Source organism: Choloepus didactylus, chromosome 6 (genome assembly GCF_015220235.1).
Source record: "Choloepus didactylus isolate mChoDid1 chromosome 6, mChoDid1.pri, whole genome shotgun sequence".
Classification (NCBI taxonomy): Eukaryota; Metazoa; Chordata; class Mammalia; order Pilosa; family Megalonychidae; genus Choloepus; species Choloepus didactylus.
In genome coordinates this window covers 27,169,315-27,241,403 of record NC_051312.1, presented here as the reverse complement: position 1 = coordinate 27,241,403, position 72,089 = coordinate 27,169,315, and the positions used below count along the sequence as shown (strand labels likewise).

General features: G+C 34.9%; 1 protein-coding gene across 1 annotated transcript; it reads right to left on the bottom strand.

The window, feature by feature from the left end:
- Positions 1-40,053: 40,053 nt before the first annotated feature.
- Positions 40,054-41,001, bottom strand: LOC119538684 (olfactory receptor 8H1-like). Its single transcript, XM_037841823.1, has one exon. It carries the CDS (start codon positions 40,999-41,001, stop codon positions 40,054-40,056), a length of 948 nt encoding a protein of 315 aa, XP_037697751.1.
- Between the last annotated feature and the right edge of the window lie 31,088 nt (positions 41,002-72,089).

Genomic DNA, 72,089 nt, shown 5'->3' with positions numbered 1-72,089 from the left:
ATACAATCATCCATGATATACAATCCACTGTCCACAGTATAACATAGTTATGCATTCATCACCACAGTCTATCTCTGAACATTTTCCTTACATCAGAAAGAACCAGAACAAGAATAAAAAATAAAAGTGAAAAAAACACCCAAATCATCCCCCCATCCCACCCCATTTGTCCTTTAGTTTTTATCCCCATTCCTCCACTCGTCCATACACTAGATAAAGGGGGTGTGATCCACAAGGTCTTCACAATCACACTGTCACCCCTTTAATCTGCATTATTATATAATTGTCTTCAGGAGTCCAGACTGCTGGGTTGGAGTTTGGTAGTTTCAGATATTTACTTCTAGCTATTCCAACACATTAAAGCCTAAGAGGTGCTATCTATACAGTGCATAAGAATGTCCACCAGAGTGACCTCTCAACTCCATTTGGAATCTCTCAGCCACTGAAACTATTTCATCTCATTTTGCATCCCTCTTTTGGTCGAGAAGATACTCTCAGTCCCACGATGCCGGGTCCACATTCATCCCCGGGAGTCATACTCTGCGTTGCCAGGGAGATTTACAACCCTGGGAGTTGGGAGTAGGGGGGAGGGCAGCGAGTTCACCTGTTGAGATGGCTCAGTTAGAGAGAGAGAGGGCCACATCTGAGCAACAAAGAGGTACTCAGGGGGAGACTCTTAGGCACCATTACATACAACTTTAGACTTTCCTTTGTGGTAATGAGCTTCATAAGGGCAAGTCCCATGCTTGAGGGCTCAGCACATCAAACCGCCAGTCCCAATGTTTGTGACAACATACGCTAGGGGATCAGCATCTTAAAGTTTAGAGATAGGCCTTACGATTCAGGGATAGAGTTAACTGCTGTAAGAGCTTACAATCTAGGGACTATTACAATTATTGTGTCCACGTTAGGCTATGTTCTAAGATTCAATTCTGAGTTTACACATTGTAGTTAGTCCATACTACTGAGGCATCATCCCTCTCACCATGTTTTCTCCAACACTTTTACCCCTATATATATATTTTCCTACAATTTTATAGAGTTATATTCACATACCACACATTTATCCACAGTGTACAATCAGTTGTTCATGGTATCATCATAAAGTTGTACATTTATCACCACAATCAGCATTTGAACATACTGATTACTACAAGAAAAATTGTTTTTTTTTTTTAGCAATAAGAAAAAATGATAAAAAAAAAAATAACATGTCATACAATACAATATGCTACTAAGGACAGCAAATAACACCACTACCAAGAATCCCATATTACTCCCCTATATCCCCTTCTCATATACATTTAGCATTGGCATATTGCCTTTGTTACATTTAATGGAGGTATATTACAATGTTACTGTTGACCATAGACTCCAGTTTGCTTTGATTATGTTTTTTCCTGAATACCATCCCTTTTTCAAATTTCTACGTGGTTGACATTCATTTGCTTTCCCACATGCAAAAACATTTTTATATTTGTATATTTAGTAACAGTCATTGGCCACTCCAGTTTTTGCCACGTTATACAGTCCCAGTCTTTATCATCTATCTTTAACTCTGGTGTCATACATTCTCCTATCCCACCTCTTTCAGCTTTACTCACAGACATCTTTGTTCAGTGTACTTACAATACCGTGCTACCATCACACAGTATTATGCTATCTATTTCTGGATCTATGCAATCAATCCTAAACATTCTGTAGTCCTTCAGCATCAAATGGCTGATCTCTGCCCTCTTTCTATCTCCTGGTTGCCTGTGTTGTCAGCTTTTAACTCCCAAAGTTTGCTCATTAATGTCTGTTCATATTAGTGAGACCATACAGAATCTGTCCTTTTGTTTCTGGCTAACTTCACTCAACATAATGTCCTCAAGGTTCATCCACATTATTACATGATCCATGTCTTTGTTCTGTCTTACAGCTGCATAATATTCCATCATGTGTATATATCACAGTTCGTTTATCCATTCGTCCATTGATGGACATTTGGGCTGTTTCCATCTCTTGGCTATTGTGAATAATGCTGCAACAAACGTTGGTTTACAAATGTCTGTTTGTGTCTTAAGTTTCAGTTCCTCTGAGTATACACCCAGCAATGGAATAACTGGGTCATATGGAAAATCTATATTTAGCTTCCTGAGTAACCTCCATACTGTCTTCCAGAGTGGTAGCACCATTCTACATTCCCACCAACAATGAATAAGTGTGCCTCTTTCTCCACATCCTCTCCAGCACTTGTCATTTTCTGTTTTTTGGATAATGGCCATTCTGGTAGGTGTGAGATGATATCTCATTGTGGTTTTGGTTTGCATTTCCTTAATAGCCAGTGAAGTTGAGCATTTTTTCATATGCTTTTGAGCCATTTGTATTTCCCCTTCCGAAAAATGTCTGTTCATGTCTTTTGCCCAATTTTCATTGGATTGTTTGTCTTTCTGTTATTGAGATGCAGGATTCCTTTATATATTTGGGATATTAAACCCTTATCTGATATGTGGTTTCCAAATATCATCTCCCATTGTGTAGGTTGCCTTTTTACTTTTCTGACAAAGTCCTTTGATGTACAAAAGTGTTTAATTTTGAGGAGATCCCATTTGTCTATTTGTTCTTTGGTTGCTCGTGCCTTGGGTGTGAGGTCTAAGAAACCACCTCCTATCACAAGATCTTTAAGATATTGCCCTACATTTTCTTCTAAGAGTTTTATAGTCTTGGTGCTAATGTTTAGGTCTTTGATCCACTTTGAGTTAATTTTGGTATAAGGTGTGAGATGGACATCCTCTTTCATTCTTTTGGAAATGGATATCCAGTTCTCCAAACACCATTTATTGAACAGGCTGCTCTTTCCCAGTTGTTTCGGCTTCACTGCCTTATCAAAGATCAGTTGTCCATAGATGTGAGGGTCTATTTCTGAACACTCAATTCGATTCCATTGATCAGTATATCTGTCCTTATGCCAGTACCATGCTGTTTTGAGCACTGTAGCTTTGTAATATGCTTCAAAGTCAGGTAGTGTGAGACCTCCCACTTCACTCCTCTTTCTCAAGACATTTTTGGCTATTCGGGGCATCTTACCCTTCCAAATAAATTTAGTTATTGGTTTTTCTATTTCTGTAAAGTAAGTTGTTGGGATTTGAATTGGTATTGCATTGAATCTGTAAATCAGTTTAGGTAAAATTGCCATCTTAACTATATTTAGTCTTCCAATCCATGAACATGGTATGTTCTTCCATTTTTTCAGGTCTTGTTCAATTTCTTTTAGCAGTTTCTTGTAGTTTTCTATGTAAAGGTCTTTTGTGTCCTTGGTTAAGTTTATTCCTAAATACTTGATACTTTTGGTTGCTATTGTAAATGGGATTTTTTTCTTGATTTCCTCCTCTTGTTGCACATCACTTGTGTATAGGAACACTACAGATTTTTGCGTGTTGATCTTGTAGCCTGCTACTTTGCTGTATTCATTGACTAGTTCTAGTAGCTTTGCTGTAGATTTTTCTGTATTTCCTACATATAGAATCATGTCATCTGCAAATAGTGAAAGTTTTACTTCTTCCTCTCCAATTTGGATGCCTTTTATTTCTTTTTCTTGCCTAATTGCTCTAGCTAGAACTTCCAGGACAATGTTGAATTGCAATGGTGATAGTGGGCATCCCTGTCTTGTTCCTGATCTTAGAGGAAAAGCTTTCAGTCTCTCCCCATTGAATGTGATGTTAGCTGCGGGTTTTTCATATATTGCCCTTATCATATTGAAAAAGTTCCCTTCTATTCCTATCCTTTGAAGTGTTTTCATCAGGAAAGTATGTTGAATTTTGTCAAATGCCTTTTCTGCATCAATCGAGATGATCATGTGGATCTTCTGCTTTGATTTATTGATGTGGTGTATTACATTAATTGATTTTCTTGTGTTGAACCAGCCTTGCATACCTGGAATAAATCCCACCTGGTCATCGTGTATAATTCTTTTAATGTGCTGCTGGATTCGATTTGCGAGTATTTTGTTGAGGATTTTTGCATCTATATTCATTAAAGAAATTGGTGTATAATTTTCTTTTTTTGTAATATCTTTGCCTGGTTTTGGTATTAGGGTGATGATGGCTTCATATAAAGAGTTAGGTAGCTTCCCCTCTTCTTCAATTTTTTTGAAGAGATTGAGCAGGATTGGTACTAATTCGTTCTTGAATGCTTGGTAGAATTCACATGTGAAATCATCTGGTCCTGGGCTTTTCCTTTTTGGGAGCTTTTTGATGACTGACTCAGTCTCTTTACTTGTGATTGGTTTGTTGAGGTCATCTATTTCTTCTTGAGTTAATGTTGGTTGTTTATGCATTTCTAGGAAGTTGTCCATTTCATCTAAGTTGTCTAGTTTATTAGCATATAGTTGCTCATAGTATCTTCTCATTATCTCCTTAATTTCTGCAGAGTCAGTAGTTATATTTCCTTTCCCATTTCTGATTGCATTTATTTACATCTGCTCTCTGTTTTTTGTTTTTAGCCTAGCCAGTGGTCCATCAATTTTATTGATTTTCTCAAAGAACCAACTTCTGGTTTTGTTGATTCACTCTATTGTTTTCCTGTTCTCAATTGCATTTATTTCTGCTATAATCTTTGTTATTTCTTCCCTTCTGCTTGCTTTGGGGTTAATTTGCTGTTCTTCCTCTAATTCCTCCAGGTGAGCAGTTAACTCTTCAACTTTTGTTCTCTCTTCTCTTTTAATATAGGCATTTAGGGCAATAAATTTCCCTCTCAGCACCGCCTTTGCTGCATCCCATAAGTTTTGATAAGTTGTGTTTTCATTGTCATTTGCCTCGAGGTATTTACTAATTTCTCTTGTAATTTCTTCCTTTACCCACTGGTTTTCTAAGAGGGTGTTGTTTAGCCTCCATATGTTTGTGAATTTTATGACCTTCTGCCTTTTATTTATTTCCAACTTCATTCCATTGTGGGCTGAGAAAGTGTTTTGTATAATATCAATATTTTTAAATTTGTTGAGACTTGCTTTGTGACCCAACATGTGGTCTATCCTAGAGAATGTTCCATGAGCACTTGAGAAAAAAGTGTATCCTGCTGTTGTTGGATGTAGTGTTCTACAAATGTTTGTCAAGTCTAGTTCATTTATCATACAATTCAACAGCTCTGTTTCTTTAGTGATCCTCTGTCTAGATGTTCTATCCATTGATGAGAGTGGTGTATTGAAGTCTCCAACTATTATTGTAGAAGTATCTATTTCTCCTTTCAGTGATCGCAGTGTTTGCCTCATGAATTTTGGGGCATTCTGGTTTGGTGCATAAATATTTATGACTGTTATGTTTTCTTGATGAATTGACCCTTTTATTAATATATAGTGTCCTTCTTTGTCTCTTTTAATTGTTTTGCTTTTGAAGTCTAACTTGTCTGATAATATAGCTACTCCCGCTTTTTTTCTGGTTGTTGTTTGCAAGAAATATCTTTTTCCAACCTTTCACTTTCAGTATATGTTTGTCCTTGTGTCTAAAGTGAGTTTCTTGTAGACAGCATATAGATGGGTGCTGTTTTTTAATCCATTCTGCCAGTCTGTGTCTTTTTATTGGGGAGTTTAATCCATTTACATTTAGTGTTATTACTGTAAGGGCAGTACTTTCTACTACCATTTTGTTTTTTGGAATTTATATGTCATATCTTATTTTTTCCTCTCCTTTTACCTTTCCTGATAATCTTCATTTCTGTACTCTTCTCCAACTGTCTCTCTCTGTCTTTTCCTATCAGTCTGTAGTGCTCCCTTTAGTATTTCTTGTAGTGCCGGTCTCTTATTCACAAACTCTCTCAGTGTCTGTTTGTCTGAAAATGTTTTAATCTCTCCCTCATTTTTGAAGGAAAGTTTTGCTGGATATAGATTTCTTGGTTGGCAGTTTTTCTCTTTCAGTATCTTAAATATATCATGCCACTGTCTTCTTGCCTCCATGGTTTCTGCAGAGAAATCTGTACATAGTCTTATTGACTTTCCCTTGTACGTGATGGATTGCTTTTCTCTTGCTGCTTTCAGAATCCTCTCTTTGTCTTTGACATTGGACAATCTGACCAGTAAGTGTCTTGGAGTAGGTCTATTGGGATCTATTCTATTTGGGGTACATTGTACTTCTTGAATCTCTAATTTTCTGTCTTTTATAAGAGTTGGGAAATTTTCAGTGAATATGTCTTCTATTTCTCTTTCTGCCCCCTTTCCCCTCTCTTCTCCTTCTGGGATACCCATAACACATATATTTGTGTGTTTCATGTTGTCACTCAGCTCCCTAAGACCCTGCTCATATTTTTCCATTTTTTTTCACCATCTGTTCTTTTGTATGTATGAATTCTAATGAACTGTCTTCCAGTTCACTGATCCTTTCTTCTGCCTGTTCAAATCTACTGTTGTGTCCCTCCATTGTGTTTTTCATATCCTCCATTGTGGCCTTCATTCCCATGAGTTCTGCCATTTGTTTTTTTAAGTTTATGAATTCTTCTTTATGGTCAGCCAGTGTCTTCTTTATATCCTTCAGCTCTTTTGCTATATCTTCCTTCATTTCATCAAATTTATTTAGTATTAGTTGCCTCCACTCCTGTGTCTCAGCTGAGCTATTAGTTTGTTCCTTTGGCTGGTCCATGTTTTTGTGTTTCCTGTTATGGCTTGTTATCTTAAATTGTCTAGGCATCTGATTCTCTTGATTAGTTTATTTTGGAGCTTGTTTTCTGTCTTTTATTTAGTGGTTTTCTTGTTGGTTGGCTTTGTTTTCTCGCCTCTGTTATTCAGTTCAACTTATTCTAGACCTCTAACTTAGGTTCTATTTAGTTGATCGGAATTTTTCCTCTCTCATTTTTTCTGTTTCTTGCTCTGCCTCTATGTAACCTTTTTGTGTGTGTGTCTCCTCAGATATGGTTGACCCTAGTCAGATTTTCCCAGTCTAGTGAGGCTCAGGTCTCATTGGGAGGGTATGGAGTTTTCCTGAGAATGAGACCCTCCTATGAGGCCTTTAGAATTGGTGCTTTTCAACTCCTGTCCAGCAGGTGGCACTGGCCAGCCCACAGCTCCCCCACCAGTGTAAGGAGGTATGGAGCCTTTAGTTCTCCTGGTGCCTCCGATCCTGTCAGTGGCGTGGCTGACTGAAGCTGGAATCTGAATTCCAGCCCCTGGGGTGCGAATTCCCAGAAGGAGGATTGCCAGTTGAGCTGGGCCTCCCTCCACTCTCCCAATCCTCAGAATTCCAGTTGTCTCTCAGGGGCACTATTCCCTTCTCCTCTCTCCTCTTTGGGGCCTCTCCAGGTAGATTCCTTGGTCAGCCTGAGTTGCCAATTAAAGACAGGGGTGGAGGCCTTCAGTAGTGAATACGGAATTCAAAGACAGTGTAGGTACTCTGTCTCCCCTCAAGCCCAGCCTAGTCCCTCAACCTGGGCTTTCCGATAGAAAATAACCACATATATTACTTTTAGATTTAAAAAAAAAAAAAAAAAGTAGAAAAGAAATCAAGAAAAAGAAAAAAGGAAAAAAAAAGAGTCTCTTTTAAACGTTTTTCCCCAGCCTGGAAGTTTTGTCAGTGTCAGAATAGAACATTTAAAGATATGCTTTGGGCTATAGTCTGATAATTACTCTTCAACTGCTTCAGTTCCACCCCTGCTGGGGGCTATTGAAATGCAAAAAGATAAGAGATCAGCGAGAAGCCAGAAGGGACAAAATGTAAGGGAAAAAAAAATGGCTTTTTTGGAGTCTGGGAATGGGTGTCCGCTTTTACCTGCCCCCACTTCTTGGAGCCCAGCCCTTCTTTAGCACCCCAGCTCCCAAAGTTAGTTAATTAATTTGTTAATTAATTCTGCAGTTGAGGCTGGTTTGAGCCTCCCTTCTTGCCCTCAGCAGATTGCTGTTTTTTGGTTTTTTTTTTCCCCCTTTCAGGGAGCCTGCAGCAAGACAGTCTGTGAGGTCTGGGTGGGGAGGGGCGCCAGACCACTGGTCCGGGAAACTTACAATGTTCGCTGCAATCTCAGCTTTTCCTCCAATTCCAAACTTGTGTCCAATGTGTGACTGGTTACTGGAGACCCCGAAAACACTGTTTCATATAGTTCTTGGGTAATTGCCAGCTGCTCTAGGGGAGAGACAAAATTCTGCTCCTCACCACTCCGCCATCTTGCCCCGCCTCTGCTCATCTCATCTTATGGTGGTGGTGTTATATGATGGATCAGGAATGATTACATATTTAAGACATACTACCAGTCACTTTTCAGGAGCTGAGAAAATACTCTCTCTTTTCTTTTCCATTGTGTCTCTCATGTTTAATCCCATGATATACAGTCTAAGGGAAGGATGTCATAGTGGGGCTGAGTAAATTTATATGTAAATAAATTTATTAAAGAATGAGTTATATTTACAAGAGATGCTTTCTCATATATCTGTAATGAAGTTTCAATAGATACTTACTTTAACTATACTTGTTGCCTGACTTTCAATGGCAATTATTTCTAGTGTATGGAATTTAATAGACACCTTTTTATATTAAGTTATCCAAATTATATTTGTATCAGCAAATTGCAAATCATTACATTAGTAATTCTATAATTTTAATGTGCAATGTCTCCTCTAAATAAAAACTTTTGATAATTGCTGATGTAATATAGTCACTTGTAATGTAGACTCCATTATATCATTTATTGCAAATTATATAATTGATTTTCACAGAGCAAAAACATCTATTTTATAAAACATGTTGGCAATGTGCATTAAATAAAAATATACATACAGTTTTGCCCAGCAATGGCTTTTCAGAGAAAGCATTCCTTAGAGACAAAAAAGCACCTTTCAATGTGAATTCAGTTTTATAAAGATGATGGTACATTGATACAAGTGAAATTAGGTATGATTTTTACATATATATCTCTCTATATATATATATCAAAGATTTCAACATAATACAATGTTATGATTTGATCAAACTAATATTATCATTTAAAATATATGCATATAATTTGAAGAGGCATGGGGAATAATCACACTTTTTTAATATGTATAATCCTCAAGATGATAAAAGAGATAGGAAAATTAGTAGAGAACAAGGAAATTTAAAATATAATTGAGATATCTGCTATAAAAAGATATCACATGCATATCATATACATCATTACACATGATGCACATTGAAAATGATGAATGTAAATATAATTGTCATATTTTAATTTTGGATATTTAAGCATATATTTTTCAATGATTTTCATTCTGCTTTTCTGAATTTTTGGTGTTTACTTCAATGAACCTGTGATCTCCATGTTATCCAAAAAGGTGATAAATCTGTATTCATTACGGATAAGGAAAAGAATAGTAGTTAAGTGTGTTGTTTCCTAATTTAAAGTAATATAATTTATCTCATTATTTTACAGTATTTCATGCTTACTAATAAATTCTTCATGTATGAAGGTAACAAATTTCTAAGGCCATGACCTGTTATGAGGAAATGTGATGAATCATGTACCTGAATTTAAGATTTTTCCCCAGAAATGAAGCAAGTCAGAGTTGCTTACATACATGGACTTAGCTAACTCCAAATGCAAAAGGGATTGTGTTACTACTTTCTGCTCAGAACAATATAGCCATAATACATATTCACCATCTTGATGCAAAACTAAAATTTATCTACCCTGCAGAAGTGCAAAACAAATGAGAAATAAATTATTAGGAATCTCAGGCAATACACTTACACAAAACCAAAAAAAAAAAAAAAAGATAATGAAAATGATTAGAGACAGAGAATTATTTTTAATTACAAGCATAATAATGCAAAATAATTCCAGGTAAATTTCCAGGCAGAAATTGGGTCACTCTTGAAGCTATTAAATGTTGAAATGTGTGAGAGAGAAACTAGAAGTCCTCTCATTCTCAATGTCTCACATGGAAAAAGTTTTTTGTTAGAAAAAAGACACCAACAAGGGATGAAATAACATTTTAATCATTTTAATCACTGTAACTGATGTGAAATACTTTAGCTTTGTTATTTCAGAGAAGGGCAAATGAGAGCGGTGTTCTTGAGTAGATGATTATTTGATAGATAATAAGGTCCCCTTCCTTCAGAAAGAAATCAATGGACAGATATTCAAAGCTATTTTATCATTAAATTAGTTAACATAAGCAAAAAAACTAAAGCAATCTTCACTTTCAGTGATGAAAAGGTAACAAAAACTTCATTTGCACCATAACTTGTAAAATATTATGAATGTATGCAGATAATATAAATACTTTGAAAATTATAAATGGGTTTATCAAGTTAATCTTTTGTTCCCAATTATTTTGATTTGAAATATTCTCAGACCAACTCACAGCACTATAAAACTGACTTCCTGTGGAACACAAATGCATATATTTATTTGCTTTACTGGACTGAAGTCAATTGACAGGGGACATGGGGAGAGTTTTGCAGTCTGTGTGGAATCTTTATAATTTTACAAATTTGATTTAGGGAAAGAAATTATTGTATGTATCTTCAGTTTGAATCTGGATTCATACCTATGGATTCATATTTGAAAAGGATATGTATGCATAGCAATAGAGCATCTTTTATTTATTCCTTCCTTTTATAAAAGTATATATCTATTACTCTATCATCTATATCTAATATATACATATATAGTTACTTGGGATAGTAATGTGCTATAAGGGCTTCTTATGTTGATAAAACAGTGCTTAATATTTCACATAAGAACATTGAAAGTAAAGCTTACTTTATTAAGATATTTAATAATTAATATGAAGCACATATAGGGAAATAGAATAATAGAGTTGGAATAAAAATGAAAAGTGACCTTATAGACTAACTTACAATAAGGAATAAAAAACAACATAAATTATATAAATGAGAAAAAACTTAAAGTCTGTGGAAAGGTGATACTGCAAGCTCAAAGGGGGAAGACTATTGAACTCTGTCATAATAAGCCTCATACACAAAACATACACATATTTATGTATATATGTTTACTCTTTGAATGCAAGCAGATAATAGCTAGCTAGATAGATAACGTGCATGTATGCCAATGCATTTGTGGACTTTCATTAATAATTGGTTTCATTTAACTAATTATGTTTATGTTGATTAAGGTTTCCAAGCACATATGACAAATATACTGTACCTTCAAGAATCAATATTCCTTAATAGCCAAAATATTCAGCAAACAGGGCATCTATTAATTAATCTGTAGGCTGCCTATATATTTAGTTCCTACATAGGTAGTATATGTAAACTTCATAAAACTGTTATATATCCTATATCGAGTAAAAGGAAAAGAGATGCAAGGAAATTTTTGCCATATGCTCTTATAAGAGCAGTAGTGTCTCATTTAGAATGTGAGTAAAATAAAATCATTAATTTTAAAAACTATCTGATTTATTCCATTGTAATAAGGAACAACAACAAATATGAGAAACTTTTAAAAATTAAATGGCCTGAAAATATTTCAAAGAGTTGATTCTTTGAAAACGAAGTGATGGGAAGTAAGGAGAGATGAGAAATGAAGTGGTCAATGGAGAATCAGTCTAAAGTTTAACTGCATCCTATGTCTACACACAGCAATGGGCTCTGGGATTCCAGGAAAGTAGGAAAGATTTTATGCCTAACTTGAGAAGACAAAGCAACATGAACTCTGCACATAAGTTCAAGAATGCAGAGAAATTTGGAAATCATTATAGAAGGATGTGCACTAATATTGTGGAACAAAATAATTTCAAGTTTTAATGGATAATCTTAATTTTCTGTGAAACTGGATTTTGTCAAATGTCTCCTTCCCCAATGTTCCTGAATTTCCCAAGACACCCTTGATCCATGATCATTACTAAACATTGATAATATTGCTGTGAGTTTGTCAGTAACATTAGGCATTGTTATCATTTTACACAGAAATTGAGACAAATGGCAATAAATTGAATGATGCAAGAAAGCAAAAAATTGATTCTCTGGGTTTCTGGACTGTCTTGATTACATTGTGCCACTTATTTGTCTAAGATTTAGAGGAAAGAACAGCACTTCCACATTATTGCGATATTCTTCAACATTGCCATTATGATCACCATGGAACAGATAATTAATTCTTGATACGTGCAAAAAAATATATGAGGCAGATTAAAATATTTGCATTCATATATGCATACAAAACAAAGATGATATAGGGTTTCACATTATCTGATGTGAGCTTAAAAGGTTAGCCTTTGTAAATGAAAAGTCAAACTTAAAAACCACATGTTTTAGATCAAATTGATTACACTGTCTTGTAAAGAGAATCTAAAGTAAAGGACCAAATAGCTACAGGAATAATCAAACCTACAAAGGGGCATCATTTTTATATAAGTGATACTTTCTACAAATATCAGCAAAAGTACTTAGAATAGAGACTTGGAATATTCCCAATTCACACATTCAAACCAGAAAAAGTGAGTTTTAAGTGCAGGGTTAATAATTGCCTCCAGTACGTTTTTTTAGCCTATTAGGATGTATGGGATTAACTGCTTCATGATTTTATCTCTACTCTGTGGTAAATTTCAAGTATGCAAAAAAGAATAAAAGGAGCAAAATTGGATACAGTTTTGCTAATGTAAATATAATTTGTAGTTTGGTTGTGTAAGACACTTCACATTGTATAGATTTTTACTTGTGATATTAGTTAATTGTGCATCAATCTCTATTTTAACTTTTCATTCACCCCTTCTAAGCTTCAAATTTGCTCTTAAATTAGGTGAGAGAAAAGTCATAATGTATTTTGCACTGCAACTTGATCAATCAACAATTATGAGGAGTTGGAAATGCATCACTGAAACTTATGTGAAATAGAATGTTGAAATATATTTAAAGCAGGGTGATGGAGTCAGGTCAGATATTTGAAAGTCAATTGCCTTACATTCAGTCAGTTGCCTTGATAACCCTAAGACATTTTCTTAATTCATACTGAGGAAAGTGCAATCAATTAAAACCCTTTCTTCAGTTTTATCCTTGTGTTTTTAAATGTAGTTTACAATTTATAATTTAGCCCTTTGTTTACTCCCCAAACAAATTAGTGTATACCTGCCATGAGAAATTTACAGTTTTATAGATACAAATGTGAATACAAGCAAAATATCTGTAAATATTTGGCCAATGATAAAGGTAAGAACCATTTCATTAACAAATTGTAAATTAAAATTCTAAAAGTTTAGTCATCTGAACATTTTGAAAAATGGATAAATTTATAATTTGAAGTGAAAAAAGAATTGTTCCATGGAATAGAGCTTTGAAAAATGATTCATTTGCTTGTTAAAGATGTAGTCACAATTTACTTCAGATCAAGTCAGGAACATAAAATACATGATAATTTTGAATTCATATTCTATCAGAAAATGTAAATATATCTCTGAGGTAACTATGAGGCCAATTTATTAAAAAGTGACTATTAAGATCCTCTCTTTGTTTTCTTGGGTAGTAATGTTTTTTCAATATGGCATTCACATCCTTGGTCATAAGGCTGGATATGATGGGCTTGAACAGTGGGATCCCAAAGATGGAAAAAAAGAGAAAAAACTGTCAGTTCCTGCAGAATGATTTGATTTGTGCCTTGTTCCACCTTGCTAAAGGTGTCAGAATTCAATATACAAGAAATGGATTGGCTTTTATAAAGGGGATTACAGTTCTAAGGAATCAAGAAGGGGATACCTTCACTGAAGAAAGGCCAATCATATCTGGAGCACCACCATCAGCTGGGAAGGCATGTGGCTAGCATCTGCTGGTCCTTTGCTCCCAGGTTGCATTATTTTCAGTTGCTGATTCCAGTAGCATCTATGGGTTCTCATCCAGCCTCTCTGGGTCAAACTCTGGGCATCGTCCCTCAGCTTTACATCTCCAAATGTTGTTCTGTATGCACCTCCAGGCATCTGGGTCTGTGTTAGCTCTGAGTTCTCTCTCTCTCCCTGGGCTTTCTTCAGAACCCCAGCAAATTAATTAGGACCCACCTTGAATGGGCAGGGCCACATCACTATGGAAATAATCTAATCAAAAGGTCCCACCCACAATTGGCTGGGCCATTTCCATGGAAACAACCTAATCACAAGGTCCTTTCCACAATATGTCTGCTCCTACAAGAGTGTATTAAAAGAACATAGTATTTTATGGGGTACTTAAGGGTTTCAAACTGGCTCAGGCCTCAAATAGGTGATAGTACCAGGACTGAAGAATAAAACCAAAATTGTGAGGTGAGAAGAACATGCGAAGAAAACTTTGATTGACTTGTGGTTGATGGCGACTTTAAGATGGTGTAAATGATTTTGATACAAGGGCCTAGTATCAATAGAAAAGGAATCATGGCAAACAATATGGCAACTATATAGACACATATATTATAAAGAGAAAAAATTTGGAAAATATATGTGATATAAACATCTGCATACAGATGCATTAGTCTAGAAGACCATGAGAAATCTATCAAAAATGGTTAGGATGTTTCTATGTTATTTAATATTTTAAAATATTTACCAAATTTTCTTCCAAGTTCATATACACATTTTTCTATAACTGAATTCTATCGCAATGTTTTACTTTACTCTAACAGCAAATGTTTGACGTGCTGTTTTCCCTTTTTAGCTGTTTGTTTAACAGTAAGAGGAACCAAAAGAAGTTATGAAATACCAGTGAATATTTTCATAACAAAACATATAGTGTATTCAAAATTTTGTGAGAATAATTATTCTGATGGTGATTGTTACAAATTATTAGTTCTGCATTAAATTCATCACATTCATACTCTGATTTAATCTTTACAGTAAGCCTATAGATTTATTATTATTTTTCTTTTACAGTTAAGGAAACTGAGACTTAAACATTCATGAATTATCAAGGGAAAGTCTGCTAAAAAGCTGACAGATCTAGAATCAAAACTCTGGATTGTATAGTCCAAAGCAGTACTCTTAACAACTGTACTACATTTCTTTTTCCAGAATAAATAGAATGACTTCTGAAATTGATCTCTCTTATGAAATTCTCTGAAAGTGAAGCATGCATGGGGATTACTATGACCCTAATGAAAGCATTTTTCACCTCTTTGTTCCTGTGATGGTTAGGTTCATGTGATAAGCCCCAAATCTGACTGGTGGACCACAGAAACATTTTGTGTCTCCTGGAATTAATATCACTCTCAAACCAGGGACTAATAATCCCTGTTATTCCCAGTGCACTGTTACCAATGTAAAAGACCATAGGTGTTTATTTGGTGAAGGTTGGGAGGCAGATTAACAGTATAAATTGTTGGCATTGTAGCAAGATCCTTCTCCAAAGGGACCCAGATTTCCTTTCATTCACAGGGCCCTGGGTATGTAAACTGTTCTTAAGTCTGGATGGTGACTAATGTGCAATGATTCTCTGTTTTGTAACTCGAGTTAGACTTTTGTTTACTTGACCTAGAGCACTTCTGCTTATTCAGATCAAGCAGAAATTTAGTAGACTGCTCATCTACTTTACTTCTAGGTACCCCATGATCTGCTAACCAGTGCCATACAGCTCTGCAAGTCAGACTATTTTGATTACTGCTCTGAGTCTGCTTTCCTTTATGGTAGCCATGCTCACCTTGTTTTGCCAATTAAACACTGCCACTTGGCCTCTGCCAACCAGGGACCCAATCATTCCCATTGCTTTTAAGGATTCAAGTTCAGTCACACAGCAGTTCCTACAGTAATATCTGATGTACAGAGAAGAGCAACCACAGAACTCTTCAGGGGTGATAAAGCTAGTCTCATGAATTTATTCCTCACAGTCTTGGTGAAAGGTGTGTCCTCTGGATATTCCTTGGACAGGTGAAAAGGGCTTACAAGATAAATTCACTTTAACCATCCAGTCTCTCTAAGCCTTTGGATCCCTTCATTTACATTACAGGAAGGGAGCTCTGTCATTTCAATGTCAGGCAATATAGGCCATCTTTATGCCTATACTTCAGACAACCACAGGAACAAATGTTTAGAGCTCTTTCTAACCCCTCAAGCTACAATATTGAATCTAGAATCTCTGCTTAGTTAGTCCATATACATAAATTTAGCCTAATCCAATTTCATATTCTTTCCACCATTACCCCATACCAATAATATCCATTCCCATGCATTTCCCCCTGATTTCTGTCTATAAAAATTGGAAAGATCATGCTGTTCTTTTGGAGTGTAGTGCACCTCCTCATGGGTTACAGTTTGCACCTCACCTTTTATGGCCCGTTGAGACATCAGTCTAGTTATACATCTGGAGGAAAAGAGGAGAAGTAGGGGGTGGATCATGAGAAGAATTAGAAGAGTCTTGCAAGCCAACCACCTCAGGATATTCCATTGCAGTTTCATCTTGTGAAACAGGACAAATCTCTTAAGACAGAGTGAGGGCTTTTTCTTCAAAGGAGTTTATTGCAAGTTTATTAGGCACATCAGGGTTAATCTCTACAGATGGAGGTCAGATGGCAGATTCCTCAGGGCAGACTGGAGTTGGGTGGCTGATTCTTGATAGTAGATCATTACAGGTTTATTTGGCTAAAACTAATTAGAATCTGATTGGATGATACTATTTGGATGACCATGTTATCATATCAGTTGCTTGGTCTTCTTGGAAATTAGTCATAAGCCCTCATCAGAATTCCTAGCTTACCATCTGCCCTAAATAATTGAGACTTAACCATTCCCACAGTCATGTGAAACGATATCAATTAATTAAATCACAATATTTACATAATATGTGTGTGTGTGTATCCTGTCATTTCTGATTTCCTGATTTCCTAGAGGATCCTAATACATAAGTTTTTCTTTCTTCACAGTCCAATAAATGAGAAACAGTCTGATGGCATAGGGAAGGATATCAGAAATAAAATACTACTTGTGGGAAATATGATTTAATTCTTTTAGAAATTGCATTTAAAACAATTTTATTAATGATTGTTGATGAAAGAAATAACTGGGAGACTTTCTGTAAAGCAAGGAGAGTTTTATTGAGTAAAACAGCATGCATACATAACAGGACCAAATGGAGGCTTATGCTTCAAAAGACTAGGCTGAGGTAAAGAATTTATGCAACTGTATAGAGAAGGAGGGTGAGGGTGTGCATGGGTTTCTCAAGGCAGAGTATCCTTGGGTGAAGGTTGGTTAATCAGCAACCCACAGGAACAGGGCATTTGTGAAAGATCTGGCCAATGTATGACTGTCAGCAGATTCTCTATCACTGACCTTGGCTTGTTTGCTGCAGTTTCTCTTCTTCACATGGGCAGACGTCTCTGTCACCAACACAAAAACTCATTGGTATATCAGCTTAGCTCAGTTAGCCTCCTTTCCTTCTTTGTAGTCCTCTGGGTAAAATGAAAGCCCAAGAAAGTCAAGATGGCTGGTAAAGTTATTTGCCATTCCATTTTCACATGATCACTGGGTGAAATTTATTTCATAGTTATCTTAGAGATCACATAAGCAATGATATATTAATGAAATGGACATGATTCCTTATAGACAGAAATGTGTCACAAAAGTTCCACACAAGGGCATGCAGGGATAATGAGCATATGAATAGAGAATTTCCTTACTTCCGTTATCATTAAGTCAAAATGTAAAAAACAATATTAATACTAAAACATGCTGCAAAGCTTAGATCAGGCAAGTTATTGATGTGTATTTCAAGATAGAAAACTCATTAAAAAAGACATTTCATTGCTTTTGTTTGCAAACACTATAAGCCTACTGCCAGAACACTTGCTTTGCCCTGTACACCACTGTTCCTGAAGGGCTAATGGAAGAATATCACTGCGAGGAAGGCACACAGGTATCATCTGTTATGAAGAGTTACCTGGTAAGACAAGTTGATGATGTGATTCTAACTTATACCTATTTGTAGTCATCCAAGAACTTTTTTAATTTACATTATTTTCACACCTATTTCTTTAAATTGAGTATGATCTTTGATGTGAATGTGGTTGCTAACCTTCAGATATATATAACCATTAAGGAAAGACATTTTATGTATATTGTAGCAAATATACAACAAATAATCCAATTTGTGCTTTCTACTACAACATTCTTGGATTTAAAAGTCCCAATATTCATTCATGTATGTAAATTTTAAGATAATGTGATATGAGAACATGATGTAGAAAATTGATTAGAAAAGAAGTGGAAATTAACACTTACTTTGAAAGATTTTTCTTAAAAACTTATTTAGTGAACAAATGACTGATAAAACTTATCCCTTAATTTACACAGGGAAATTCATCCACTTGGACCCAACTTCTTTGTCATTGTTGATCACATCAGTGCCTTGGATTTCAGTATTCCCTTCTAAGACACAAGGATGAGGATACAAATGTATGGGCTGTGTTTTCATGGAATATTGCCTTGACAACCTATAAATATAAACTGAAATATCAGGGATGTCATCCAATCTGGATATATACACAGTTCCATGGTGTAATGTGACTTAAGTCACCATGATTATGTTGATAGACTTCATGGGTAATTTTGAGTTGCAAATTTTTCTATTTTAATAATTTCTAGCAATTTGTTTATTTACCTTGGTATGAAATTTGGGACTGGTTGTACTGATAATTTAGGATTCCTGGCTCCACAATTCAATACACTATTTTCTAAGTGGTTTGTCATTCTTGGATGCCTGCTACTCTTCAGTTGTCACCCCCAAAATGTTAGTCACATTCCTGGCAGATAATAAAGCTATTTCATATATTAATGTGCAACATAGATACTTATTTTGTAACCTTGGGGACTATTTAGTGTCTTCTCTTGGCTGCCAAGACTTGTGATCACTATGTAGTAATCTAAAACCCACTGCTGTATTCAGTTATCAAGTCACATAAAGTTGATCTGCCACTCATAATAGCCTCCTATGTTGGTGGTATTTTGGATGCTACTTTACACACAGTGACCACTCTTAACCTATCCTTCTTTCTTCTTTGAATCCAATGAAACTAGAGATGTCTTTTGTGACATGCCTCCACTCCTTGCTCTTTCTTGTTCTGACACTCACATCAACCAGCTTCCACTCTCTATTTTTAGTAAATTAAGTACAATTTTAACATTGGATAAAACTCAAAAGAATGTTAGATAACAATTCATATACCTCTGGTAATAAACTAGGGAAGAAAATGTCTTACTTTTAGTTAGTATTGTCTGCATGTCTTAGGATATTTCCAAAGAAATCATTAATCTGTGTTCCAATGCAGAATTTTACATATATGGAGAAAGTGTTTCAACTGCATGTAATTTGATTTTCCAATGCAGAATTTTACATATATGGAGAAAGTGTTTCAACTGCATGTAATTTGATTTTCCAATGCAGAATTTTACATATATGGAGAAAGTGTGTCAACTGCCTGTAATTTGATTTTCACTTACTATGATTACGGGAGATGTCAGGAGACTATGGCTTTACATAACCTCACATGGTTTATAGTCAATCCTCATCACTACTTATGAAATTAATTTCCCATTCTGGAATCCCTGCAAAAGGCAAACTATTACCTCACTTGCTCCATGTGCCTGCTGTTAAACTCTCTGATCTGCCCTAGCCCCGGACATAGTTTTTTCACACTGGCTTAACATTTTTTCCATCCTACTCTTCAATTGCAGAATTGTATTAATCCATTCTGAAACTTCCAAAGGTATATTGAGATAATATAGAAGTATTTATTGAGTGTATAATTAAGTCTCAACGTAAACAAAATACACTTCAAAGTATAACTTATACCTGTTTACTATGTACAGCTGGACCAAGATCTGAAAAGCTAACTAGATGATTTGGGGGAGTTTCTTTGATTGAGAGTCTTGCTCACTCCCTAACTCTGCTTTTTTATCTCTGTCTAAAAGAAAAGACTTCTTCTCATCAACATTCAAAGCTTACCCCCAATGAGGATAACCCTAAGAAATGATCTCCCATTATCTCAACATATCCATCTTCTGCCTTATTTATTCTACTTTGTTTATTTTTGTTCTAAGATTTGTTTATTTGAAGGGACATAAGCAGTGGAAATTTTCTTTTTGTTCAATAAAATTTGCTGTTTTCCCAGCAGGGATGATTTTCCTGTGAATCCACCAATAACAATCTCATGAAAATGAGGTAATAAAAGAGTTAATTCTTAATCTGAATTTGAGATCCAATCCAATAGTTTTTAGGCTCTCAGTTTCTATTCAGTTATGCAAGAAAACTCATATATCTTGTTGGAAAAATCACATGTTGGATAGAGAATGTGGTTTAAATCTATACTCAAAATTCCTCTGGGGGAAAGAAAAAGATAATTTCAGAGACAAAGCACAGACTGTGATGTGGATACCATGTTGTTTCATAAATAAATCAAGCTATTTTAAATCAGAGCTTCTTAAGATTTGCTTTACTGATTATGATCTGTTGAAGTGATTTTTCTGGAATAAAAGAATAAACTCCTTCAAAAGTATTTCTGAATATCAATTACTTAAAAAAAATTAAAGTGTTCATAGCATTCTAGGATAAGATTATGGCTTCTCCCATTCAAATCAGGTTTTCAACTTTTTAAGGCAAAGTTTTAGTCATTGTTGTACCCATGTTTATCAGTTTAGTTGCTCTACAAAATTAACAAAATAAGTTTCTAATGTAAAGAAAGAAATGAGCACTAGGACCAAGGAAGCACACACTTTTGCCTATCAAAAACTGACCAATAATTCAGACCACTAATTAGAAAATTTTTATCAAGTTAATCTGCATGTACAATGCACTAAACCTTTTACTCCTAGTAAAGCAGGAAAAAAATATTGAGAATATGCATGTCCATGATTTTCTATTAAAGTCAATATAGAAAAATGGTATATATAACTCTCAAGTTAAATTCTCACTCTTCATATCTCAGCTCAATTATCTTTCCATAAAGAAGGAATTCTTTGACTTACTTTGCTCACAAAGGACTTGACTTTTTTATCACTTAGCATAGTCATAATTCAATATTTATTTAATAAATGTTTGATTACTATCTAGATCTGCCACTACACTGACACTGTAACTTACTTAAAAGCAGAATTTTGTCAGGCCATATAATTGTATCCCCATGGAACAATATTGTTCTGGATGATAGAGTTTACTGAGGAGATATATATACATATCTATCTATATATATATATAGATATATATAATATATATATAAATGAATGGTGAATTAAGAAGTGAGTAATAGTAGCCATAGTTAGCACTTCTGTGCAGTTTATTAGTTTATTACTGTACAATATATAACTGTTTTACTTATATAAACTTATATTTTCATAAAAATTGCAAGAGGGAAGTACCTTATTATTTATCATCAATAATCACAGATGAAAAACAGAAGTATATAAATTTTGTTATTTGCTCAAAACCAAATAGTTCTTATGAGTGATACTTGCATTCCAAAATAAGTTTCTTGACTACAGAATCCCTCTATTTAAGCACTTTAACACATAGCATGAAAGAAAAAATGGTCTTCTCACTTTGTCCATGGATTATAAGGCTTCCTAACCATACATTATGAAGTAATGAATGTCTTCATTAAGACAATGGCAGAAATGAGAGAAATGAACGTATTGGAGAAGGATGGAGAACTGCTTACATTAGGTTTGACAAATCATTCAGTTGGTAGATAAATGTAGAATTTGCCCATTTTTATCCTGGATTATTAATAAGATGACGATGATAAAATTAGAAGTAGAAGAAGAAAAAGATGGAAGAGAGGAGGAATATGAGGAGGAGAGGCAGAAGGAGGAGGAAAAATTAAAGTAGAAGTAAAAACCAGTATAGAAGAAGATGGATAAGCAGAAGGGGAAGAGACTGATAAAAGGAGGAGAAGGAAAATGAGGAAGAGGGTGAAGAAGGAGAAGATTTGGAAAGCAAAGTGGATGATATCAGTTATATTTCTAATGATTCTGAGGTTCCATTCCATTTTCAAGGTATAGAACTAGACCCCCAGACAAATTCTTTCCTGGAAAGTGTGGACTTATCCAGAAAGGAGATGTTGAAAACAACCACAGTGGATAAAATTGAAAAAGGAATATAGAACTTCCACTTCTAATTAAGATGTAGAAATCTGCAAAAATATGTTGATTCAACTCTAATAATTTTTAAAAAGCCAATTAATCTTAAATAAATCATGCTTTTCATAAGCACAACAGGAAGTTAAGGTTGTAAACCTCCAATTAATCTGGATTCCAAGGAGAACCAAGACCCTCAAAGAGGAGATGTGACAAATTAACCATTTCAGTGTTGTCAAGGGTGGAAGAAAGAGGCAGACATAGTGCAAGCAGCTATGAAGAAATCAGCTAAATTATACAGAATTGTTAAAGCAAAGTGGGGGCTAGAGTGTCTGTCAGGGAAAAAAGAGAAAGCTGGGTTTTGCCTTCACATTCAGTATCTTCTTTGCAGGTCTCTACCAAGTGTTCATGAGAAAGACTGGGAGAAAACTGGAAGTTCATCAGACAAGATCAGTGTGCAACCCTCAAATACCAAACACCCACCTCTCTTACCAATTGAGGAACTGCTATTACTTTGCTCATCACAGTTTTATTCTTACTGTAGTTTGCAGTAACAATAGATAAGATTTATTGAGATACCTAATCATAGAATTACTTGTGCTTTCTTAGATCATCCAATCTATAACAGAATATTGATTATTTTAAACTCCTAATTATCCAAAATAAGCCTAAATAATATAATAGTTTCTTTCTAAAACCTCTTACTGAGAAGGCTCATTTCCTCATAGTGTGTTCTTCCTTATTACATTGAGTAATAAAGTCAAACTGTTGAAACACAGGTGTTACTAGTGGTCTTTGACTAAAGAGAATTGACAGTTACTTGCTCAAAAGATCTAGTGGAGATGATAAACAACAGGCATAGACACATGAGAATTTCAGAGAGAGGGATACTATCAGATATTTTCCAATGAACAGCTAGAAATAAAATTTTAAGTAGTGCACAGGTACAATATCTGAAACCAATAATACATTTAAGTTTCATCAGTAGAGTCAGGACAGCTGAGAAAAGCATTAGTGAACTTGAAGGTAAAACAAAAGGAATTAACCAAACAGAAAGAAAGTTAAAAAAAATCAAAGAGTGGGAAAAATATTCAAGAACTGTGGAACAAGCTCAAACAAGCTAACATACAGGTAGCTAGACAATTGAGTCTGAACATAGGCATAAACGACATTGAAAATGTAAAATAAAGGCAAATATATTAAATATTTGTTTTTTTTAAATTTTAATTGTTTTAAATTAATTACATAAAGCAAAACTAGGTTGATTAATTGTTGGGTTTAAACCATATAGAAAAGCCCAAATTATGACAGAAACAACAAATGCAAGAGAAGAACTGAATCTGCACTACTTTACTGTTCTAATGGTATAAGTTATGTGGTATATTATTTCAGGTAGACTATGAAAAATTAAACATGCATGTAATAATACCTAAAACAATCACTAGAAATGGAGAAAACAAAAATTGCAAACATAAGGGATTAAGGTTCAAGTATAACTCTAGTCACCCACAAACATTAAAAGTATAGAAAGAAAATACAGACAACTTTTTGTTGCTAAATATGATAATCCAGTGGAAAGGTACAATTTCTTATATGCCCATATCAGAAGAAATTGGTAATCTCTTTAGTTCTATGTCTCTCAAATTGAATTCTTCCTTTAAAACCCTCCAAATGACAAAAAATCTGAAATTGTTTTCCTAATGTAAAAATGTCACCTTTCCTTCAGACTGGAATGTGCATACTATTAGGTCAGAATCATTCAGGAATCCACACAATGCAGCGAGTCATGGTTTAAGTAGAGAGTTTAAGGTTTATTAGAGGAAGAAAGCAGAAGAAAGCAGATGGGAGCCAGTAAAAAGAAAGAAAGAAAAATGGTTCCAGCTCTCTATCTGAGAGCAGCATTTTTTAAAAGGAAAAACCCACATTGGGATGGGAGGGTGTTGGGGGGAAGGTGCCTGATGAGTGTTTCCTGTGCCTTGATTGGGTGAGTGCCTATCAATTTCTGGGGTGATTGGTTGCTAGGGTTCTGACACAGTATTCTTAGAAAAGCAGCTGTGTTATCTATCTAGAGAGAGCAGGCCTTTCTGATTGTTCATCTTATGGATATATCTGACCTTGCCTTACCCACCTTTGAGGTGTGACTATGGCTGGAACAGCCTTGAACAGCCTTCATTCTTTAGTTTAAGGTGCACCTGGTTTTTCTGAGATAAGCTGTGGGGTCCCTAGGTCATAAATTCCTTCTATACACTGGATTCTTTTTCTGGACTCTGACACATAAAATGTTATGTGAGACCTTTACAACCATGAAGATGACAATTGTATTTGGGAGATAGCAGAGTAATGACATAAAAAATCCTGTGTGCCTGGATTACCTCAAGGAAAAGTCACCCTAAAAGCAGTCAGCTAAAATCTGCACTGTTAAGGATGATACATTTCACTTTGTTGATCCATTCTGTTTCTGAAAACTTTTCTTATACCAACTGGCCTGTAGCTGACTAATGGGGTTCTCTCCCCAAACCCATCAAATCACCTGATAAATGATTATTTCCTTAACAGTTATTTTCTTTCTGAAAATAGGACTATATATGAATGTTTGAGAACTTTTAGCAGATATCTCTAAAATTAAACTATTTTCTAGCAGCTGTAGTTAGGCTGTCAGCAACATACCCCTCTCATCCCAATAGTTGTTAATACTTTATGTATAATAATGTATTATATGTTTTCAACTCTGATAGGAGTAGTATAATTTTGTAGAATGAAACATCATGTGATAAACTGCTGGTTAAAAATGTAAGCTCTAAACTCAGTCTATCTTAGTTCAAATATGACCTTTTCCTTTAACCTGTTGCCTGACCATGAGCAGGCTATGAAGCCATTCTGTGCCCCAATTTTCTCATCTGTAAAATTCAGGCATTCAAGTATATTTATTGAGGCACTTTTCTAGGTCTTGGGGATACAGCATAAAAGAAAATTGTCAAAAATCTTGTGTTTAAAGAGCTTTCATAGTGGAGGGGCAAAGAGAGAAACAATGGCTTAAGCACAATTTACACATAATATGAGATGGAGATAAGAATGGAAAACAATGCAACATCTGAGGAGGTATCATGCAGATGTGATATTAAATAGGGTGATAAGGGATCATCTTATAAGGAAGAAAATGGGGAAAAGGAATTTCAGGAAGATGAATAAACGGAAACATTTCAGGCAGCATCAGAACCAATGTGTATAGTGAAAAGAATCAATGTCTGTGTAGCTGCTCAAAAATTAGCATGATAGAATGGTAAATGATGATGTCATAGAAGGAGTAGTAGCAAGATCATGTTGGACCTGTAGGTTCTTGTTAAATTTTGATTTTTACTTTTAATGGGATGGGAAGTCTTGTAGGTTTTGTTAAAGAAAGTAACATGATACAACCTATGTTGTAAAAATATCACTGGGCCCTTCTTTGAGACTGGAAACAATGGGATGGTGTAAAACAGAGGGAGGTTATCAGGAAGGTTGTGAGTATAATTTAAATCCTAAGATTATAGTTTTTTGAACCAGGGTCATAGCAGAGGAGCTAATGAGAAATAGTCACACTCCAAATATATTCTGCATAGAGAATCAACATGATATGCTAATGAACAAGATGTGAGGTGTGTGACATAAAGAGAATCCCAGAAGGAGTCTTTAGTCAACCTGGACAAGTAGGAGGATAGCTTTCCATTACCTGAGATCAAATTTTAGATATTTCAAGTATCTACATGAGAGAGATTTTGTGAAGATAAACTATGTTAATTATATAAATAAAGCCCTTTGAATACTGTCTGGCCTTCAATAGGTGCTCAGTATATATAACCTATTTTTATCTTTATTATGTAACACCAATTATTTGCAAACAAAAACTGTTGTTCACATTTTGTCATGCAATATTCCAGTCTTATTTTCTTTATCATTGTAAGTGGTTCAAGTTTTATGTACACAGAATTGTGACATGATGTGGTGTTTAAATTTTAAATGTAACTCTGAAACTCTAAGCAAGCTATGTACTTAAACTTTAGTTTCACAAAGAAGTAAAATGTTAGTCTCTCAGAGCAGCAGAATGAAGGATATGCACCCAGCCACATATAGGCAAAAGTTAAGCTATACAATACACTATTGTTTGTGTTCCCTCAGCATTTCCTCTAGACTGTTAACATGGGCTGAGTGCACCATGTTTCTTAAAGAGTGCCATCCTAAAGGATTTAGTAAACTGAGAGAAGAAATTAATGAAGTTCTCCAGACCCCTGCTGAATGTTACATGCTACTGAAGATGATTAACTTTGTCCCTAATTTGTATAAAAGCCAGAAGAAAGATCACTTTGGGGTCTTCTTTGAAGCCAGTCAAAAAAACCTCCCATTCCTCCATGCATTCATTGTGTTTGTACATTAAGCCATGCCAGTAATGAACTCAGATTTGAAAGTGTCTATGGTGGTTTGAATCTGTTATATCCTCCACAAAGCCATGTTCTTTAGTGCAGTCTTATAGGAGCAGACTTAGTCATTTGATTAGGGTGGAACCTTTTGATAAGTGTTTCCATGGAGATGTGACTCACCCACCTGTGGGTGAGAACTTTGATTAAATTATTTCCATGGAGGTTTGAACCCTGCCCATTCAGGTTTGGCCTTGATTAGTTCATTGGAGTACATAAGAGAGATCAAGAGTCAACACAGACATGGATGCATGGAGATGCTTAGGGATGCAGACACAAATGTATTTGGAGATGCTATGAAAAGAGATGAAGCCCATCATTTGCCCCATAGAATTTAAGAGAGAAATGCCCTGGGAGAACAAGCAAGGATGCACATAGAGCTGAGAGAAGCTAAGGGAGAAAGAAGCCCAGATACATTTTGGAGAAAGCCATTATGAGATGCAACCATGGAGCAAAGGATCAGCAGAGGCCAACCATGTGCCTTCCCAGCTGACAGAGGTGTTCTGGATGGCATCAGCCTTTCTTCAGTGAAGGTATGCTCTTGTTGATGCCTTAGTTTGGACAGTTTTATATCCTTGGAACTGTAAATTTGTAACCTATTAAATCCCCTTTATAACAGCCAATACATTTCTGGAATTTTGCTTAATGGCAGCTTTAGCAAACAAGAACAGTGCCCATGATCAAAAATATTTTATCTTAAATATATTATCCATCAATTGATGAGTGGATAAAGAAATTGTGGTATATACATACAATGAAATGTTATGCAGCTATAAGACAGAATAAAGTCATGACACATACAATATTGTGGATGAATCTTGAGGACATTATGTTAAAAAAAGTAGCCAGAACAAAAGGACAAATACTGTATAGCCTTATTAATATGAACCAACTATAATGAGCAAACATTGAAAGTTAAAGTTGAGAACACAGGTTACAAGTGTTAGGTTCAAGAATCCACACAAATGCAGCAAGTCATGGTTTAAGCAGAGAATTTAAGGTTTATTAGAGGAAGAAAGCAGAAGAAAGCAGGTGGGAGCCATCAGAAAAGAAAGAAAGGAAAAATGGCTCCAGCCCTCTATCTGAGAGCAGCACTTTTTAAATGAAAAACCCACGTGGGGAGGGAAGGGTGTTGGGGGAGAAGGGTGGCTGCTGAGTGCATCCTGTGCCTTGATTGGGTGGGTGTCTGTCAACTTCTAGGCTGATAGGTTGTTAGGATTCTAGCCCATTCTTCTTCTCAGAAAAGCAGCTACTTTATCTATCTAGGGAGAGCAGGCCTTTTCAGTTGTTTGTCCTACAGAAATATCTGATCTTGCTTTTACCCACCTTTTGGGATTGGGGTACCACTGTGGTGGGGACAACCTTAAACAGCCTTCATTCTTTTGTTTATGGGGCACCTGTTTTCTGTGAGATAACCTGTGGGGCCTCTGGGTTAGTAACTCCTTCTACATGTTAGTTCCTTTCTTTCTGGGATCTAACATTCTTGCTTTTTGCTTTTAATAAAATTGGCAGGGGTTTCAGGTTGTATTAGGGTTAAGGCTTTAACTTAGCTTGAGGCAACCTTTGCAGGGGACTGGGGCATCATTCTTTCTTTGGCTACTTCTGGCTGCATGGGGGTGTAGTTGGGGATAGTTGCCTCAAACTAAGCTTTAGCATTATTAAATTGATGCTTAAATATCTTCTGATGGAACTGGTTGGTAGTGAGGCTTCTGTTGCGGCAGGAGCAGGTTTTCAATTTTCTGTTGCAGTAGAAGTATGTTTTTGGAATTTTGTTGGTGGGTTACAGCTGCTATTGACCTATTGATAAATTTAATTAGACATTGTAAGAGACAAGGGGCAAAAAGAAAAATTAATATAAGGATAATTACTGGCCTTATGGGGGGGGAGAATAGCTTGTAGAGGCATGGAGAAGAATGAAAGAAAAAATGAGAGACGCCTTTATTGAATATTGCAAAGAAAAGAATGAAAATTTGAGAGAAAGTTTACTCAGCAATTAAATTTCTGCTTTTTATGAGACATTTTCTTATTTGTAAGAAATGGTATCTTGTGAGCATCTTCTATAAAGGGGGAAGTGGGTGGAGGTTTTTCTTGTAATTGCTTTTTGCTGAGCAAGGGTTATATTACACACTTACCAAGCACAGGGAAAGTCCCAAGCATAAAGCTACCTCAACTCAGATGCGTTCAGTGCCCACCTGTAGCAGGCACCTCCACCCAGACTTCCAAGTCCCAGTACTCTAGGAAAAATTTCTGGGTAGCTGAGGGGAGCTCTACAGCCCACAAGACATGGATTAGGACATTTGAAAACATGCTTTTAAATAGTTAGGCTTGCCTGATCTCTCATTAAATAGAGAAATAAGTTTTCTTTTTGTTAGGGGAGAGGGAAATTTTTAAGCAAGTGACTTGTGGCTTAGAAAATTGTTTTGTATTTTTGGAAACTATATCCTTTTCATTGGAGGAAGTTAAGGGGAATGAGATAAGGCTAGGGCAGCTGCACAGTAGGAGGTCATTCACACACTGAAGCAGCTCACTGAGATGTAAATTTAGTGTTTGTAAATTAGAGGCTAAACATTGTTAGGGGTGGGGTAGGTTTGTTGATAGTAAAACAGCAGCAGACAGTAATTGAGGAGTTCTTGCCTTATTCATTTATCCTCTGGTTACACCAGGTGTGCAAGCTTTAGGTTTGTGCTGCACTCTCCTGCCCAGGAGAGGCGGGCTGGAGAGGGAGATGGGAGAGGGGCACAGGCAGCCAGTGGGCTGTGCATGGGTGGGGTGAGATAAGGAGTGGGTGGGGGTGATGGGAGGAGAAGTGGGGGAAGGGGTTAACGGTGAGGGGAGGGGAGTGGAAGGGGTTAGAGAAGAGTTACAAGGGGGATGATTTGCAGGGTTAAAGAAGAGAAGCTGCGTAAAGGCTTTTCAGGGTTAACTTTTGTAGAGAGGAAAGCGGAAGACTTAGAAGGATTTTTTTTGTGAAGGAGGAGGATTTGGTAGGAGACGACAGAGTGGTCCAAGAATAGCCAGGATCAAACAGTTTAGAAAGCTTAAGATTAAAAACTACAGACCACTTGTTGTGCCGAATAAAATTATTAAGTTTAGCGAGAATTTGCCAATTGAAAGTGCCATTTTCTGGCCAATGTTTTTGTTGTTCTAAAGGATACTGCAGCCAAATTGTATTGGTTCTACTTCCCCTTTTAGTTGAAGTTTAAACATCTGAGGGGTGGAGAAAATTTAGCTTTGGAGCTATTGAAAAGTGACTGTATATTACCTATGATTATCTAAGAAATTTGACAGGCTTGTGATTTGTTAGGGAATTTTTGCTCGTCAGAGGCTTACAGAGATCACCTGTGAGAGATATTCATGGTTTCCTGCTCCTTTAGAGGCTTACAATTTCCCTGGATGAGGCTGACATGAATTGGGGCTACACTTGTCAGAGGCTTACGGCGATCACCCATGGGGAGACCCACAGTTCCCTGCTCCTTTAGAGGCTTACAGAGACCACCCAAAATGTTGTTCAAGTGAGACTAAGGGCCCAGACCCATACGACCTGGTCACAGCAACAAAGCAGGTGTCCCGGTTTGTCATTGGGGGTCAGGAAATGCATGCAGTCTTTTGCCCAAGGCATCCCCCAGGTCGCTTTGCTGCAATGGGGAAAGACACTCACGGAGTGTCAGAGAGTTTTGACTGAGTGCTCAGGTTCCCTAGGCTTACGAAGCTGGGTGTAGCATGAAAGTGAGCCAAGGCACCACCCTTAGGTGGGCCAGGATGTCCACAGGACATCGAACAAAACTCCTGAGGGGGTATCTGGGTAGAAAGATGTCACTTACCTACCTAGGGCCGAATTAGTTGTAGATGTTTGAGAGCTGCAAGGGTGAGCCGGCATCACATCAAGGTGGTCTGAGTTGATGGACTCAAGCCACTGAATGCATGGAAACCTGAATGGCTGTGCAGTTCAGGGAATGGAGTTGACTGGGAGGCTGCCCCATTGTCCTGAGGGGCCAGGAAACTTAAACCTCAGTCAAACCTTCGTCCCGGGTCTTCGGCACCAAATGGTAGGTTCAGAGCTGTTCAAGAATCCACACAAACGCAGTGAGTCATGGTTTCAGTAGAGAATTTAAGGTTTATTAGAGGAAGAAAGCAGAAGAAAGCAGGTGGAAGCCATCAGAAAAGAAAGAAAGGAAAAATGACTCCAGCCCTCTATCTGAGAGCAGCATTTTTTAAAGGATAAACCCACATGGGGAGGGAAGGGTGTTGGGGGAAAAGGGTGGCTGCTGAGTGCATCCTGTGCCTTGATTGGGTGCGTGTCTGTCAACTTCTAGACTGATAGGTTGTTAGGATTCTAGCCCATTATTCTTCTCAGATAAGCAGCTACATTATCTATCTAGGGAGAGCAGGACTTTTCAGTTGTTTGTCCTACAGAAATATCTGATCTTGCTTTTACCCACCTTTTGGGATTGGGGCACCACTGTGGTGGGGACAGCCTTAAACAGCCTTCATTCTTTTGTTTATGGGGCACCTGTTTTCTGTGAGATAACCTGCGGGGCCTCTGGGTTAGAAACTCCTTCTACATGTTAGTTCCTTTCTTTCTGGGGTCTAACAACAAGGAGATAGAAAGAGGTTAGAGACTGGGCACTTGATGCTGAAGGAGTAGATAACATTTAACAGGATTGATTGTAAAGATCCAGAAATGGATAATGGAAAGCTATGTGATGGTAGCACAATACTGTAAGTATAATGAACAAATCTGACAGTAAGCATGGTTGAAAGAGGAAGGTGAGGGGTATGTATGGCATCAGAAAGATCGAGGATAAAAACTGGGACTGTATAAAGTTGAAAAACCTGGAGAGGACAATGATGGTGATTAAATTAAGGTGTAAAAATGGGATGATAGATGAAAAAATGCAATTAATGCAACCTAGGGTCTATAGTTAACAGTAAAATTGAAGTGTTCCTTCATTAATTATAACAAAGGCAATATACCAAAGCTAAATGTCAATAAGACAGGATATAAGGGAGGGGTATGGGTTTCTTGTTATTCCTCCCTTTTTTTTTCTCTTCTTCCTTTGTGGAATACATGGAAATGCTCTTATTTATATTGTGGTGGTAAATGTATAGCCATGTGATTAAACCAGGAACCACTGATTGTACATGTAGGATGGATTGTATGGTGTGTGAATAAAACTGTTTAAAAATAAACAAAAGGATACAAATGCTGAAAAAGATGTCCAGAGAGAGATATACCTATTAACTGTTGGTAGGGAAGTATAATGCTGCAGCCCCTGTGGAGGGCAGTGTGGTGGTTCCACCGGAGACTAAGTATAGCGTTACTATATTATCCTGCAACAACTTTATTAGACAAAGACTTGGAAGAACAGAAAGTATGGACATGAATAGGCATTTGCACACTGGTGTTTATGGCAGCATTATTCATGATTTACAATTGATGAAGGTGGCCTAAGGGTACATTGACTAATGAATGGAATGATGAACTGTGATGTAGACATATGATGGAATATTGAAGAGTGGCAAGAAGGACTGAAATTCTGTGACATGCAACTAGGTGAATGAACCTGAAAGACATTATATTTAGTGAAATAAGATGGAAACAAAAGGACAAATAATGTAAGTTCTCACTAATATAAACTATAATGAGCAAACTCTAAGAATTTAATTCAAAAGCATTGATTATCAGGGGATAATGATTGGGCACTGATTGGGTAATAAATGATTAAGGAGTATAGAGTATTCAAATAAGGCTCACTGTAAAGGTTGCTAGATTGTAAGCTCTTATAGCAGTCACATATATACATGGGTTTTAACTATTATTTTTAAATTCTGAGGGGCTGTGCTCTTTCCATATAATACTGGTAATTCCCTGTAACACTGGGTGTCTTTGTAACACCTGAGACAGATTTAGAGATCTGCAGCTCTGAAAGTAAGTTTCCCTCCATGGAGTAACTGTTGAAGAAGCTGAAAACAGATCAGACTTCAATCAGAGATATGAAATGGACCTGGTTAGGACAAAGGTAAATCAGAATGCTGGGTAAAAGATATTTTTTCTGTATTTTAGAACTTCAACTTTTGTGTGAGACTAAAGGAAGATATGTTTATTTGGTCCAAAATGTTAATTTTCTGTAGCACAGTATACAATATAAACTGTCTGTTCAGTTTATTTAAATAACCTAATTACATGAAACTTAGGGAATGAGATCTTATTATTCTATGCAGGTTAATGTAATACCCAGGTGCATTTCAGAGTATTTTGTGCAGATTATAAAAAAGATTAAAAAAAAGCAAAATCCCCTTGAGGGTCTGGGGGAAAATATGGAAATATTAAACTCACCCCCAGGGAACTCCTGATCTTCTCTCAAGCATTAGGGCATCCCAATTTAATAAGCCAGGAACATGATCTTGAGGCTTATCTTCATGAAACTTGTTTACACAATGGAAAATCTAGACCTGCTCATTATTATTTTAAGAGTCACCCCAAAGAGCCTCTTTCGTTGCTCAGATGTATCCTCTTTCTCTTAGCCAACTCTGCAAATAAACTCACTACCCATCCTCCTACATGGGACATGACTCCCAGGGTTACAAGTTACCCTGACAAGCAGGAGATGACTCTCAGGGATAAGCACAGACCTGACATTGTGGGATTGGGAATGCCTTCTTCACCAAAAGGGGGGAAGGAAATGGAACACAATAAAGTTTCAGTGGCTACATGATTACAAATAGAGCTGAGGGGTCATTCTGGAGGTTACTTTTATGCAAGCTTTGGATAGATATTGCAAACTACTGCAGTATGCCAGGCCCCAGCCAACAGTATTCCTCAAAACCCTTGGGCATGTCCTGGTCTCTATCTATGTTTCTATAAAATATTTTCATAGTAAGTTTATTGTTTCAGAAAGTTAAGACCTCCTGATTGATCCTAAGCCAGATTAGCCTGGAAATCCATAGATACCAGTCTCTCCATGAACACCAACCAGTTTCATTCCTCTATCCCATTAGATCCTCTGTCCCATTAGGTCAAGCATGAATAAGTTAAAATAGTCATTGCCCAGATATACCTGAAGATTGATTTAACAAATGACTGTGACTCCTGGCTCATTATATAGATATTTATTTTTGTGTCTAGTATTTTAGAATAGCCAGAAGAAAATACCTCAAGTTTTTGAACTGTAATCCATTGGCCAGATCTTTGACAATGATTGTATAAGTAAATAGTAAAAAAAAAAAAAAAAAAAAAAAAAAAATAGGTATTTGCCCATGTTTCTATGGATCTACTTCTGGAAGTTTGTTCTGTTCCACAGATGTATATATCTATATCTGACAATATTACACTGTCTTAGTTAACCAACCTCTATTGTTAAGCCTTAAATTTGAGTAGAGCACAATACTAGTGGTCAATTAGAGAGGGGTTAAGGAGTATGGGATATTTGTGGTTTTCTTGATTATTTTAAATTTCTTTTTCTAGAGTAATTAAAAATGATCATGGTGATGAATGCATATCTATGTGGTGATATTGTGGACCACTGATTATATACTTTGGATGTATTGTATGGTGTGTGAATAAATCTCAATAAATTACAGTTAAAAAAAGAAACTAATGAAATTCTCCAGACCCCTGTTAAATGTTACATGCAACCAAAGATGATTAACTCTCTTTGCCTCTAACTAGTATAAAAGCCACAAGACAATCACTAAAAGGAGGCAGGTTTGAGGCCAATCAATGCTCCTGTCCTCCACTGGCTCAGATAAAACCACCTTTTCCTCTACAGCCATATTTGGTGTGCCTGTAACATTAAGCTAAGTGAAGAACCCAAAGTTGAAGGGATCTTGTCTCCAATACCACCATGAACAAAAAGATTTTGTCTTAAATGTACTTCAGACTACATCTTAAAATATGATATGCACTCATATAAACAAGAAGAATAGAGGGACAATGTAAATAATCTAATTTTTTCATATTTGCCAAATGTTATGTTATATTTATTTAACAACATCATAAATGCATTCTAGAATATATTATAGGAGGACAGTCTAGTCTGAATTTAAATAAAACATAAGCAATTCCTGAACATATTACTGTCTGAAAAATTAGAAAGTCTGTTCGCCATTATTTCCAACAAAAACCAATAGGATACATTTTATAAATCATATAAATGTGTATGGAGGAAAACAAGGCCAACACAATTCATTTAAAAAAGCAGAAAATATGAAGGGCCTATACATATAAGAAAAGACACAATGCATATACAAGATGACAGATTTGTTACAAAGATATTATTAAAAAAAAAGAGAGGGAAGATGATGGAGGCATAGAGAGGAGTGGAAGCTAGTCAGTCCCCATGGAACAACTAATAAACAACCAGAAAAAATAGTAAAGAATCTGGAATAACTGGGGGGAGGGGTGGCAAATGTGACCACCCACTAATCATACACCAACCTGAATTGGGAGGAATGTCTGAGATTGCAGCATAAAATCTGTAAGTAAATACTGTGGGTCTGAGCTGGGAGCCTCCTCCCCCCACAGCCCAAACTGCAAAGCCTCAGGGTGCTAGAGAGCAACACTCTCTGAGCAAGTGAATTTAGCTCAGCTGAGCTCCAACTGGGGTTTTAATTAGCAAACATGGACTGCTCAATATAAGGTATGAATCCCCAACAATCAGACAGAGGCTTTTGGTGATGACTGACCTTGGAGAGCTGGATGACCTCTTTGGGAGGGAGGATGAGCTCAGAAGACTGTGTTCTGTCTGTGGATGATGGGTGAAACTGAGGGGGGCCACAGACTGACCCTGAATGGGGTCTTTCTTTCCCTTTTTTTGGCTCAGTGGAAAAAGCATCAGCCATTTTCAATTCCCAGTGCTCAGACCCAGACAAGGATGGAGATAGCAGAGTCAGAGACTATCCAAAAGCAAATGATCTCTCCCCAGGGAGTATATCTTCCCTAAGAGGAAAGAGGCACTGTCAAGCTCTACTACTGGTGCACCTTCCATTCAGAACCAGAGTCTGGGGAAAAAAAGCCCCAGGCCACACCTCCATTCATCAGTTGGGAATAACAGGCTGACAGGTGCCACTTGCTGGGCAGCAAAGCACAATGACTTGAGTCCTCACAGGGTATACCTATTTTATAAGACACACCCTCAGGGAGACCTGAAACCATTGCATCCTTCCAAGACCTGAGCCATTCTGGTCTAGGAAAACCTGATTGGGGTAATCAAGGAGGCCAGATGCCTAGACAAGAGAGAGCTACAACCTACACTAGGAAGGGGGAAGTAATGGCACAGTCAAAGGAAAAAACTTACACTTTAACTGAGATACAGGAATTTAAACAACTAGTGCTGGAACAATTCAGAAAGTTTAGGGATAATATGGCAAAAGAGATGAAGCACATAATGAAAACACTGGGCATACACAAGGTAGAAATCAAAAGTTCAAAAAAACAACTGACAGAATCTATGGATGAAGTACATGAGATGAAGTACACAATGGAGACATACAACACATCTCAAGAGGCAGATGAAAACACTAAGGAACTTGAGAACAAGACACCTGAAAGCCTACATACAAAAGAACAGATAGAGAAAAGAATGGAAAAATATGAGCAACATCTCCAGGAATTTCAGGGCAAAACAAAAAGCAGGAATGTATGTGTCATGGGTGTCCAGAAGGAGAATAGAAGGGAAAAGGGGCAAAAACAATTATAGAGGAAATAATCAATGAAAATTTACCATCTCTTATGAAAGACATAAAATTACAGATCCAAGAAGTGCAGCATACCCCAAACAAAATAGATCCAAATAGGCCTATGCCAAGACACTTAATAATCAGGTTATTAAACATCAAAGATAAAAAGAGAATCCTGAAAACAACAAGAGAAAATGATCCTTCACATACAAAGGAAGGTTGATGAGACTATGTGCAGATTTCATGATAGAAAACATGGAGGCAAGAAGGAAGTGGAGAGATATATTTAAGATACTTAAAGAGAAAAACCACTGGCCAAGAATCCTATATCTGGCAAAACTGTCCTTCAGATATAAGGGAGAGGTTAAAATATTCTTTGACAGACAATGACAGAGTTTGTGAACAACATACCTACTCTAAAGGAAACACTAAAAGGAGCACTACAGACCAACAGGAAAAGACAGGAGTGAGAGGTTTGGAACACAATTTTGGGAGATAGTAGCACAACAATGTAAGTACACTGAACAAAGATGACTGTGAGTATGGTTGAAAGAGGAAGGTTAGGAACATGTGGGACATCACAAGGAAAGAGGAAAGATAAAGATTGGGACTTTATAACTCAGTGAAACCTAGGGTGCTCAACAATTGTGATAGAAGGTACAAATATGTTTTTACATGAGGTACAACAAATGAATGTCAACATTGCAAGGTGTTATAATGGGGTGGGATTGGGGGAAAAATACAAACAATACAAACTAGAGACTACAGTTAACAGAAACATTGTATTATGCTTCTTTAATATAACATAGGCAATATGCCAAAGCTAAATGCATATGGTGGGGGTGGGCATAGAGGAAGGATATAGGACTCTTGGCCTTGGTGATGTTGTCTGACTCTTTATTCTACTTTAGTCTAATGCTGTCTTGCCTTTTGTTCCTTCCTAGCTTCATGTTTTGTTTAGTTGTTTTTTTTTTTCTCTTTCTTTCTTTTTTCTTTTTCTCCTGTCTCTCTACCTTCTTTGACTCTTCCTCCTCCTTCAGGGAAGATATGGAGATGTCCTTATATAGATAGTGGCAATGGTGGTGAATACATAAATATGTGACTGTACAGGGAACCATCAATTGTTTACTTAGGATGGATATATGGTGCATGAACAAAAACATCTTTAAAAAAACGGGTCAATGAATAAACCTTGAGGGCACTATATTTAGTGAAATAAGACAGACAAGAACAAATATTGCAGGGTCTCATTGTTATGAACTAGTCATAATATGTAAACTCATAGACATGAAATGTAAGTTATCAGGATACAGAAGTAGGCTAAAGAATGGGGAGCAGTTCTTATTATAAGCAGAATGTTCAACTAGGGTGAACTTAAACATTTGGAAATGAACAGAGGTGATGGCAGCACATTGTGAGAATAACTAGCAGTGTTGAGTAGTGTGGGAAGGTCATGGAAAGGGGAAGCTAGGAGTCACATATGTCACCAGAAGAACAGTTGGAGGTCAAAAGATGGGAATGTGTAAAACAGGGAATCTTGTGGTGGACAATGTCCATGATTAACTGTACAAATATTAGAAATCTCTCTCATGAGCTAGAACACATGTATGACACTATACCTAGAAGTTAATAATAGAGGGGCAGATAGGGAAAATTACATATACCTATTGCAAACTATATACTACAATTAGTAGTCTTAACATTCTTTCATCAACAGTAACAAATGTACTATACCAATACTATGAATCAATAATGGAGGGGATTGGTAAGGGGTATGGGAGGATTTGAGTTTCCTTTTTTGCATGTGTCTTTATTTCTTTTCTGGATTAATGAGAATGTTCTAAAAATTGAAAAAAATTAACTGCGGCGATAGATGCACAGTTGTATGATGGTACTATAGGCAACTGATTGTACACTTTGGATCTTTGGATAACTGTATGGTATGTGAACAATCTCAATAAAAAAATAAAAAAAAATAAAATAAAACACTTCAAAAAATTGCTATCAAAGGCATAGGTATAGGCACACAAAACAAAAAAATAATTGAAATAAATATAGATTCTAGACAACATAGAGTTCAGAGCAAAAATAAATCTTAATGGTGATTCATATGGATATTATATATAATTAGTCAAATTTTTAAATGAATTCAGGGTGTAAAGGAATATATTACATGCTTAAATTATTGGAATAAATTAATAAAGAGTGATGAGCTTGTGAGAATTCATTAAAATTTAAATCCTAAAACAGAGGTTAAACTTTACTTTAATCTTTCAAAAATCACTTAAGAATGTGAACAAATATAAATCTACAATATAACCCTAATATAACCTTAATGTAAATTAAAAAATTACAAATCAATTGAAGGGACAAATATATCTAATAACAACTGTTTAAGTTTAAATATAAATATTCAAATATATGAAAAAGAAAAAAACATATTTTATTAAATACACATGGAATAGTAGAAAAAATTAAAACTGCAATACCAGATTGAATAGAGACATTTTTATAGGAAATATTAGCAACCTACCTGACCAAAATTTATGGGATGTTACAAAGTTTGGATTCATTAGAATTCTTAGATTTGCAACTTTTTCTACTAAAATTGTTAAAATAAATGAACCAAGAATTTAATTGAAAAATTATATGTTTTTAAAGAACATAGAGAAACCAGAAAAAAGGAAATTGATTTTTAGTCATACTGAAATAAAGCAAAGAAATAGTAAATTTACTGAAGCATGTTGATACATCACAGAATGTTAGGTTTTTCAAATGGTTAGCAGGTAGACACAAAAGAAACATAACAACATGCAGATATATAACCTCCTGGATTTACAAAACTTCAGGTCTTAAAGCATTGCATAATGAGATTCTTGATTTGTTTCATGTATCAAGAAAACATGCATCTCCCAAGTTGAAATATCAAAGGAATTATCAGTTTATACTGATTAGCAGAAAACAAAAGCTGCAAAATAGAAATAGAAACTGACAAAAATTATATATAGAAATTGAATATATATATTTTTGTGTATACATACAACCGTACATAAATTTGTCTAGATGACCATGAACAAAACTTTAAAAAATGTTTAGAAAATTTCTATTTATTTAATAATTTAAAATATTTTCAAATTTTATTCAATATTCTCATATACATTTTTCTATAACTTAATTCTATCACAATATTTTACTTTGCCTTATGACCAAATATTGAAATGCTAATTTTCCTTTTTAGCTGTTTGTTTCTTTACAAATAAGATTAACCAAAAGTATTCATAAAATACCAGTGAACATTTTCATAACAAAAGCTATTTTGTATTCAAAATTTTTCAAGAATGTAAACATTCTGAGGATTGTGTTCAAAATTTATTAGTACTGCACTATATTCTTTCCATTAATCATCTGCTATAATTTTTAAAATAACTCTGTGGATTTAGAATTATTTATCTTGTACAGTTAAGGAAACTAGATATGAACTTTCAGTGACTTACTAAAGTATATACAGTTAAAAAAAAGCTGGCATTTCTGGGATCTAATTTCTAGATTTTCTAGTCCAAAGCAGCACTTTTAAGACCATGCAATATATCTTCTTTACCAAATAAATTAAATGACTTCTGACAGAGCTCTTTATGATAAAATTCTCTGAAATTGGAATATGCATGAAGAGTTCAGTGATAAAATTTCAAGGATAGCATGACATTTTAAATTTTTTTGCTCCTTAGTTGCCATAAAAAAAAAAGGACATATATTTAAACCACAAGATTAAAACCTGTTTCATGGCTTTTATAAATTATGTATATTTCTACAAATATATTCTTAGAAATGTTCCAGATTATGTGTTTTCAAATAGAGGATTCCTCAACAGAAATTCAAATGAATTAAAGGATGCTGCTGTATTTAGGGATAAATACCCAAATAGAAAAGAAAGAAAAATGTTCAACATGCCTGTCATTTCAATTGCCTGGAGCCCTCTCTCATCTGCATGACTCTAATGAGAGCATTTTTCACTTCTTTGTTCCTAAGACTATAAATGAGTGGATTTAGCATGGGGATCACTATAGTATAAAATACAGAAGCCACTTGATCCTTTCCCAAGGAGTAAGACTGCTTTGGTTTTAAATAAGTAAAAACTGTAGTGCCATAAAAGATTGTGACTCCCAGGAGGTGTGAGGCACAAGTAGAGAAGGCTTTGTGCTTTCCTGATATGGAATTAATTTTCAGGATAGTAGACAGAATGGACCCATAGGACACAGAGATTGTGATAAGAGACACCGATACACTTACACTACCAAGAATGAATATGACAATTTCGGTGTCATGAGTGTCAGTGCAGGACAGGGCTAAAATTGGGATTACATCGCAGAAAAAGTGATAAATTACATTGGATTTGCAGAAATGCAAGTTGTTCATGTAAAGAACAATAATTAATGATTCAAAAAAGCCCATCAGGTAGCACCCAGTGATGAGGGTGCAGCAGAGTCTCCTGGACATAACAATAGGGTATTGAAGAGGGCTGCAGATGGCCACATAGCGGTCATAGGCCATTGAAGAGAGAAGAAAAAATTCAGTGCCACAGAAGAATACAAAAAAAGACATCTGGGTGAAGCAGCACGTGAATGAAATATACTTGTGGGAAGTCAGTAAGATCTCCAAAGTTTTCGGTGTGATGACCGTTGAGTAACTGATGTCAAGGAATGACAGGTAACTAAGGAAAAAATACATAGGGATGTGAAGCTGGAGATCCAAGCGAATGATCAGTATCATCCCTGCATTCCCCAGCATGGTAATCAGGTATATCAGGAGAAACAACAAAAAGAGGAGCCACCGGATCTCCTCAGAGTCTGTCAATCCCATTAGGATGAAGTCAGGCACATTTGTATTATTCCTACTTCCCATAACATTCAGGCACATTTGTATTATTCCTACTTCCCATAACATTCAACCTTGGTAAACTGTTGAGAAATCAAATATGATAATTAGCATGAAAGACCTCAAAACTGTTTTTGTTTATAGAAATGATTTGACATTAAAAAAATCAGTTTAGTGATTTTAGAAATTCATAATAAAGAGTAGATCATAAAATATTACTTAATCTTAGTTTGACTGCCAAAGATAAAGTACTAATCAGCATTCAGATATTATGTAATAAAAACATATATATATATATATATATATAATATATATATATTTATTGCATAATTGGAATGAACATGACACTGTTATAAATACATCCCTTCATCAACACATTTATCCACATGAAAATATTATAGCGTATTTATCACTATTGCACACATTTATTAAATGAGGAAAAGGGCACAGAGTTAAGTAATTTACACAGATTCACAACTATTAAGTATTGTTGCCTTTGTGAGTCTAAGAAGAATGGGTGAGTGTGGAGATGACGCTCATAACACTATATTATTACCTCTGTTTAGTTTCAGTAAAAAATGCTACTTATGTAATAAACACTGACAGAGTCTTCTAATGCAACATTTACTGTGATTTTGTATCCAATATTAATCAATGCAAATGACAGGTCAGAAATCAAAACCTTAGGTGTTTTAATATTGTAGATCACACATTATTAATTTTCCATAGGCTTGTTCTTTAAGAGTGCAATTTAATCAAATTTTTACCAAAAATTATATTTTCAACATGTGTACATTGCTTGATGACTTTGATTCCATCAATTCTCTATCTCCAATTACAAATCCTGGCATTATTTACATACAATCACATGATAAACTTAAATGCTCTCACTTTGAGATTAATACTTACCAGGAGCCAAAGTGGGTGAAAAACTTCTAGCATTATCTGTCTAGAAATTTGTGAAACTCAATTGTTTCTCAAAAATAAAATATGTGAACCATTAAAAAATCCTGCAATATTTGTGATGTAATATTTATTTTCTTAGCATTAACTTACATTTAAGTTTTGTGCATGTATTTTTTGAGGTAAAATAAGTCAACCTAATAATTTTATTCAGGTCCAAGTCAAATAGAAAGTTCACCTGGAAATTGTTTCATAAGTATACCAGGGAGCTACTGTGAGCACAAGCAGAAGAGAATGTTTCACCCTGATCATGCTACATCATCTCTTATATTAAGAATTGTTGATATTGCAACTTTTGGTCATCTCTGGGACCAATTTCCAAAAAAGATTCCTTGGCATGATGCCAAGGATAAATGTTCAAGGACTAATACATCCGTGTTAGGTTTGAAATAGAAAGTTGCCCTCCTGTTAGAAACCACATAATATTGAGCAGTGTGTTTGGTATTTTTTGTGATGCTCTAATTTATGTCTGCATAAAAGAGGAAGTATTTCTAGAGAAATAGTTAATTAGTATCTGGCTCAAAGACTAGATCATTCACCACAAAGGATGAAATAGCACATTTATCACAGGGCAACATTTTTATATTTAAAATTATGACCCCATTATAGGATTAAATGTTCATTACACAATAATTTTTTACAACTAAATTCAAAAAAGAAACTGAAAATTGTTCACAAATGTTAGTATCTTCAGATGTAGTTTCTGTTATATTCCTTCCCACATATAAAGCTTATTAATATGTGAACTTATGTGTTTATGTAAGTTCATCATGCTGAATTTTCAGTAATATCCTGATTTTATTATGAAATATTTATAATTAACTTTGACCTATCTTTTAACAGACTCTTATTAAACACATAATTTCAGGTATTTTGCATTGAATGGTACAGCATAAATACCTTCTTTTTAGGGCCTTGCACCATGGGATGAATGGGCATTTTTGAAGCATCACAAGGAAAACAAGGTGGAATTTTTCCAATCAGGTATGGGAATGGCAAATACTTCGTCAGCAAAGCAGATGTACTGTTATATTCAGCCACACCAACGTTTGTGCAACTTGTATTATTATTATTTAGTGTATTCCCTTTTATCATATTAAAATAAATATGTGAGATGAAATTAAAAATTAGGGCTGAGATGAGTAAAATTTTTATAATTATGTGAATGGCCCAAACCGTACTTCCTTTATACACAGCCAGGTGAAATTCATTCCTGTGAATCTTTCATTAATTAAAAGTAAAGAAATCAATTTCCATGTAGACATAGAAGCAACTCCTACAAGAAAAACTGTTTGCACTGCAGACTTTCAGGAGATGCTTTCATGGCATGGATCAAGGAATTATAAAAAATATATATATTTGCTGAAAATTGCATGTACAATTCCTCAATCAAAAATGCAATGATACTAAGAAAAGCTTATTTGGGGGTTAAAAAACCCTTGTTCCTTTATTTCACAATTGGTGAACCTGGGATTTAAGATTTTCTATGTCAATGCCATCCCAAGTATCTGCTTAATTCTTGAAAAATCACCATGAGGTAGGTTTTTCTTCTCATTATTGAAATTGATTTTTATAGTCATTAAGTCTGCTTTCAAGTAATATTAATAGTAAAGGAAAGAATAATTCACAGAACTTTTCATGACTAATCCTTTTTCTGAATCATTATTGTTAGGAATCCAATATCTCATCTCTAATAGTAAAATAATTTTGGCAAAAGATCAGGAGTAAGAAACAGAAAGGAAACAATTTATTTATCCTACATTCTTACAAAATTAGAATTTATCACTGACAATTATTCATTGAATTCTTTGCAAGTGGTTAAAATGAAAAATTTGAGGATATACATGTTACAGAATAAAAATTTAAAAACACCACAGAAATGCCTACTCGACAGTGTACCCTAATGTAATCTATGGATGACAGTTAAGACAGTTTATTTATAATAATATTTTTCAACAATTGTAACAGATACATCGAGCTGATGCAATTTATTATGAATAGGGAAAACTTTGTGAAGGATTATAGGGATCTCTACTTTCTGCATGATTCTTTATGTAAATCTACAATTGTTTCTAATAAAAAAGAAGCAAATATAGTTATAACTTCATAAAAAAATCAAGAACCTTAAAAATTTCTAACTTCATTTGCTCCTTGTCATTTCGGGCTTTGATTCCTTATACTTTACTTTTACATGTATTATAATCCTGAAAATAAAATGCTATTATTTTTGGTGTACATAGTTTTCTTTTACAAAAATTTTACACATTTCTCATGCTTTGCACTCTTCACTTCTTTTTTGTAGATACAATTTTCCCTCTGATATCATTTTCTTTAAGCTGGAGAACTTCTTGTTAGCTTTTTTTGCACCACAGGACTTGTGGCAGGAAAGGTTCTGAACTTTCCATTATCTTAAATGTCTCCACATCACACTTGAGTTTCACAAATATTTCCACTAGGTACAGAATTATTTTTCTTTTTACTTTCCTATACTTTGTACAATTTAATTTTCTTCTAGTATTATTGTTTCTTAGGGGAAGCCAGCCCTAATTAATTTGTTCCCTGCTCCCCACTCCCCCAAAAGTTCCCCTGTCCATCCTCAATATCAACAAGTTATGTCTTCTTCCTTCCCCACCCTAGCTGCTTTGAAGGGTTTCTTTGTATCTTCCATTTCCTATAACCTGCTAATGATGTGATTCTGTGTGTGTGTGTGTGTGTGTGTGTGTGTGTGTGTGTGTAGGATTTATCTTTTGTTGGATGTTCAGAATATCCTAGATCTGTAAGTTAATAGTTTTCTCCAAATTTTGTAAAATTTCAGCCACTTTCTTCAATTTGTTTTTAATTTGCTTATGCTCTGTTCTTGGTTATGTAAATGGTTTTCCTGTTGTTGTTTTTCCCTTGGCTTCTCAGTTTTAAAAAAAATTGTTGATCTGGGTTTCTGGGTTCAAGTTTACTGATGCTGTCTTCAACAGCATCCAATCTATTGTTGAGTCCTTCTGGCAAACTTATTCTTACCATATATTTAACTTTCAATTTCTGTAATTTCTATGTTGTTCATTTTTATTTTACTATTCATTTTCTCTGCTGTGACTTCTCATATATTTCCTCATTGGATCATCTTTTTCTTAATTAATTAAGCATATGGTTAAAACTGTTTTGTAGTCCTTTGCTTATAATTCAAACTTTGGGTTCATGTTGTAATCTGTTTCAATTAACTTTTTCTTCATTAATATGTTTCACTTTTTCTTGATTTGGTTTAAGGTTGGTAATTTTTAAATAATATACTGTACTTGGTGAATGATACATTGTAGCAAGTCTGGATTATGTGTTTTTGGATAATAGATATTGAGGTTTCTTTCTGGGTGAAAATAAATTACTAACAATGACTTTTGAAACTCTAATCCTTTATATAATTATTTGTTATGGATGATCTACTTCATTTTGTACTTAGTGTTAGGGTATGGCATTTACTAAAGGTATTGTCCTTACTTCAAATGTGCATTGTTTTTTGTGTTTTCTTTTGTTTTGTCTTGACTTCATGCCCAAGTTAATCAAAGGTATTCATCTTACTGGCTGAGATAAACATCCAGCCTCTCCCAGCCCTTTGTGAACTCTGGTCTTAGCCTGGTAGCAGCCTCACTTGGCCTATTGCTTCTCCATCTTCAGCTAAGGACCTACAGAGAATCCCAGTACTGATATTTGGGAATCTCCTTTCGATACCTGTATTCTTTGTTCCAACTTCTTCAATGGTGGAAACTCCAATCTCGGCTTCTTCAGCTATGCAAAACCTTTATATTCTGCTTATACTCTGTAACTGCCAAGTCTGCAAGCAGTAGAGAAAAGCAGGGTAAATGTGAATCCCTTCTCATAGATTTTCATTATCACAGAGAAAACTTATGTTATGTCTTTCCCAAAGCCTGAAAACAATTTTGCATTTTGTTTAGGTTTAGATTTGTATAAGAGGCAGGGTTATTCTTGTACCACTTACACTGCCATGGCAGAAACCAAATATGACCACAGATTTTAAATCTCTTCTGACTTAAATGATGATATGGTTTCTAACACAATGCCATTATTTTTTATTCATTTTTATTAAGATATATTTACATACCATATGATCATCCAAAGAGTACAATTAAGAGTACCATCAAATAGTTGCACATTCATCACCCCAATCTATTTTTGAACATTTTCCTTGTACCAGAAAAAGTGAAAAAAAAAGGAATAAAAAATAAAAGTAAAGAACACCCAAAACCCCCCAGCCTATTTTTCATTCAGTTTTTTAGTCCCCTTTTTTCTACTCATCCATCCATACACTAAATAAAGGGAGAGTGATCCAAAGGCTTTCACTATCATGTTGTCAGCTCTTGTAATGTATATTGCTACACAATCATCTTCAAGACTCAAGGCTACTGTGTGGCAGTTTGACAGTTTCAGGTATTTTCTTCTAGCTATTCCAATGCATTAAAACCTAAAAAGGGTTTTCCATATACTGCATAAAAATGCGCACCAAAGTGACCTCTCAACTCCAATTGCAAACTCTCAGCCACTGAAATTTTATTTTGTTTCATTTCACATCCCCCTTTTGGCCAAGAAAATGTTCTCAGTTCCACGATGTTGGGTCCAGATTCATCCCCTGGAGTCATATCCCACATTGCCAGGGAGATTGACAATGCTGTGAGTCAGATCCCACATAGGGGAGAGGGCAGTGAGTTCACCTGCCAAGGTGGCTTAGCTAGAGAGAGAGGCCACATCTGAGCAACAAAGAGGCACTCAGAGGGAGACTATTAGGCACAATTATAAGCAGAGTTAGCCTCTCCTTTGCAGTGATGAGCTTCATAAGGGCAAGTTCCCAGTAGAGGGCTCAGCACATCAAACTACCAGTCCTCAATGTTTGTGAGAACATCAGCAACAATCCAGGTGTCCAGGAACCCCAACACCTTGCATTTTCCCCGAGCTCCTCAGGAAAGCCCTGCATATGTATTTTTATTCTCTGTCAAATTGCTTTGGGATGTGTTGCTCTTTCACACTAACTTATGCAAAGCTACCAAGTCTTACTTCCTTTTAAAAGTTATATGTAATTATGGTATTTGAACAAACTGTGTGAAGTAAACTGGGAAATATAGAGTTTGCACCAACTAAATATGTCTTCCCTTGGTCTCACATGGAATTTGAAGTTCTAAAACACAGTCACTATTGTCCTTTACCCTTTGGACTGATTTGCCCTAGTCCTAACCACATCTGCTTCATTCATGTCCTTAGTTGAAGTCTGGATTCTTTTTCCACTTTTTTAACAGTTGCAATATGTGCCATTACTGACATTCATAACTGCTGATTTCTAGCTCTGAGTTTCAGGTGTCACACAAACACCCAAAATTCCAGGGATCAATCAGGTTATACACAAAGGGAGCAGCATCTTGGAATCTGGAGATAGCCATTACAATTCAGGAATAGATGTGACTGCTGTAAGAGCTTACAATCTAGGGACCATTACAATCAGTGTTCTCCTGATAAGCTGTGCTATAAGGTTCAATTCTGAGTTTATACATTGTAGTTAGTCCATGCTGGTGAGGCATTATAGTGTTTGCTTTTGTTTCTGCTGTAGTTCACTGAAAATACTGTCTACTGTTCCATTCACCTCATTGTATGTCTCACAGCTTCACCCCTGCTGGCAGTAGCTAAATATTTCATTGTATGCACACACCATAGTTCACCATTCTGTTCCTCAGTCAATGTACCCTTAGGACACCTCCACCCATTGCAAATCACATTTGCCTTCATTACATTTATTACTAAATACTTGATTCTTTTGGTTTCTATTGTAAATTGATCTTTTTTAATTTCTTCCTATTGTTGCACATTAGTTGTGTATAAGAACACTAAAGATTTTTGCATGTTGATCTTGTAGCCTACCAATTTGCTCTATTCATTGATTAGTTCTAAGAGCTTTGCTGTAGATTTTTCTGGATTTTCTACAAATAGAATCATGTCATCTGCAAACAGTGAAAGTTTTACTTCTTCTTGTCTGATTCAGGTGGCTTTTATTTATTTTTCTTGCCTAATTGCTCTAGCTAGAACCTCCAGCACAATGATGAATAACAGCAGTGACAGTGGGCATCCCTGCCTTGTTCCTGATCTTAAGAGGGAAAGCTTTCAGTCACTCCCCATTGAGTATGACAATAGCTGTGGGCTTTTCATATATTGCCTTTATCACATTGAGAAAATTCCTTTCTATTGCTATTCTTTGAAGTGTTTACATCAAGAAATAATGTTGAATTTTGTCAACTGCCTTTTCTGCATTGATCAAGATGATCTTGTGGTTCTTCTGTTCTGATTTATTGATGTGGTGTATTACATTAATTGATTTTCTTGTGTTGACCCAGCCTTGCATACCTGGAATAAATCCTACTTGGTCATAGTATATAATTCTTTTAATGTGCTGCTGGATTCAATTTGTAATTATTTTGTTGAGGATTTTTGCATATATATTCATTAAAGGGATTGGTCTATAATTTTCTTTTTTTTTTTTTTTTTTGTAGTATCTTTGTCTGATTTTGGTACTAGGGTGATGTTGGCTTCATAGAATGAGTTGGGTAGCTTTCCCTCCTCTTCAACGTTTTGGAAGAGTTTGAGCAGGATTGGTATTAATTCTTTCTTGAGTGCTTGGTAGAATTCAGATATGGAACCATCTGGTCCTGGGGTTTTTGTTTTGGGGAGCTTTTTGATGATTGACTCAATCCCTTTACTGTTGATTGGTTTGTTGGGGTCATCTATTTCTTCTTGGGTCAATGATGGTTGTTTATGCTTTTCTAGGAAGTTGTCCATTTCATGTAAGGTGTCTAGTTTATTAGCATATAGTTGCTCATAGTTTCTTCCAATTATATCCTTTATTTGTGCAGGGTCAGTAGTTATGTTTCCTTTCCCACTTTTTTTTTTTTTTTTTTTTCTGTTAGCATAGCTAGGTGTCCATCAATTTTGTTGATTTTCTTGAAGAGCCAACTTCTGGTTTTGTTGATTATCTCTTGTTTTCCTCTTCTCAGTTTCATTTATTTCTGCTCTAATTTTGTTATTTCTTTCCTTCTGTTTGCCTTGGGGTTAGTTTTCTCTTCTATCTGTAGTTCCTCCAGGTGGACAGTTAATTATACAAATTTAGGCTTTTCTGGGCTATAAATTTCCCTCTCAGCACCACCTTTGCTGCAGCCCATAAGTTTTGATATGTTTTGTTTTCATTGTCATTTGTCTCAGGTATTCACTAATTTCTCTTGTAATTTCTTCCTTTACCCACTGGTTTTCTATAAGTGTGTTGTTCAGTCTCCATGTATATGTGAATTTTACAGTCTTCTGCCTGTTATTTATTTTGAACTTCATTCCATTTAGATCTGAGAAAGTTTTTTATAATATCAATATTTTTAAATTTGTTGAGACTTGCTTTGTGAACCACCATGTGGTTTATCCTAGAGAATGTTCCATGAGTACTTGAGAAAAATGTGTACCCTGCTGTTGTGGGGTATAATGTTCTATAAATGTCTGTCAAGTCTAGTTCATTTATTGTACAATTTTAAATATTTCCATTTCCTTATTGATCCTCTGTCTAGTTGATCTATCCATTGATGAGAGCAGTGTATTAAAATCTCCAACCACTTTTTGTAGAGATACCTACTTCTCCTCTCAGTGTTGTCAGTGCTCGCCTCATGAATTTTGCGGCACTCTGGCTTGGTGCATGAATATTCATGATTGTTATGTTTTCTTGATGTATCAACCATTTTATTCATATATAGTGTCCTTATTTGTCTCTTATAATTGTTTTACTTTTGAAGTTTAATTTGTCTGATATCAATATAACTACTACTGCATTTTTTGGGTTGCTGCTTGAATGAAATATCTTTTTCCAACCTTTCACTTTTAGCCTATTTTTGTCCTGTGTCTAAAGTGACTTCCTTGTAGACAGCATATAGATGGGTCCTGTTATTTAATTCTGCCAGTCTGTGTCTTCTTATTAGGAAGTTTAATCCATTAACATTTACTGTTATTACTGTAAGGACAGTACTTTTTCTACCACTTTGTCTTTTGGATTTTATATGTGATATGTTATTTTTTCCTCTCTCTCTTTTTACCCTTCCTGATAATCTTCATTTCCACACTCTTCTCTAAACCTCTCTCTCTTTTCTTATCAGCCTGTAGCTGATATTTCATATTAATGAAATGGCCATGATTTCTTATTGACAGAAATATATCACAGATAACAACACAAGGACATTGCAGGTAAAATGAGTATTTGAATAGAGGAAGGCTTTATATTATCATTAAATCAAAATGTGAAAAACAATGTCAATGGTTAAACATGCTGCAAAGCCCAAATCAGGCAAGTCATTGGTAACTATTTCAAGAAAGAAAACTGATTTTAAAAAATACATTTGATGTTTTTGGTTGTAAACCATGTACATCTCCCTCCAGGATACTTTCTGCTGCTCTGTTCACCACCATTCCTGAATGACTCATGGAAAAACATCACTTCCAGAAAAGAGCACAAATTTGTTCCTTAATAAGGGCTGCTCTGTTAGACAAGTTGACATGTGAATCTAACTTATCCCAATTTGTAGTCATCTGGAAATGTTTAACAATTACATAATTTTCACACCTGCTGCTTCTTTAAGTTGAATACAGTCTTGTGATGTGAATATGGTCACTAACATGTATATTTACAACCATTAAGTAAAGGCATTTTATGCATATTGTAGCAAATATAGCTCTAGTACTCATATTCAGATTTGTACTTTCCACAATAACATTTTGGATTTAAAAATTGTAATATTCATTTGCATTTGTAAATTTTAAGATAATATAAAATTTTTCATGGAACAATCCTCTTCATGTATGTAAGACCAATTTACAGCTACTATTGGACCATGATATGATACTGTCTACATTTTATACCATTGCAATTCCCATACTGAGTCTTATCATCTACACTTTGAAGAAAAAAGATGCTAAAGAGGCAATGGAAATTTGTTTAAATAAAATTGGTTTATAAATAAAGCACAATTTTAGCATTGAGTAAAACTTAAAGAATGCTAGATATCAAACCATGTGTATATGGTGAGACACTAGGGAAGAAAATGCTTATTTTAGAATATTTTCAAAGAAAGCATTAACTGGCCCTTTAATGCAATGTTTTACATATATAGATAAAGTGTGTCATCAATGTATCTATTTTTCTATTCAAACAGATCCATATTAAATGTTCATTGATTAACTTATACTGATATTTTTAGTCTTTATGTAATTTGACTTTCACTTAATATAATTGTAAAAGCTATCCTCAGGAGATGACCTCTTCATATAACCTCACAAGGTTTATCGTAAATCCTCAGCACCCATTCTGGAATGTTAATGAAGTTAATTTCCCATTCTGGATCCCAGTGAAAGGCTCACTTCTGTCACCTCCCTTGCTTCATGTGCCCTTACACTCTCAGATCCATCCTGGCCTCTGGATATGCATTTTGCATTCTTTGGTTCAACACAATAAATAGTTATCCCAGTATTTCCTTCCAACTTCCCAATTATAGAAATTTATTTGATCCATTCTGAAGCTCCCAAAGGTGTATTGAGGTGACATGGAACTATTTACTGAGTATATAATTAATTATTGAGTATATAATTAAGACACAAGGAAAACAAAACACACTTCAAAGAATAATTTACAACTGGCTACTATACACAGTTGGAACAAGATCTGAAAATCTAGGTAAACTACCTTTGGGAGTTCCCCTGATGTAGATTCCTGCCCATTTCCTAGCTTAGATTACTGCCCATTTCCTAGCTCTCCCTTTATCCACTATCTTTAAGAAAAGGACTTCCATTTGTCATCATTCATCAAAATTTACATCTAATGAGCAAAGCCCTGAAATATGATCCCCCATTACCTCAACATTCCCCTCTTCTGCCTTAGTTTTTCTGCCTTGTTTATTTTCTGTTCCTAGATTTGTTTAGTTGAAAGGATATTTGGAATGGATATTTACTTTTCCTTCAAATAAATTCCTTCTTTTCCCAGCCAGAATGATTGCCCAGTGAGAATACCATAACAATCACATGAAAACAAGTCAATTAAATAGTTAATTATTAAGTCTGAATTTGAGATAAAGTTCATAATTTCCAGGACATCAGTTTCCAATCAGTTATGTAAAAAGAACTCATATATTGAAACAAACATATATTTGATAGCAGATTGTGTTTTAAATCTATATTCAAAGTTCATCTTGGAAAAAAAAGTAATTTTAGAGGCAAAACACTGGGTACAGTGTGGATATATAGCATGTTTTCTTATGAGGAAATGAAGCTATTTAAAATCACAGCACCTTAAAATTTACTTTCTTTATTATGATCTATTGGAGTGATTGTTCTGGAATAAAGGAATAAACTATTTCAAAAGTGTTCCTAAATATCCATCTCTTTCAATAATTAAACTTTTTGCAAAATCCAGGATCATTTTGTGGCTTTTCCCATTCAAATCAGGTTTTCAAAATAATAAGGCTAAGTTTTAGTCATGGTTATACCCTGGTTTATCAGTTTAGTTTCTCCTTCAAATTAACAAAAATACTTTTCTATGGGAAAGAAAGAGATTAGCACTAGGACAATGAAACACTCAATTACACCTATCAATTTCTGACCAATAATTCAATCTACAATTTAGACAAATTGCTATCAAATCAGTCTGCATGACAATTGCCCTATGTTTTTTTTCTCCTAGTGAAGTAGAGCCTAAATAGTGAGAATATACAATTTCTTTGATTTTAATTCATTAAGTCAATATGAAAATGTTATATTAAATTCTCAAGTTAATAACTTTTCACACTTCTTATCTCAGTTCACTTATCATTCCAAAAGAAAGGATTCTTTGACTTCCATTGCTTACTTTGGACCTCTCTTTTATATCACTTAACACAGATATCATTTAATATTTATTGAAAGTAGCTAAATCTACCCATGCAATGATACTGCAACTTGCTGAAAGGCAGGATTTTGTCTATTCACATATTTGTATTGCAAAGCCATAATGAACTTCAAAGAGCATTAGTTTATTCAGAACATACACACATACATACACACACATATTTATTTTAAAGAATGTTGAGTAAAGAAATGACTAATAGTTAATAGCAACATTTAGAACTTTTATGAAGCCTATTACTAGATAATATACAAATGCTTTGCATATATTCACTCATGTATCCTCATAACAACTCCAAGAAGGGGGTATATTCTTACCTGTCATCACAGATAACACATGAAGACAAAATCATATAAACTTTAAGTAGTTTCCTGAAAACCACATAGCTCATATAAATGATACCAATATTCAAAACCAGGTTTCCTGAAGAGAGAACCCACTTTAAAGCACTTTTATTCATAGAATGAAAGAACAAAATGATCTTTTCCCTTTATCTACTGATATATTAGGCCTCCTGACCATACCTTATGAAGTAATGAAGTTCTTCATAAAATAATTGGTAGAATTAAGAGAGAAAGGCAATAGGGGAGAATTGGTTTGTCTGGATTTGGCGAATCTTTCACAGAATTGATACATGTAGAATTTGCAGGGTTTTATTCAGGGTGATCAATAATACAAAGATGATAAAAATAGAAGTAGAAGTAGACATAGAAAAAGATGGAGGAAGGGGAGGAAGAAGGACAGAAGAAGAAGGAGAGGAAGAAATGAGGAGAATGAAAAGAGGAATAGGGTGAAGAAGAAGAATATTTTGAAAAGCAAAGGTGAGATCAATTATACCTATAATGATTCTGATGTTCCATTACATTTTCAAGGTACAGAAATAAAACCCTTGATAGATATTATACAGGAAACTGTGGCAATATCCAGAAAGGAAATATTGGATGTGACTGCATTGGATGAAATTGAAAAGGGAATATAGAATTTCCACTTCTACTTTAGATGTAAATATCTGTAAAAAATATTTGTCTGAGTCTAACAATTTTTAAAAAGCTAGATAATCTAAAGAATCATAAGTTTTCTTAAGTCCACAGTATATTCCATTTTCAAATATCCTAGTAATTTGAATTTCAAGCACAGAAAAGACTCTCAAAGAGGACACATGACAAATGAACTGTTTCAACTTTGTCAAAGGGTGTAAAAAAAAGGTGGCTATAGTACAAACAGGAACAAAAGAAAATCAGCCATATTATAAAGAATTGATACAGCCAGGTGTGGACTGTATAATAAGTTGAGAAAAGAAGATAAACCTAGATTCAAGAAATTTGGCTTTGCATTCAATGCCTTCTTTGCAAGTCTCTACCAAGTGTTTATGTGAAAGTTTGGTGGCAGGCAAGATAACTATGCAACTCACAAAATACCAACCATCTTCCTATCTTACCAAATGGGGAACTGCTGTTTCTTTGCCAACTATAACATTATTCTTACTTTAGTCTGCCCTAACGATGGATAAGATTTATTGAGATACCTAATCATAGAATTGTTCCTGCTTTCTGAGAGGATCCAATCTATAATACACTTTTGCTTCCTTATAATTCCCTGTAATCATTCAAACAAAGCCTAAATCCTATTGTAGGTTCTTTCTAACACCCTCTTACTTAGAAACTACACACTTCCTCATGGCAGGAGTTCCTTCTCAACCCAGTGGGTAATGAAGCCAAATTGATGAACCACAGGTGCTCCTAGTAGTCTCTGACTAAAAAGCATTGACAATTATTATATTACAATATCTAAACAAGAGGAAAAACAACATGCGCAGATGAATGGTGAATTTTATCAGAGAGACAGATACCATAAGATAGTGTCCAATGAAAGGCTAGAAACAAAACTTTTAAAAGCACACAAAGACAAACACAATATCAGAAACAAAGAATTCCTTCTACAAGTTTCATCAGTAGAGTCAGTACAACTGAGAAATGAATAAGTGAACTTGAAGATAAGTCAATAGGAATTATCCAAACAGAAAGAAATTTAAACAAAAGCAGAGTGGGAAAATTATCCAAGAGCAGTGGAATAATATCAAACATTTTAATATATATGGATTTAGGGTTCAACAGAAATAATAGAGATGTGATGAACCAGAAGAAATATTTAAGGAGATAATGGCCAGGACTTTTCCAAAAATAAGGAAAGACATCATATCATAGGGCAACAAATGTCAAGGAACTTACAGGAAAGTTAAATACAAAAAGCAGATCAACTGACCGTAAAACACATCTGGATTCTTCAGACTCACCGCTGAAGAACAATGATAAGTATACATTTGATAACATTGTCAGAGGATAATACATATCACATATAAAAGAAGAAACATAGCTATTATAAGAGAATAGCCATTGATAATGATAAAAGCCAGAAGATAATGGAGAGATATATTTAAGGAAAATATCTGAAGTATATCTGAAAGATAAAAACACACTCCAGAATTCAATACTCACTGAAAACAAATTTCAATTATAAGAATAACACAAATGCTTTTTGAAAAATTGACACATGCACAACACACACACACACACACACACACTTTTTTTCCAGAAGACTTGTGCTTTAAAAATTATCCTGCTGGAAATACGATAAGTATATGATAAGTATCCTGCCAGGAATATGATAAGTAGAGTTGGGTCTAAACATGGACATAAAATGATGCTAAAAATGTAAAATTGAAGATAAATATATTAAACACTTTATGTGTAAAATTTTAATGGTTTTAAAAGTAAATGCCTAAAACAAAGCTAGGTTGATGAACTGTTGGGTTAAGCCACATTTAGAACAAAAATTTATGAAAAAAATAACAACATGCTAAAGAAGAATCGAATCTCTACTTTTTACAATTCTAATGTTTTAAATGATGTAGTATATTATTTTAGGTAGATCAGTATAAATAGAAAATGCATATAGTAAACCCTAGGGCAACCACTACAAAGAGAGGAAACAAATATTACAAACATAAGGGATTAAAGTAGGGATTTCACTATAGTAAGAAAATGTTTCAAATAACTGTTAGTTGTTAAATTTGACAATTTAGAAAAACTGTACAGTCCTTAAGGGATCACATGAGAAGAAATGTGTCTAATTCTATGTCTATTAATGAACTAAAAACCTTCCAAATGACAAAAATTCTGAAACTGTTCTCCAAACATGAAAATCTCACCTTTCCCTCATAATGGAATGTGGACAGTGCAATGTCTTTTCACCCATGCAGAAGTGGTAATCATCTTGGGAGATAGCAGAGTGACAATATAAAAGAAACCTCAAGGAAAAGAGCCAGAAAGCTAGAGTCTGAACTGTTACACCCATGGATGATATTTTCTCTTCTGTTGAGCCACCCTTCCTTACACCAGCCAGCCTGCACCTGACTAATACAGTATCTCTTTCCAACACATTCACATTAACTAATAAATTACTCTTTCCTTTACAATGTTCTTTCTTTCTGTAAATGAGTATACATGAATGTTTGAAAACATTTAGTAGCAATCTCCAAAATTATACTGTTTCTTTTAGCAGCTCTAGTGAAGTCTGCAGCAACACACCCATCTCATTCCTGTATTTGGTAATAATTTTAATATAATAAGATATTCTATACTTTTAACTCTGATAAGAGTGTTATAATTTTGTAGGAAAAATGTCATATAAGGTGGTGATGAAGAATGTGAGCTCAAAAGTCAGTCTGTCTGGATTCAACTCTGAGCTTGTCCTTTACCCTGTTGCCTGAACATGAGCAAGCTGTAAAACTTCTCTGTGCCCCAGTTTCATTATCTATAAAATTCAGGCATTCAAATACATTTATTGAGGCACTTTTCCAGGAATTGAGGATACAGCATTGAACATAATTGGCAAAAATCTTGTGCTCATAGAGCTTTCATAGTGGAAGAAAAAAGAGAGGAAACAAAAGGCTTAAGCACAGAATGTTAGATGGGGATAACTAGTATGGAAAACAAATGCAGGATTGATAAGGGTTTGGGTAGGTGCAATTCTAAATATGTTGTAAAGGATGGTCTTAAGATGAAGAGAATGAGGAAAAAAACATGCTTTCTTCTGGGGAAAGGGAAGCTCAAGAAGGAGAAAATATAGAAACATTCCAGGCAGAATCAGAACTAATGTGTATAGGGAAGGGTTAGGAGGTCAGTGCAGCTGTTTACAAAATGATTATGACAGACATGATAAAGAATGAGTTCACAGATGTAAGAAGTAGGGGCAAAGGCATGCACAGCCTGCAGACTCTTATAAATTTCTTTTTTTATATTTGCTCTTAACATGATGGGAAGTCTTGAAGGTTTTGTGCAGAAAACTGACATGATACAGCCTATGTTTTCACAGCATCACTCTGGATTGAACAAATATTAGACTCAAGGGGTATAAGGCAGAAAGACAGAGACAATCTAGAAAACTGTGGCAATAATTTAAAGACTGTGATTATGGTTCTTTTGGCCAGAGTGGTAAAGAGAGATACTGAGAAACAGTGCAATTCCAAATGTATTCTGCACGCAGAATCAATATATTGATGTAAGATGTGTCACATAGAGAAAGTGCCAGGATGAGCCTTAAGTCTTTGTCTGAACAAGTAGAAGGAAGGTTTCCATTAATGGAGATTAAATTTTAGATATTACAAGTACCTAACTGAGAGCTATCTTTGAAAGTAAACTAAACTAATTATATTCCCTAGGATATTGTCTGGCAGTCAGAAGGTGCTCAGTAAGGATAATCTATTTTTACCATTATTATACAGCATCAATCATTTGCAAACAAAAACTATTGTTCCTATTTTGAAAAAGCTCTAGTCTACTCTTACTTACTTTTTCATTTTTAAAGTAGTTCAACCTTTGCAATACATAGACTTTGACATATAACCATGAACTAAAAGATTTTGTCTTGAAAATACTTCAGATCTTACATAAAATATGATATGTACTTATATAAATAGGGAAAACAGAGGAATGATGTAAATTCTCTAGTGTTTTCATATTCCCCAAAAGTTATGTGACATTTATTTAATAATATAAAAAATGATTTCTAGAATATATTATAGGAGGACAGGGTAGGGTGAATTTAATTAAAACACAGGCAAGTCTTGAAGTTACTACTGTCTGAAAGATTAGAAAATCTGTTTAATACCTTTGCCAACACAAACCAACAGCATACATTTTTTAAATCATAGAAGTGTACGTAAATGAAACCCAAAACAGCACAATTCATAAAGTATACCAGAAAATATAAAGAGCCTATAAATATAAGGAAAGACACAATATATGTACTAGATAAGGTATAAGTTAAAAAGTATATTATTACAAAATAAAAACTTATCAAAGACATAGCATATTGCAAAAAAAAAAAAAAAGAAAAAAAGGAATGACAATATGTATATATTCTAGGCAACAGATTACAGAGAAAAATTCAATCTTATTGCAGAAATTTTTATGGATATTATATTTAAGTTAATGTTTATTTAAATTCAGAATGTAGAAGCAAATAAAGCAAATTTTAATTATTTGAATAAAGTAATGAACAGTGATGAACTTTTGATAATTCATAAATATTTTAATCATAAAACAGAGGTTAAAACTTATTTTAACCTTTCAAAAATCATTTAAGAATATGAAGAAATATAATTCTACCAAGGAAACCTACATATATATTAAAATAATAGAAATCACTTGAAGGAACAAATATATCTAGTAACCATTGCTTAGACTTGAATGCAAATAATCAAATATAGGAAAATGAAGAAAGCATACTTTCTTAATTATACATTGAATGGTAGAGAAAATTAAAACTGCATTCCTGGATTGCATACAGACATTTTTAAAAGGAAATATTAGCAATCTATCTGAACAAAATTTATGGTGTGTCACAAAATTTGGATTCATTATAAATTCTTAGCTTTGTAACTTTTCTCCATTAAAATTCTTGAGACAAATGGACCAAGAATTTAACTCAAAAAATTATATCTTTTTAAAAAACATGAACTTATAGAAATCAGGAAAAATTAAATAAGTGATGAATCACATCAAAATTAAAGAAATATTAATCAATGAAGCTTGTTGCTGCATCACAGAATAGTAGTGTTTTCAAATAGTTAGCAGATAGACCCAAAACAGATACACAGTAACTGCACGCACATATTTAACTGCATGAATTTACAAAACTTCAGGGCTTAAAGCATTGCAAGATGAGGTTCTTGATTTCATTCAGGTACCAAGAAAACATTCATCTCCCAAGTTGAAATGACAAAGGAATTACCAAAATTTATAGTGATGACTGATGAGGAAAACAAAAGCTGCAAAATAGAAACTGATAATAACAAAAAGTATATACATGTATATATATGTAATATATCCATACCCGTATCCATAAGATTAGTCTAGAAGACCATGAACAAAACCCTCAAAAATCGGTGGGATATTTCTACTTTTTTACAATTTAAAATATTTTCAAAATTTTCTTCAATGTTTACATATACTTTTTGCTATAACTTAATTCTAACACATTTTACTTTGTTCTAATACCAAAATTTGAAGTTCTGTTTATCCTTTTTAGCTGCTTGTTCACAAAAAAGATTAGCAAAATATTTATAGAACATGAGCGAATATTTTCATAGCCAAAGTATTGTTTATGTTAAATTTTGCAAGACTGTAAGCATTCTGATGATCACTGTCAAAATTTTTTCATATTGCATTAAATTCTTGTTATTTTTATACTTTCAGTGACTTACTAAGCAATATACAGCTAAAGAGCTGGCAGATCTAGAATACAAACTCTGAATTTTTAACTCCAAGTCATCACACCTTAAAGCAATGCTATACTTCCTCTCTATAGAATAAGTAACATCTGATTGTGCTTTCCATAAGAAAATTCTCTGAAATTGGAATATGCATCGTGATTTATATGGTACAATTTGAAAGATAACACCATTTTTTTTCACATTAGTTGCCTTTAAAAATACAAACATTTATCTAGAGATTCAGTATTCATCATCCTTTGTTAAATACCATCTTTTCTGTCCCTACACCTTCCTCTAGTTTAATAACCTTCCTGAACTTTGGGAATGTCTAGGCAGTGACCACCTTAACTTGTTCATGTTGAAAAGAGGTGCCAACTTTATGAGAAAAGTGGACATATCTGGTTGATGTTGTTGAAGAGGCTATTGCCTCCAGGTTTTGGTACTAAGCTGTCATAGGAGTTCTCTGAAGGATTTAAGTTCTTTAGAACAAACTTAGTGAGTGAAACTTTTATAAATTCTCTGATAGGATCTGGGTATTCTTTAGGATTTGGGGGACTGCTGTTGACTTGGGCTTGTAATACTGTGGTCATTTGGAATATCTGGGTGAAGATTTCATAAGAGTAACCTCCAGGACAGCCTCTTTACTCTGAATTCTGTTAGCCACTGAAACCTTCTTTTGTTGCCTTTCTTTTCCCTGATTTAAAAAAAAAAAGAAAAGGAAAACACACACACATATATTTAAACAATAGGTTCAATATGAATTCTATGGTTTTCAATTATGATGTGGATTTCTAAAATCATATTTTTGAAATGTACCAGATCATGCATTGTCTAAAATAGAACAGAAATTCAAACTAATTAAAGGATGACACTGTATAGAAGTAGGAAAATTAAATGTGAAAGAAAGATGCACTTAAATTTTAGCATCACTGTCATTCTAATTGCCTGGAACCCTCTCTCTTCTGCATGACTTTAAAAATGAGAGCATTTTTCACTTCTCTGTTCCTAAGACTATAAATGAATGGATTCAGCATAGGGACCACTATAGCATAAAACACAGAAGACACATCCTTTCCCAAGGAGTAGGACTGCTTTGGTTTTAAATAAATAAAAACTGTAGTGCCATAAAAAATGCTGACTTCCAGGAGGTGTGAGGCACAAATAGAGAAGGCTTTGTGCTTTCCGGCAGTGGAATTAATTTTCAGGATAGTAAACAGAATGGACCAATAGGACACAGAGATTGTGATAAAAGCAAACATTACATTGAAAGTAGCAAAAATTATTACCATAATTTCAATACTAATAGTTTCAGTGCAGTAAAGGGCTAAAACAGGGATTATGTCACAGAAAAAGTGAGAGGTTATATTGGAGTACATTGGAGTTGCAGAAATGCAAATTGTTTATGTAAAGGACAATGGCTAATGATTCAGTAACTCCAATCAAGTAGGACACAGTGATGAGGGTTCAGCAGAGTCTCCTGGACATAACAATAGGGTATTGAAGAGGGTTGCAGATGGCTACATAGCAGTCATAGGCCATTGAAGAGAGAAAGAAAAATTCAGTGACAGAGAAGAGGATGGAAAAATACGTCTGGGTGAAGCAGCCCATGAATGATATATTCTTGTTGAAAGTCAGCAAACTATTTAATGTTTTAGGGATGATGAACTATGAGTTACTGAGGTCCAGGAATGATAGGTGATGGAGGAAAAAATACATGGGTGTGTGATGCAGGTGATCTAGGTGAATTATCAGTATCATCCCTGAATTCCCCAGAACAGAAGTCATGTATATCATTAGAAACAGCATGAAACAGGACCCACCGGCTCTCTTCAGAGTCTGTCAATCCCATAAGGATGAAGTCAGGAACATTTGTGTTATTTCTACTTCCCATAGCATTCAACCTTTGTAAACTGCTGAGAAATAAAATGTGGCACTCAGCAAGAATCACAAGCAGCTTTTGTCTATAGGAATGATCTGCTATTTAAAAATAGACCTTAATTTAATGATATTAGAAATTCATAGTAAAGAGTAGTTTTCAAAATATGACTGAAAAAGATCTTAGTTTGACTGCCAAATATATATTAGGTATAAATCAATGTTGAGACATATTATAGGAACTCATATATATTTCACAATTAGAATGAATATTAAACTGCTATACTTCCCTTCATTAACACATTTATCCAGATAAAAATATTATACCAAAACTATTAACACTGTACACATTTTTAGATGATAAAAATGGCACATAAAATTAAACAATTTATGCAGAATCACAACCACTAAGAATTATTGATGCTGTGATTCTACCAAGATTGGTTGAGTGCATAGATCATGCTTATAATACTATATTCAATTTACATTTAATTTCAGGAAAACAAAAAAAAATCTAGTTATGTACAACAATGATAGAGTTTTATGTATGACTTACTTTTTCTGTGTGTCCAATACTATTTAATAGAGATGGCAGATCAGAAATTAAAGGTTTATGTGTATTAATATCATAGACTACTCATTACTATTAATTTTTAGAAGTTTTGTTTTTTAACAAATTATATGGTTACAACTTTTATAAAAATTATATTTTCAGTATATGTTCACTGCTTGATATTTTCAATACATGTTCATTGTTTTTGACTCAGATTCCATCAACTCTGTATTTCCATTTCTAGAAATCCTGCCATCACTTAGGTAAAGCCTACATGATACATGTGTGTATATAAAGACTCTTCTAATAATAGTCACATGTCTTGAGGTAAACTAAAAACTCTCACTTTGAGATTAATACTTACCAGCAACTTACCAGTAATGAAAGTGGGTGAAAAATGTCTTCCAGGATTTTCCATCTAAAAAATTGTCCAAGTCAAGTTTTTCTCACAAATAAAATATGTAAACCATGTAAGGAGCCTGAAATGTTTGCAATATAATATCTTGATTTCTTTCAGATAATTTATATTTAAGCTTTTGCATGTATTTTTTTTTTTTGAGGTAAAATAATTCAACATAAAAGTTGTGTCCAGGTCCAAGCCAAATAGAAAGGTTAACTGGAAATTTTGTGTCAAATGCATATCAGGTAGCTATTATGAATACAAGTGTAGATCAGAGTATCCCTTGCCTTTCTCCTTGATAATGCCATGGCACCTCTTATATTGAATAAGGCTGATAATGCAACATTTTGTCATCTCTGGGACCAATTTTCAAGGTAGACTGCTTGGCAGTATTCCAAGGATAAATATTCAAGGACTAATGCACCCATGCCTTCACCATGGAAGCCACATAATTTTGTGTATTGTATTTTGGCATTCTTTCTGCTGCTCTGATTTATGACTGGGTAAAAGAAAAAAAATATTTCTAGAAATATACTTAATTAATCTGTGGCTGAAAGTCCAGATAGTTAACCACCCAGGATAGGGTAGCATATTTTTCCCAATGAAATATTTTTACTTTAAAAGTGTATTGCTATTGTAGGATTAAACATCATTTATGCAAAAAAATATTAAACAACAAAATTCAAAGAATGAAAATTGTTCATAAATGCTACTTTTTGGAAGTAATTTCTTCCCAGTAATTTCCTTTGTGCACATAAAGCTTATCTACACATAGAGTATGTGTTAATATAATTTCATCACACTGAATTTTCAGAAATACCCCGATGTTATTATTAAATATTTACAATAAACCTTGACATATGTTATAATGGACTTTTGTAAGATCCACATGTGTTTTGCATTGAATGGTGTAATATAACTAACTTTATTGAAGAAGTGTGCATAAGAGGATGAATGGGCTTTTTTGAGGTAAAATGTATATATACCAGGAAAACATGGTGGTGTTTCTCCACTCAGGTTTGGGAGTGTCAACTAATCCATCAAAACAGCAGATATAGCATTGTATTTAATCACAAAAATATTTGAGCAATTTGTTTTATTTTAGTAGATATGACTTTTATTATATTAAATGAAACATGAGTGAAGAAACAAAATCAGTGCTGAGTTGAGTAAAGATTTAATAATTATCCTAATGGCCAAAAGCTTACTTCCTCTCTGTACAACCAGGTGAAATTTATTCCTGTGACTCTATCATTAATTAATAATATGAAATCAACTTTCACATAGATTTGGAAGCAACTCCTGCAAGAAATGCTGTTAATACTGCAGAATTTCAGGAGAAAATCTGATGGTAAGGATCATGGAATTAAAAAATAATATATTTTGATGAAGTTTTGAATGTACCATTCTCAATTCAACAAAAATTCAGTGACAGAGGAAAGCTCACTTTGAGATTAAAGAGCCAGCATTAGTTTATTTCACAACTGGTGACCCTGGGTTTAGGATGTTCTATATCAATGCTACCTCAACAGGGTCTGCTTACTGCTTGCAAAATCACCATAAGGGAGTTTTTCTTCCAGCATCGAATCAAATTTTTATAATCATTAAGTGTGCTTTCAAATAATGTAAGAAATGGTCAAAGAAAGAATAATTCACAAAACTTCTGTGACTAAACATTTTTTGCTAAATATATGATATTGAGATATACTAAAATAATTTTGACAGAAGATCGGGAGTAAGAAACAGAAAGGAAACATGACTTACTTGTTCTACATTTCCAAAATTAGAACCTTATCCCTAACAATTACTCAATGTCATTTATTTTTAAATGTTCTATTCTTCTTTTAACTCTCTCAGTTTTTCATGTATTTCTGTTAAGGATTTTTATACTTTTCTGAAAAATTGGCTCTATTATTCTGTACTATCCTTCATATCTTTGGAGTACAGAGGTCTCCTCATAACAGTACTTTTGCACAGTTTTATTTATATGCTTACAGTTATAGGTACACATTTTTACATCCTTTTATTATTCATCTTTTCCCTTTTAAAGTCTTTTTTTTTTTATTACAGATTTATGGTTTTACAGAACAGTCATGCATAAAATACAGGATATTCATACTCCACCTAACAAACAACACTTTACATTGCTGTGGAACTTTTGCTATGAGAGATGATGGCACAAGTCATAATTGCACTACTAAAAAAAACATTGTTTATCTTAGCATTCAAAGTTTGTGTAGTACTGTTCCATGGATATTTTTTTAAAAATTATTCTGTTACCATATTTACAATCTAACATTTCCCATTTTAATCACCTTCAGATATGTATTTCAGTGCAGCTAATTGCATTTACAATGTTATGCTACTGTCACCACCATCCATAGCCAAAACACTTCCATCATTCTAAACAGGAAGCCTGCATATTATAATTCCTAACTTCCTATTTGCTAGCCCCATGCATCTCCTGACTACCTATATTCTAGCCTCTGACTCTGAGTTTGCTTCTTCTAATTGTTTCAAATAAGTGAGATCATACAGTATTCGTCCTTTTGTGCATGACTTATTTCATTCAATATTCCACTCAACTTTTTCTTCAAGTTCTTTCCATGTTGCCACAGGTACCAGGACTACCTTCTTTTTTAAGGCTGAATAAAATTCCATTGTTTTGTATGTATAAACCGCATGTTATTTATCCATTCATCTTTTGTTGGACAGTTGGGTTGACTCTATCTTTTGGCAAAAGGCTGCCATGAACATGTGTGTGCAAGAGTCCTTTTAAGTCCCTGCTTTTAGTTCTTTGGGGTATATGCCTAGTAGCGGGATTGTCAGGTCACATGACAGTTCTGTATTTAGCTCTCTGAGGAAACTCCATAGCAGCTGTACCATTTTAGAATGCCACCAGCAATGGACGTTTGTATTGCTCCATGTTCTTCCCACCACTTATTTTCCATTTTCTATGATGTACCCATTCTAATGGAGGGGAAAAGTTACTTTACTGTGGTTTTGATTTGTACTTCCATGATGGCTAATGATATTTTACATCTTTTCATGTGCTTTCTAGCCATTTGCGTATTTTCTTTGGAGAGATGTCTATTCAAATATTTTACAAATTTTTTAATTGGATTGTCTTTTTGTTGTTAAATTGAAAGATTTCTTTATATATTTTGGATATTAAACTTTTTTCAGAGGTGTAGTTACCACATATTTTCTCCCATTGTGTAGGTTGTCATTTTACTATCATGATAAAAATATATTTAGGTGCAAAATTTTAATTTTGATGAGGTCCCATTTACCCATGTTTTTCTTTTGTTCCTTGTGATTTAGATGTAAAGACTAAGAAACCATTGCCAAAAACAAGGTCCTGAAGATGCTTTCCTATGTTCTCTTCTCAGATTTGGATAGTTCTAGTTCTGATGTTATAGGTCTTTGATCCATGTTGAGTTGATTTTAGAATATGATATTAGGTAGGTGTCCTCCTTCTTTTGCAAATGGAGATTGTTTTCCCAGTACCATTTGTTAAAGAGATTATTCTTTCCCATTTGGGTGTCTTTGCCAAATATCAGCTTGTCAATGATGTTAAATATCAGTTTGAACAACATAAGTTGGCCATAAATGTGAAGGTTGAGTTCTGAACTCTCAGTTTCATTCTATTGGCCTTTACGTTTGTCCTTGTGCCAGTGCAAAGCAGTTTTGATTACTGTGGCTTTGCAGTAAGTTTAGAGGTTGGAAAGTGCTATCCCTCCAAATTCATTCTTCCTTTTCCATGATGGCATTAGCTCCTCAGGCCGCTTACCCTTCCATACAATTTGATGATTGACTTTTCTATATCTGCAAAGAAGGTTCTTGGAATTCTGATTGGGATTATGTTGAATCTATAAGTTTCTTTGGGTAGCATTGTAATTTTGATATTTAGTCTTCCAATCCATGAACACAGAATGTCCTTTCATTTATTTATGTCTTCTTTGTTTTCTTTTAGCAATGTTTTGTAGTTTCCTGTGTACAAGTCCTGTATGTCGTTGGTTAAATTTATTCCTAGATATTTGATTCTTTTAGTTTCTATTGTGAGTGGACATTTTCTTGATATCATTTTTCTGATTGTTCATTGCATGTGTATAGAAACACTACTGATTTGGGGGTGCTACTCTTTTACCCCATCACTTTCCTGTAAATTCACCTGGTCCTAGGCTTTTATTTGTTGGGACATTTTGATGACTGATTCAACCTCATTACTTGTCATTGGTTTGTTGATATCTTCTATTTCTTCTTGAGTCAATGTAGGTAGTTTGTGTATTTCTAAGAATTTTTTTCACAACTCTGTAAGCTAGATATTTAGTTCTGTATTTTTTACAAGTATAAGAACTGGTTTGAATGTTTAAACAGTTGCCAAGTCAACCAAAAACCAAAGTCATGGAAGTACCAATTGAATCCTAAGTCTAAAAAACTAAGCTGAGTAGTGAATTGAAATTCTAGCATGTATATGAAATGGGAAAAATTATGCAAACTCTTTGTTTTTTCATCAAAAAGAATAACATGAGGACATTACAACTTAAGAAGAACATTTGAGATATAAATGAGAATATTTTGTGGTAAGCACTTGGCCTACACACCAATAACTTAGTTAAAACCATTTCCAAACTTTATTCCAGAAATTATCCAATTTTATAATTCTGTTGATTGCCTAAATTGTTTAAATTCCTGTATTGTCCACCTAGATTTCAACATTTGGAAGGTTATTCAATAGTTTTATGTCCTATGATCACTATCAAAATATATTTCCCCACATACACTCTACACAAAAGACATATTTTATGCTTTTGGTCTTTTTAGCAATTGCTTATTTATTACATTTTATCATAATTTGTACTGTCACACTTTGGTTTCCATGGGGTCTATTTCAACTATATTATTACAATAAGAATGCTTTATGAGAATAGCCAGTGGCAGATAGTGAAGCATCTGAGGGTAGATGGACTAGGCAGAGATCCTGAAATCATAATCTCAATATAATTAATTTGTTTAATACAAATTGAGCAACAAAAATGTAAAGAATATAACTTATTAAACATCTGCTGAATGATGGGATGTGCTAAATGAAAGATCTTGAAATATAATGTCTAATCATAATGATGCTTGTTTCAGTAGAAAGAAAACAGGAATATCATTTCCAATCAAAGTGCATGAACAAACAGTAAGAGCTGTAGTTATACTAGGGAATTTTTGCACATGATGTATTTGCAAAAGACTTTGTGGAAGAACTGAAGCATTATGGAAAAATACATTTCAAAATTTGGTGATGAGCTTTCCCCTGGGAATATGTGAGAGTTGTAAATGATTCTACATCAGGATTCTCTTTGTTAATGTAAGGAGTAAAACAGATTCAATTTAATCTGCCTAAAAATGAAAATGTATAATTTTAGAGATCATTACCTCCATACAAATTCAATCCTAATATCATATGTGTTGATATGATTAGAATTTAGCATATTTGCCATTGTTCATCAGTTGTGCTCTTTGATTGTAGGATATAAAATGCTGGAGTTTAAATTAGGAATAAAAATCATATTTTCTAATTCCACCCAAATAAAAATAAAAATAAAATTGGGAAAAATCAAGTCAAACAGGTAAATGACTAATTTCAGTATTTTCACAGAAAGAACAGCAAAAAACAAAACAAGGAAAAAAAACACTCAAAAACAAAAAACACAGAAGTAAACCTCATTTCAATGATGGAATTTGATCTTTTGGGATCTTCTGATAATCCTAATCTCCAAATATTTCTTTTTGTGATATTTTTATTTGTCTATGTGATTATGCTGATGGGAAATGACATTACAATCCTCATAACTGGAATTGACCAGGATTGCCAGTCAATTTTTCTTTCTTGGAAATCTGTTGTGTGTTTGTCACTGTTCCTAGAATATTCATAAACCTTTGGACCCAGAAAAGAATTATTTCTTTCTTTGCTTGTGCTATCCAAATGTGCTTTTTCCTTATGCTTGGAAACATAGAAATCATCTTCCTGGCCATGATGGCTTATGACCACTACCTGGCCATTTGTAACCCTCTATACTCTCCTGCACCACAAAAGTTGATACCCAGCTTGTGGCTGGCTCCTGGATCAGTGGAATTCCATTTGAGGTTGGGCAGACCTGCTAGATTTTCTCTCTGTCATTTGATGTATCTAACCATTTCAATCACTTCTTTTGTGACAACCCCCGTACTTAAACTGGCCCTCGGCAACACATTTTTAATAAGATGTTGGTCTTTACAGGAGCTGTGCTGTTCATTACAAACCCTTTACTGCTAATCCTGGGCTCCTACAGCAAAAACATCTCAACCATCCTGAGGTTGCCATTGCAACAGGGCAAGACAAAGCCTTCTTCATCTGCTCATCTCATGTCATAGCTGTGGCTTTATTCTTTGGATCAGGAATCATTACACACTTGAGACCAAAGTCCAAACATTCTTCTGGAACAGTTCAAATTTCCCTCTGTTTCCTATACCATTGTCAACACAATGTTTGACTCAATGATATATACTCTGAGGAATAATGAGGTCACAATGACCTTGAGAAAACTGCCACCTTAACTTATAATGCTTTTGTATTCAGTAGCCTTTGTTCATTTACTTTTGCTGTCATAACTTCAGAAATTAACTTTTAGCTTGTTTTGCTGCCTTAATATATGTTGATAATAATTACTCATTCTTGAACTTGTCATTTGATGCTACACTATTCAATACTGAGATTTATCCACTGTGGTACTTGGTGCCAAAAAGAAACTAATTTTACAACAAATCTCATATTTGGTGGCCTAGTTTACTACCTCCACAAATTAAGTGAGAATTTGGGACTGTTCACTGAATAATGTAATATCTCTTATTTGGTAATTGACATCACAATACTGTTTCAATGAAAATTATAGTGAATGTTCTTTTTCCTTTCTTCTTTTGTATAAGTATCATTTTTTTCATAAAGATATCAGCTAGTAAAATATTTTTTTACTAAACTAAACTAACAAAACTATTTTTGTTGTTTTTGGTACAACATTTCTTTTTAATTCAACTGTATATGTTACAAATGTTTAAGCAGAATAGATTTGGGTATCATACTTCCCTTCAAAGTCTGACTCTGAGAAACTTTTCATGGCTTTACAACAGCATAGGCAGGCTTTTATTTTGCTGCCTGAAACAATACTTTTCTTTGGAAAACATGTTCTATGGATATTTGTTCCTATTGACTTGGTTGTTTAACACAATAATTTTTAGAGTCCTATATATGCAGAGTTCTTAACTCCAGGGGATGGAAGTTTTAAAAAGTAGGTCCTCTAAGATGAAACATAAGGTATTTTAGCAAATATTTCTCTTTTACACATCAAGGTATACCTCAGAACACACACTTCAATTGGAAAAGATTTGGTCTTTGAAGAAATTTGCTTGATAGCAAAACACTTATGACAGAAATGTTATTATTACAACAAATGTTACCTCAATCCATTGAACTATATCAATATTAAATATTAAATATTAAATAAGAAAATTACTAGTCAAAACTATTGACTAGTTTATAAATAAAAATAGATTTATTTCTTAAATTATCACAGTATATCACACTTTGAGTTAACAAGTAGTCTTATGTTCTCCTTAAGTAGTTGTCATGGCAGTCAAATTTTTTAAATGTTAACAAAAATATAGTGGAAAAAAACCTGGAAAGTCTATTGTGCCGGTTTGAGTGCATTGTGTCCCCCAAATGCCATTATCTTTGTGGTCTTGTGTGGGGCAGAAGTTTTGGTGCTGGTTGGATTTGCTTGGAATGTGCCCCACCCAGCTGTGGGAGTGATTCTGAAGAGATGTTCCCATGGAGGTGTGGCCCCGTCCATTTGGGGTGGGCCTTGATCGGTGGAGCTATATAAATGAGCTAACTTGGGGGGAGAAAAGAGAGTGCAGCTGGGAGTGATGTTTTGAAGAGAAGCAAGCTTGCTAGAAAGGAATGTCCTGGGAGAAAGCTGTTTTGAGGCCAGAGCTTTGGAGCAGACGCCGGCTGCCTTCCTAGCTAGCAGAGGTTTTCCGGACACCATTGGCCATCCTCTGGTGAAGGTGCCTGGTTGTTGAGGTGTTACGTTGGACTTTTTGTGGCCTTAAGACTGCAACTGTGTAGTGAAATAAACCCCCATTTTATAAAAGCCTATCCATCTCTGGTGTTTTGCATTCTGCAGCATTAGCAAACTAAGACAGATTTTGGTACCGAGAGTGGGGTGTTGGTGCTGCTGAGTTTGCAAATACCAAACATGTTGGAACGGCTTTTTAAATGGATAAGGGGGAGTTTCTGGAAGAGTTGTGAGGAGCTTGATAGAAAAGGCCAAAACTGCTTTAAAGAGACTGTTTGTGGAAATATGGACTCTAAAGATACTTCGGATGAGGCCTTGAACAGAGATGATCAATGTGTTGTTGTGAACTAGAAGAAAGGCGATCCTTGTTTTAAAGTGGCAGAGAATTTGGCAAAATTGAGTCCTGGTGTCAGATGGAAGGAAGAATCTGGAAGCAACAACTTGGAATACTTAGCTGAGGAGATCTCCAGACTACGTGTGGAGGACGTATCCTGGCTTCTCCTTGCAGCTTATAGTAAAATGCGAGCAGAGAGAGATAAACTTAGAACTGAACTCTTGGGTTCAAAGAAACCAGAAGTTGATGGCTTGGAAAATTACGGGCTTCCAGTGGGTAGAATTCCAGAAGCTACAGCCCAACCTGAGGACAAGCCAAGATTGGATAACGAGTTAAGCAGAAAGGATTTGTGGAAACTCCTATGGTCTGATGGCTTTGACCCCTGCGTGCTTCATGCAAAGCCAACAGGATTTTTGTGAGATCTTTATAGATGGAGCCATTGCCGGTCTGGACTGGAGGAGACAGACAAGGAACAAACTGAAGGAAAAATTTCTTCGAAGACAGAGCCATGGAGGTTGAGGTCTGGAGTCAGGAGGTCTCGGGCTGGGAGAGCGGAGCAGCCCACATGCATGGAAAGGGTGAGTTTGCCCTGGAGGTCAAGGGCGGGCCTTCTGCCTCGATGCTCTGGAAGAGTTTTGCCACCTCAGGTCCCAAAGAGGTTGGACCACATTCCCAGGGAATTGGGGAGAGCCTGGCTGCCACCACACTGTTCTGAAGGGGTTGAGCATGTGCCCCGGAGATGGAAGGGAATCCGGGAGCTGCCCCGATGTTTGAGGAGGGTGGAGCCTAGAAGGTGGTCTCCCCAATGTGTGGATATGTTGGAGCACTCACCCAAGCATTTGGAGAGGAAACAGCTGCCAAAAAGGTCCTTGGGAAGGGTTAGGCGCCCGCTCTCTCAAGCCCCAAGGATGCAACGTTGTTCTGTAAGTGACTCTCAGACTTTGAAATCTAATGGAGTTTGTCCTCCGGGTTTTAGGAACTGTTTTGCTCCTGTTAACCCTGTTTTCCTTACTGTTTCTCCTTATGGCAATGGAAATGTTTATCCTATGAATGTCTCTCCTTTGTATATTGGAAACACATAACTTGTTCTAGGTTCACAGATCCACAGCTAGAGGGGAATTATGCCTTAGGACTGACCAAGCCTAAACTGATTTTGATGGGATTT

What these genes read in the sequence shown, in the direction of transcription:
- LOC119538684 (XM_037841823.1), bottom strand. Translation starts at nt 41,001, where the DNA reads ATGGGAAGTAGGAATAATACAAATGTGCCTGACTTCATCCTAATGGGA.